Genomic DNA, 72,089 nt, shown 5'->3' with positions numbered 1-72,089 from the left:
CTCAATTTTCTAAGCCAGTGACCTAGGTTCCTTGCTGAGACAGCAAAATAGTGCAAGTATCGTGTGTTTATTTAAAACTAGGTCAAGTGCAAGTACTTGATATAGGATTCTTTGTTTATTAATTTAAAAAATATATATATATTGTTTATTTCAGTGGCCACCGGACGACCTTGTTGCGTCTATCAACGCATTGCCATATCATTTAAGGAAGTAAAGCAGCAAGTCTTGGAGAAGCTGACATCTTCAGATGGGTCCCGCCACGACGGTTCTACTTACACCCGTGTGCACCCAGAGTCTTTTAATAAGTCGAGCTGAAGAAGCATCTCCAAATGTGCTCACGTTAATTAAGAAGAAGTATACATGTCCAATGATAGGTGTGCTAAAGGAGCACGCAAAAGGACACAGTAGGAAGAAGTGAAGCTAAGCGATGAAGTTTGCCGCTTAGAGAATACAGTGCCAAGAGACGGCACTACGAGATGAAGCCTAGGTGAAGCGTTTCCACTTAGATGATGGTGCCCAAAGGAGTATACAATACAATGTGCAGTTGACGTAAATTTTGGCCAAAATGGAGAGCAAGAAGATAGACGCAACACAAGGTTGAAAGGTGACCCAAGGAAAGAATTAATTTTTTTGTGTGGCTGAAAACATTATCTAGGAATCTAGAAGTAGTTTTAAGAGAAAAGTGTTTATATTTTTGGAATAAAGTTTTTCCCATACCCTCTCTAGCAAATAAGCAACATCGGTTAATTTTAAGATTCATATGGAAAAAGGAAAGACGAGAAATTTATTTTGTAATATAGAATTTTAGTGTTCGGGGCGAACACTTGTTGGAAGGGGGAGATGTCACGAATAACATAAGTTACACCATGTTCCGGTACCTAGTCTGGCCCCGGTCTCCCCCAGTGCACTGCCGAATCAGCGAGACCGGCAAATTGGGGTCATGAGACGAGTATTTAATCGGCGTCTCAAGCCATCGACGATTACCGAACTCTGGGGTCATCCCCAGAGGGAGGTCACGAGCGACAGTCCGAACTTCCTAGTGCCCGGACGGCTCGTTACCCTGTTGCAGTACCTAAAGTAAGTCCTTTGGGCGTGTCGGACATAGGGGCACCCTGCTCGTATCGAGCGGGTACCGCTTGGCGGCACTTCAGAAGGCCTTACGCCCATACCCCCACACCCACGCATCTACACACCCCCTCTTGGACAGTGTTCAATACTAAGAGTTATGCAGCGCCGAATAAAGAAGTCATGCTTGTACTACGTTTGTTGTTTCTGTTCCTGCGCCACCCCCTAAACGTGACAATATTGCGGGGTGTTTGAGCGAGTTCCCTCCTTTTGTAGTGATTCGAATATTTCCATCTGAGCGAAAATTTGGTTCTGCACCACACTTGGCAGACCAATACTAAGTATGTATTTTTTAAAGACGTCAGTAAATGTCACATCCGCATCTAATTCATCACCCTGTATGTGATGAATCAGAGAGCCTTCAGATGGAGATTTCGTCCTGCTAGGACTAGGGAATAAGCATGCTTGGTGTGCATCAACATCGTAGACCTTAGTGGGAGTGGATGGTTTTCTTTTCTTTGCACCAATGAGAGCCTGAGAGTATTGGGGTTTTTGAGTTAAAGGACTCTTCTGTTGGTCTAAGTGGAGTTTTCTTTGTGCCACTGAAATTCCTATATCATTGTATTTCCTACTCAAGGTGTTGGGAAAGTCCCTGTAATCCAGGTTTTCAAGGAGAGAAAACCTGGAACCTCAGAGATGGTATTGCTGTAAGTCTTGGGGACTTTCTGTCTAGCCTCATAATAAGAAAGGTCTTCTGTGACCATGACTTTCTTAATCTCTTTTTGACGTTCGTATTTTGGGCATTTTCTATCTGTAGCTTTGTGCGGTTGTGTGCAATGCACACACTTGATTTGTTGCTCACATACATCTTCATTGTGACCCTCTCCGCATCTGGGACATCTTGGCTGGCTTCTGCACTGCTTAGATGAGTGCCCATATCTTAAGCAATTCAAACAAATAAATACTGGAGGAATGTATACATGTACAGTAGCAGCAAAAAGTTCAAGTAGTAACAAATGCACAAAGTCTTCACAGAAGAGATATCGGTTGATTCGTCAATAATCAGACTGAATTTGGTACTCTTTAACACAGAAACTATTTCTTTTTCGGCACAAGCACCTATTACATTTTTTGAGCAATTTTAGAGTCAGGAAAACAACTTTTTATTAAATTGTTTAGGTGGTCCGCAGAATTTAATGAAATGTTATGTTCTGCTAAAAATGCTGTAATTTTTATCTCTGCTACTTTGGTTTGAGTTTGAGAAGTATCAGGCTTATTTAACATATTTACTATAGATGTTTTTTGTACCGATTTCATTTTTTGAGTATGTTTGGTCGATTTTGAGTGGTTCTTAATCACAGTTACTTCGGCATTGAACTCTAAGTTGCAAGCACGGCACCTAGCCTTTGTGCTGTCTGAAAAATTGTCTTTCATATAAAACTAAAAACAAAGTTATTTGACTTATTTTACGAATACACTTGACGAGCCAACCTTTAAATCTCGAGTCCTGTTCCCATTCTACTCGATACTTTTGCTTTCGCCTGGCAACACTTTTCGAGCTCTCGCAGCGTTTCTTCTTATATTCTGGTGTTGAACACCGTCCCTCAGACTCTGATTCAGAATCTGACATGTCTAACTATAGACACACTGTTTCAATATTTAATATCAAATAATATTTCAATGTACCTTTACCACCTAAAGTTTAAATCGAACCACTTAACTTGAATTTAAAACCTATATCAATTTTACGTATGCAAATAAGATATAGAAGTCACACTATCACAAAAACAAATTCACATTACAAGAACTCACACAAATAATCGCTGTGAATAACAAATGAGCAGGGCCAAAAATATAATCACAAACATATCCATATCGCGGGAAGTTTTAGACAAAAGTCGGGCTGTCGGCTGTCGGGGATTTACACAGCGAATGGTTGACAATGCCGGCAATGTAGAGTTCTACTAGAAGTGAGTGCTATATGACATTGACATTTCAAACACGCAACTCAAGAAACATTTCTATTGCATTCCGCTTTTAAAAAAATGTGACTACGTTTTCAAAATAGTATTAATATATTAATTCTTTCGTGAATATTGACTATAAAATGCAAATATTTTTATATATGCGAGATTATCGTACAAAATGCTATTATCGTATACCTGTTATCGTACATTGGAATGAATTATCGTACAAAAACGATAATTATCTTACGTCTAGCAACACTGCACCCGATAAGCTGGGCTAATTGTTCAACTGTGCAGGTTTCTGCTGACTCTATTTCTGCAATTTTGTTTAAAATAAAATATTTTTTAGTCGACGGTAATGATAAATGCATCGTGTTTGTGTTGTATTGAAAACCTAAATAAGTGCAGACTGTGTTGGGAATTGATTTACTTTTCTCCATAGAGAAAACCCAGCGACTCTAAGAGATTTAATGTGAGATTAGTATCTCTGTGGCAATGAACAGCAGAATCAGAGATTATTAGAAAATCGTCTAAGTATAAAACACACGTGATTCCTTTCGTCCGTAACCAAGTAATTACTGGCTTCATTAGTTTTGTAAATGTAAACGGAGCAATATTTAGCCCAAAAGGTAAGACGTTAAACTGAAATAGTGTGTTTTCAAATTTAAATTTTAGGTATTTTCTTTGAAAAGGAGCAATCTTTAAAAGAAAATAAGCGTCCTTTAGGTCTAATGTTGTCATGTAACAGTTATTGTACAGCTACTTTAATACCGTCCTGTAATCTTCCATTTTGAAGTGAGGCGCCTCAATGTGGTTATTAAGATCTTTTAAATTGAGTATAAACCGGTAAGATTTGTCTGGTTTTAATCTGAGGAAATAAGGAGAAATAAATTTGCCTTCCTCGTGCTCACTTATAGACACAGCTCCAATATTAATAAGATTGTTAATGCAACGTTTATAATGAGAGCATTGTGCAGCTGGAACCTGTACAAGAGGGGGGACATCTTGTTGTGGAATATTCCGGAATGTTATGACAAGACCGTTAACCCAGCCCAAGATGGTTTTGTTACAAGTAATTTTTTGCCAATTTTCCCAAAAACCAGAAAGTCGCCCCGCGTATGGTGAATTACTCACCGCTACTCTTTCCTGGATTGATATTTCCTCTGATTCCACTTCCTTGCTGGTAGTTGGTTCCTCCGGGTTTGTGGAGACCGGGAACGCTCTGGGGCTGTTGAAGCACTTGCTTTCATTAAAGCAAGCTCCGCTGAAGCCTTTTTTACTTGTTGAGAATCTCTAATAGTTTCCGGAAGAGTTTCCCCGTATAACTTTGAGTCTATGGCAGCACTGTCCAGAATCTTTTTATGATCTGGGTTTAAATGGGGTGTTAACAAAAAACGTCGATGAAGAGACGTAGTGTGATGTAAGTCTGTTAACAGTCTAGCTGCATCTACCAACGGGGGAATTAAAGTGTTGGTAGATTCTGTGGGTGTTCTGTATAAAGCATCAAGTGGGCGAGATAAGGCAACTAAGCCGGAACCTAATTGGTCTTGCAGGTTGCAAAGAAAAGCGTCTTGCCTCACAACAGAACTCGGCAGGCAAGCCTGGATTTCAGGATTCAGTGCTGGAGCTGCTAGCCTCGCGCAGTTTTTAACCCCCGGGTAAGATGTGAGGAGGCTAGATCTTTCCTCCTTCTCCAGTCCTGCGGTTAGTAAAACTGTGTACGGTTTTTTCGGGAAACAGACGATACTACGTGTGTAATAATTGAAGGACAGGAGTGCGAAGTATAATTGTCTAACGGCCCGTACTTTTTAACGTCTTCACTGACATGCCTTAACGTATGAACATTATAGATTAAATACTCGGTTCTGTATACTTCTTCGCAATGGTCAATAAATGTACAAAGCAATTTATGAGCAACTTCACATGTCATGTGAGATGTATTCACTTTACATATCAAAATGGTTATAGCACTGTAAAACAGTAGAAAATTTTCATACAGAGCGGTAGGTAGAACATTTTTTAATACTAGGGGTTCTAAATATAAAACAAAAAGTCTATACTCCGTTGCTTTCCAACGGGCTACGTCCGGAACACTTCGAGGTTTCGTATTGAAGTCCCGCGTAACAAAGGGCTGTAATGATATTAAATGATCTGAAATTTTCTGACTCAACCGATGAGGAAGACGAGTTTGCAAAGGACCTAAGATCCAAGAATTTAACAGTTTTTCCATAACTCCCAAGCACACTGTGTGCATATAATCAGTAGGAAAGCAACTAATTAATTCGATCGAAAGTTTGATTAAAGGAGATACACCTTTATGATGCTCTTCGTCAAGTTGTAATCGAAATTGAGCGTCAGATCGTGGTGGTGCCGTTCCTTTCAATACTACTCTACCTCGCATTCGACCACCTACTCGAACTTGAACATAGCTGCCACTTAGCGTACATTTATCGCAGCACGAATAGCCACCATGTGATTTTATGCATTTTAAGTAAGCTTTGGCTGGAGCATCACAATTAAAGCTATGAACAGTTACCGTATATAACTTTGAGTTAAAAAAAAATCCATTTTTTTGAATGTCTGCTAATTTGATAACAAATTTATTTATGTAACTGTCAAGAGGGGTAGGTTTTATAAACCAATAAGAAAGGGTACAGAAATATGAAAGGTTGAAACCAAACCCAAAATTGGCCATAGTTGCAGATTAGAGCTATGGAACAAAGGTAATCCATCTATATTAAATCTTAAAGAAATGTTTAGGTCCAGAAAGTTTACGAAATGAGTTAAAAACAACTGTAATTGTTCTTTAATGCCAATATAGAAGAAATCACCATTTTCAAGTGATTCTACGGGGCAAACAGTAGGAGTTCCCAGTAAAGTTTGCGATGTCAAAGGTAAATTTGGGTGTAAGGGGGAAAAAAATTTTAAAAGATCATCAAGGGCAGACATAGAAATGTTATGTTTAATAGTAGCCCAATATCGTAAGCTACTAGATAGATCTGAATTACATGACAAATTAGATTCGTTGTCTATAAAAGTACTGTTCTGAAGTGATATGTTATTAGTGTTACTTTCGATAGGGAGACCGATGCCAGAGCTCATAGTTGCTTCTTCTGAATTTGGATTATCACTATTTACTCTGGTAGTCGCATTATCTAGAAATTCATTTAAATTTAATTCTGCATGATTTAAGTTTGTATCGTTTAAGTTTTCATCATTATGAATTGAACTAAATTGTGATTTATGCTGTAATGAAGTGTTACTATCGCGGTTATGACCTTCATATAACAAAACGCGAATTTGCTCAGCTTTTCGGCGGTATCTCTGTCGTTTTCCAACATGAAGTTTCTTTCTATATATAATTTTATTCTCTGTTCGCAAGAGTGGCCGCTTTAAAACTCTTTTGAACTGCATCTGCAATTTTTTATTTATTTTTAAAATTATGCAGCAGTATGCAAAATAAAAATAAATTTATTCGACCCTGGGGTCCCCAAGATTGACTTTACCTTATTTTAGTTTTGTTATTCACTTTGCAAATAAGAAGTAAAGAAATAAAATCAGTAGTTTATTAAAACCATTTACAAAGAAATTTAAATTTTGAAATAATTCAACCAGGAACCTATTAAAAAAAATATTTAAAAAATACAAAAATATTTAGCACAACACTACTTTTTCATAAAGGGACTTCCTTTTTTTTGCACATTTGCACAGAGGATTTTATTTTTAAGCTGCAAAATGCTTTTTTTCCAGCCCGTTTTCCATAAAAACTGTATTCACTTCCTAACTGATCTGTTATTATTTGTTTCAGTATATTGTAGGTGGCTGTAACTGTGTCTTTGCCCCCGTACAATGATAATTTATGTACCTTAAATAAGAAAAACAAAAGTTTAAAGGCAAAATTAATATAAGTTATTACATAAGCTTACAAAATCCTTATATATTCTTTCGTTGCCCAAAAAATTCTCGACATTGGTCAATTCGTGATTGTTGGTTATCGGGAGCTCAAATGGAAGTTCACTGGAGACATCTGTATCATAATGAATATTTCCTCTTTTGGTGAGCAAATCGAGGATTTGTTTATTCTGCTCCTCTATGTCTAACAATTTTGAAAGAATTGTTCTTTCGAAACCTGTAAATTTACCAAAATTAAGTATTACTAACTTACCTCTATTAGTATTCTGGTGTGATATAAAAGTAGAGAACCTTACTGGCGTTTCACTATTCAGAGATTCTGTCTGATTATCAACGTTCAAGGACTTAGGAGAAAATGATCCGGAACCTGTCAAATGGGACAGTATTGAAGACACCACCGTAGAAACACAAACTCGTTTTTTTAGCTCTTTTCCTAAAACATTAAAAAAAAATCTTGGCTTGACCTCAATTTATACAGGGTCCTGCATCTGAAATCTCGTAAGCTCATGAGCTTGTTTGTTATCAGATTGACATGATTTAGGAAATAAAAGTTGTAAAAGAAAACTAGGCTTAACAACAATTGCATAAGGTTATTAAAAACCAATCAATTAGGAGTGGTACAGCAGGTAAATGTCCTGGTTTTGAAAAATGACAAGATTGACAAATTTACTTTAAGAAGAACAGGTACAGATTTTGGAAGAAAGCGTAGTGTTATGAATTTTATCCACTAGTGGTATAGAAGGGCTTTAAGCCACCCCAGACAGAATTAAGCCTTTATAATATACAGGGTGGCCCACGACGAAAGACCTCGATTGATATTGGAAAAAGTATAAATAGGAGAGTTTTGAAAATTTGGTAGGATACTGATGTGGGCATGCCCAATCCAACTAAAATATTGTTACGATTTTCCCGTGGGTTCACACAAAGTCAGTTTAACTTAACAATTAATAAATTTATTAACACTTCAAAACACTCCGTACAATAATTAACACCGCTACTAAAAACACTACTACAATTCCACAATTATTCCACTATTTAAACTTAACCGCGTTCCCAAATTCACTACTACTGCGGTCGAGACCGCGTCTTTTATATTCGCAAACCACGTTCTAGAATGACCGCGAAACGCTTCGCGGGTTGCCTTGATCATTCAAGAATCTTCCAGGTATGCCGCTTCCTAACTGTGGCCTACTTTAATACGCGCCCGGCCAGATATTGCGGCGCATCGGTTTCATCCCGAGGCGAGCGCTCGTTAAGAAGTATCGAGCATAGTAGGCCCAGACCGTAACACTGCCCCCCTCTTAAAGCTGATCGTCCCGATCCGCTTCATCTAATCCCTGGTATTTCTTGAGTCTGTCCAGATGGACAATTTTCATCTTGCCTTTGGGGCTGCGTTGGACTCTGTACACGACGTCGTTTAACCTTTTTACCACATTGTAAGGTCCCTCCCAAACAGGTGTTAATTTCGGTGATTTGCCTTTCTTCCTCTGAGGGTTAAACAACCAAACTTTATCATCCTTCTGGAACCCTCCCGAATTGGCCCTCAGATCATAACGAGCTTTCATCTTATCGCTAGCTAGATTCAAACTTTCCCTGACCAGATCATGGATGTTCAGTAATCTGTCTTGCAACTCGTCAACGTAGTTCTCAATGTTCGTGCTTTGGCCTGTTGGAGATCCGAACACCACATCACATGGAAGTCGCAGTTCTCGACCAAACAGAACTTTAGATGGTGACTGTCCCGTTGAGTTGTGGACTGCTGCTCTATAAGCCATCAAGAAGAGCGGAATATGCTGGTCCCAATCTTTCTGATGCTGATCAACAACCTTTGAGAGATGTTGCTCTATGGTCTTATTAAATCTCTCGACCATGCCATCCGACTGAGGATGAAGCGGCGTTGTTCGGGTCTTCCTAATGCCTAGCAGGTCACAGAGCCTCTGAAAGAGCTTGGACTCAAAGTTTCGTCCCTGATCAGAGTGTAACTCCAACGGCACACCAAATCTACTGAAGACATTTTCGACGAGAATATCAGCGACTGTGCTGGCTTCTTGATTTGGAATCGCAAACACCTCAGGCCATTTGCTAAAGTAATCCATGGCAACAAGAATGTACTTGTTGCCTCTGTTGGTCTTCAGGAAAAGGCCCAGCAACGTCTATGGCTAAACGTTCGAACGGCAATCCTACGTTGTACTGCTTCATAGGTCCCCGGGATCTCGTCTGTGGTCCGTGGCTAGCTGCACAAATGGAACATTGTCGACACCATGATTTCACGTCTTGGCAGTAGTTCACCCAGTAAAAGCTGTTGCCGGATTTTGTCCAAAGTCTTATTTACTCCCAAATGAGCACCAGTCTTTCCATTGTGCATTTCCTCCAGTACGTGGTCGACCCTTCCTCTGGGAACTACCAGCTGCTTCCTTATCTCTTTTCCATCGGCGCTCTCCCAAGCTCTTTTTAGCAAGCCGCCTTCAACCACAAGCGAGTCCCACTGAGCCCAAAGTGCTTTGAACGTCAGGCCTTTGCTAGAGATTTCTTGCCATGTTGGTCTTGGCTCGCTTTGTTCCTTTCTCAACAACAATGGGCCTATGTCGCTGTCTTCTAGTTGATCCTTCCTAATCTCATCGGTACTCCATTCATCATTGGTCTTCAGCTGAACCATTCTGATGGACACAACGCCTTCACGTTGTTCCGCTTTCTGGCAATGTTTGCATTCTTCGGCGCAAGGTCTTCTTGATAGAGCATCTGCGTTATTATGCAGCTTTCCGGGTCGATGCTTGATGTTGAAATTATACTGCTGGAGTTTTTCAAGCCATCTTGCTACTTGTCCTTCCGGTTGTTTCATTCCGAGGAGCCACTTGAGTGCCGCATGGTCAGTCCTTATCAAAAATTCCTGTCCGTACAAGTACTTGTGAAAGTGATCGACTGATTTTACTATTGCCAGTAGCTCTTTTCTCGTTACACAGTAGTTCCGTTCTGCTTTGGTAAGTTTCCTACTGAAGTATTCTATGACATGTTCTTCTCCGTTTTGGACTTGAGACAATACAGCTCCAATACCAGAATTACTGGCATCTGTGTCTAAAATGAACTTTCCTTTTGGTTGTGGATAACTGAGGATGGGACTGGAGCAAAGTGATGCCTTTAATCTTCTGAACGCCTGATCACATTGGGTATTCCAACAGTAGGGTGTTTTGTCCTCAGTAAGTTGATGTAGCGGAGCTGCGATGTTGGCAAATCCTTCCACAAACCGTCTGTAGTAGGTGGCAAGTCCTAGAAAGCTTCTGAGTTCGTGTTTATCCTTTGGTACTGGCCATTCTCTAATTGCTTGGATCTTCTTGTCGTCCGTCTGGATTCCGTCGACCGTCACCACATGCCGAAGGAATTCGACTTGCTTTTGGAAGAACCAACACTTTTTGGCGTTCAATCGAAGATGGGCACCACCTATTCTAGCAAATACTTCTTGCAAGTTGTCCAGATGTTCTTCAAAAGTTTTTCCCATCACCATGATATCGTCCAGATAAACCAAGCAAGTCTTCCAGTTAAGGCCACGAAGCACAATTTCCATTAGTCTTTCAAACGTAGCAGGAGCATTACAAAGTCCGAAGGGCATCACATTGAATTGGTACAGCCCATTTCCAGCAGAAAAAGCAGTCTTCTCCTTATCTTGCTCCTCAATGCCAACTTGCCAGTACCCACTCTTCAAATCTAAAGTAGAAAACCAACAGGATCCTGCCAAAGTCGTCAGTGTGTCGTCGATACGGGGAAGTGGATAGCTGTCCTTTTTGGTCACGTCATTCAGTTTTCGGTAATCTACACAAAATCTGCTTGATCCATCTTTCTTAGTGACCAGAACAACAGGTGATGACCAAGGGCTGCAGGATTCTTCTATAACTCCGTCGTCAAGCATCCTGTCCACTAATTCCTGCACTTCCTGTTGTTTGGCTATTGGTAGTCTCTTAGGTGGTTGTCGAATCGGTTGTGCATTGCCGGTGTTAATTCGGTGTTTTACAATTGTAGTTTTTCCCATATTGTTCGGTGTTCCAAATATGCTACCATGGTCCAAAATCAGTTTCCGAGCCTTCTTCAGTTGTGGTGTTGACAGATGTTTCCAGGTCTTTTCAAGTTCATTTAAGAGCTTGTTTTCCCCCAACTGCTCCTCCTGTTCTGGTAACCCATCGCAATTGGTTATTTTGACTACAGGCTCGAATACCGCAAAAATTTCGCCTTTGTTGATTTTTACGTCGTCTGAAAAAATGTTTGCAACTCTTATTGGGACTTCACTTCCTCCATTTACAAGTGATTTCCCAATGAGGCATCTTCCTGGTCGGTCCGGGTTTCGTACAAGTCCAACACAGCTCCCAGAATTCTGCTCCAATTGTCCAATAATTATTTGCTCGGAATTGCCGCTTATTTTTACTGTCTGAGATGCCAAAACATTAATGGGTGACTCACAGCGGTGACTGGTTGACAGGATGAACTCTTCACTTCCAAACCTTAGGATATTTTGTTCGGGATCAAAAGAAAATCCATGTTGACGAATCAGGTCCATTCCCAGAATAAATTCATCTTCAATATCCGCTACTAACACAGTGTGGTAAAACGTAATCCTTCCAAGGCAAATCTTGACTGTTATTTCTCCTAAAACTTTAGCCGATTCTCCAGTCACAGTGCGCAGGAGAATACTTCTTCGTAAAGGCTTAATTTGACTTTTATCCACAAGGTTTGACCGGATCAAAGATACTGCCGCACCGGTATCCAAAGTAAAAGTAACGTTCATCGCATCCACCTTTCCATCTACGTTCAGGCTTCCCATTGATCTACCCAGGCTTCTGATGGAGATAATTCTGGGGGCTTTGTCTTCGCTAGTCAACATTCGCCCCGTAATGTTGACTAGTGGGAGTTTTCCTGGTCCCTCCTGGATGGTTGTACGTCCCTCGTTGGAGAGCGGGACGGTATCCTTACTCGACAATCTCGTTTGATGTGTCCCGTACGTCCGCATCGATAACACTCCACTCTAGTGATCGGGCGTGACCGTTCTAACTGTGTGGAAAGACCATTTCCTAATGCTGCCATTTGTTGCACTAATTGGCCCGAACATTGATTTAATTTCATTCATTGGTGTAGCAGCATGATCGGCTGGCGGTTCTCTCTCCTCTTGAATAGTCACGGCCCTGATCCTTGGCTTTAAGTCATTGCACGCAGCTTCAACTTCCAGCGCTCGAACTAGTAATTCGCTGCTGTTGCTTCCTTTGAACATCTTCAGCATTTTCTTTACTTCCAGATCTCGAATCCCATCTACAAAACACTGTGCCACAAGTTCTTCTTGGATTTCATCCGGGACGGCTGGGTAAGCCAGATGCACAAGGCGACGAATTTCGGCCTCAAACTCTTATAAATTTTCACCAGTTTTCTGCAGTCTTGCCTTTAATTGTGTTTGGTACACTCCTTTCCTATGCTGATCCCCATAACGTCGTTCTAATGCAGCTACTAATGCGTCATAGTTGCTTTGTTGGGCGATAGGCAGAGTCTGTAACAGCTCCAATGCAGGTCCTCGTAATGCCACCACCAGTGCTACAGCCTTTTCCTCGTTACTCCATCTATTTGCATTTGCAGCGGCCTCAAATTGGAGTTGGTACGTTGCCCATGAAGTTTGACCGTCGTATGTGGGAGGCTTGATCTTGTTGAGCCCGTTTCCGGTGATCACTGTGGAGCTGGCTCCTCTGCTGTCAATTTTCTGCTCTAAGTCACGTAACTTTATCTCGACATCATTCTGAATTTTATTAATGTCCTCCCGAACATCAATCTGAATTTTACTAATGTCGTCCCGAACATCATTAATGTCTTCCCGAACATCCTTTAATTTTTCCTCAACATCACACTCCATCTTTTTAAGACTATGGGTTACATACCCTTGGATTTCTGTTTTGGTCCCCGCTAGAACGTTCAATATTTCGTCGTACGCTTTTCTTGCCGCTCTCTATCTTCTTGACGCATTTCTATATCTTGTTGTCTCATTCTTTCTTTTTCTTCTTTGTCTTGTTGTCGAATTCTTTCCTGTTCTTCCTTCTCTTGTTGTCGAATCCTTTCTTGTTCTTGTCGAATCCTTTCTTGTTCTTCCTTCTCTTGTTGTCGAATCCTTTCTTGTTCTTCCTTCTCTTGTTGTCGAATCCTTTCTTGTTCTTGTCGAATCCTTTCTTGTTCTTCCTTGTCTTGTTGTCGATTTTGTTTAAGAATTTCCATAATAGCTGCAAATGGGCCTCCATGTTTGCACTTTGACGTCTTGTTATTGGCATAAAATAAATTTAACACACCACTGTTCCGAAAATGTCTAGTCCGGTTCTGAACACTGTCTTTAACCCGAAATTTAGTTCCAATTCACGTCGCACTAAAGTCTGATCCCACTTCTGACACCAATTGTTACGATTTTTCCCGTGGGTTCACACAAAGTCAGTTTAACTTAACAATTAATAAATTTATTAACACTTCAAACACTCCGTACAATAATTAACACCCGCTACTAAAAACACTACTACAATTCCACAATTATTCCACTATTTAAACTTAACCGCGTTCCCAAATTCACTACTACTGCGGTCGAGACCGCGTCTTTTATATTCGCAAACCACGTTCTAGAATGACCGCGAAACGCTTCGCGGGTTGCCTTGATCATTCAAGAATCTTCCAGGTATGCCGCTTCCTAACTGTGGCCTACTTTAATACGCGCCCGGCCAGATATTGCGGCGCATCGGTTTCATCCCGAGGCGAGCGCTCGTTAAGAAGTATCGAGCATAGTAGGCCCAGACCGTAACAATATTTTCAAGATGGTTGCACTTCCGCTTCTACCGGAAGTCGATCCCAACTTTCTTATTTTAAATAGAACCCCCTATATCTTATTACATATTTGGATTCCTCACAAAATTCTGACCACTTTTGTATAGAATGCCCTAAAAAAAAAGTGACAGTTGCAACGCTCAACATATTTTTGTACTATGTTAAAACCGTATTTCATTTTTTCAATGAAACTTTGGGTTATTGTAAATAAAGGATCGTTTTATTAAACTGAGGGTGCGTAATGACTCATTTGTATACAGGGTCGTCAAAAAAAAATTATAAACTTGCCACTAAAAAAAATGAAAAATCTCAAGTTTTTTTAAATGAAACCCCCATTTTTTATGACGGAATCATTTTGAGCATTAAAAATACTATAAGTTTCAATTTACTTGCCTATACCTAAATCCAACCCATTTCGTTTTATTTGAGAATAAACATTTTTTATTAGGCTGCATGCTCGGCTGCATGGTTGGGATTAGCTGGTACTCTAGTTGGCCATGCTTTTGACACACGGTGATATTGGAGACCTGCAGGGCATGTTAATAACACTAGTTTTGAGTGTTTTGACAACTGCAAATATGCCGTCGCGGTTACGTTATTCAAACCAAGATTGCTTAAATCTGTTTATTATTTACGGAAAATGTGATAAAGTTGTGAGTAGAACATGTGAGGTATTTGCCGCTCGTTATCTAGAAAACCAAATCCATCACCAAAAGCTGTCAAGCAAATAATTGAAAATTTTAAGAATACGTGATATGTGAAGATAAAAGCTATTAAAACAAAACCAATTCTTAATAATACAAATGTAGAAATTGCAATATTTGATGTTTTTCCAAAAAAGTTATAGTTGCATGCTCAACATATTTTTGTACTTATATAATAATTCATTAACAAATGTTCGAAATTTCGACCTTCAGCTTCGTGACACTTTGCGCACCTTAGGAGCTGCTCATGGGTTGCTGCTCTTATTGCGTTTGGGCTTAAACCACAAAACGCGTTTCTCACTCTTTCAATACAATTTTCCTTTGTTGTTAAGGAAGATTGTAAACTTCATCTTTAATTGCCCCCCATACAAAATAATCTAAAACTGACATGTCTGGCGAGCGGGGTGGCCATTGAAACGGTCCGTTGTTAGCAATCCACCGGTCGTCAAACGTAGCTTGTAGAAAATTATTGACAATATGACCATTATGAGGAGGTGCGCCATCATGCTGATAAATTACCCGTCTTCTGTCGGCTAGAGGTAAATTATCCAAGTATTCCCTTTCTAAATCTTGAATTATAGCTAGATATCGATCACCTACAATAAAAACATAGCATTAAATTAAGTTTCAGAACTTCACAATTTGTCGTTTAACATCGTCGATATACCGTTTAAATTTTCTTCATAAAAACGTATCATAACAATTTGGTCATTCCTCACAGCACAATAAACATTAAACTCCAGATTTCTTGAAAATTTCTCTCTCTAATTACGTGTGGATTTATGTCACACCAGTAGTGTGAATCATGTCTATTGAACATTCCATTTTTAGTGAATTTGGCCTCGTCGCTCCAAAAAATATTATTCAAAAACAATTCATCTCCATAGTGACTAGTCAGCAAAAACTCACTAAAACAACTCTCTTCGGAAAGTCAACCTCTTTTAAGTGTTGCACTAATTTAAATGAAAAAGGGTGAAATTTATGTTTCTTCAGGATACTCTGAATTGAGCTTTTGGATATGCCTGATTCTACGGAAACTTGTCTTATTGACAAGTTGGATTTGCAACAAAATAGCCCAAAATTGCAATTTCTACATTGGTATATTAAGGATTGGTTTTGTTTTAATAGCTTTTATCTTCACAGATCCCGTATTCTTAAAATTTTCAATTATTTGCTTGACAGCTTTTCGTGATGGCTTTGGTTTTTTCTGGATAACGAGCGGCAAATACCTCACATGTTCTACTCACAACTTTATCACATTCTCCGTAAATAATAAACAGATTTAAGTAATCTTGGTTTGAATAACGTAACCGCGACGGCATATTGCAGTTGTCAAAACACTCAAAACTAGTGTTATTAACATGCCCTGCAGGTCTCCAATATCACCGTGTGTCAAAAGCATGGCCAACTAGAGTACCAGCTAATTCCAACCATGCAGCCGAGCATGCAGCCTAATAAAAAAATGTTTATTCTCAAATAAAACGAAATGGGTTGGATTTAGGTATAGGCAAGTAAATTGAAACTTATAGTAATTTTTAATGCTCAAAATGATTCCGTCATAAAAAATGGGGGTTTCCATTTAAAAAACTTGAGATTTTTCATTTTTTTAGTGGCAAGTTTATGATTTTTTTTGACGACCCTGTATACAAATGAGTCGTTACGCACCCTCAGTATAATAAAACGATCCTTCATTTACAATATCCCAAAGTTTCATTGCAAAATGAAATACGGTTTTAACATAGTACAAAAATATGTTGAGCAACTGTCACTTTTTTGGAAAAACATCAAATATTTCGAAAACGGCTAGAGATAGACATAGGGCATTCTATACAAAAGTTGGTCAGAATTTTGTGAGGAATCCAATATGTAATATATATAGGGTGTTCTATTTAAAATAAGAAAGTTGTGATCGACTTCCGGTATAAGCGGAAGTGCAACCATCTTGAAAATATTTTAGTTGGATTGGGCATGCCCCCAGTATCCTACCAAATTTTCAAAACTCTCCTATTTATACTTTTTCCAATATCAATCGAGGTCTTTCGTCGTGGGACACCCTGTATTGGTCGTAAATATACATGTATAATTTAGAAACTGTTACTTAAATTTCAAGAATTATTTATAAATTCCATTAAAAATTAGCTGTAGCTGCTTATAAATTTAGATAATTTTAAAATATTTCATTACCTGTAGCTTATAAAATAGGTACGTTACAACTTATTTTTGTTAACGTTTTGGTTGACATTCGATTTTTGGTTACCAGTTTCTCAAAAAAGCTGAACATTGGATGTGTTATTTACACAAACCATTTTGATAAAATGCCTTGATTAGCTTTATATTTCCAAAAATTTATTTCAATCGGATAAAAACCACACAACAACAAACCGAAAGCTTCCAATGAAGTTCAAATGGAAGAAGGACCTGCATAGCTCAATTTAGTAAGTCACCAGCTTCCTCATCCTTATAAATATTACCAGTTGAAGACTGCTTTAAAGCGGAATGATATTCAAAATTAATATTTGGCGGTCGTTTTAAGCAGTAATCATTGTCATCATCAGAACTATCTGAGCGACACGGTTTTCTTTTTTGTATCCTTCGTGCATCAGTTAATTCACTATCTGATGCCAAATCTGACGAAATTTCCGCTACTTTTAATTTTCGTTTGGCAATCGCATTAGTCATCTGAAAAGTATATTGTATCACTATGTTTCAAGACTACCCTGCTTCAAGACTGATACACTATTAAAACGTATTCAACTTTTTATTATCTGAGCTTATTTACTATTTTGCAAGCGGGAATTATGTTATTGTGTAAAAATAATGCACAAAATTTGGGTAATTTCCAGAACTTACACTGTAATTAGGTACTAGGGGAATTGTTTATATTTTACTCAATAGCTAACTCCGTTATTTTTGATCTGACCACATAATTTAAATTAGCAAAGTTGCAGCATTTTTTTCTGAATCATATTGCATTGTCACACACTCTTGTTAAATGTTTGACATGCATTTTGATTATTTTAAATTAAACACCCTGTATTTATTTGCTCAATCAGAAGATCTCTCTTACAGCAAAATGTTTTGCCAAAAGACACTTTAGTCACGAGGTTTATAAACTATTTTATGCACTTTAGAGTGTGAGATACTAAAAATAAAAAATAACAAAGCTCAGAGTAGATCACTTATCACTTAACGGTACTCTAGTTTCAAGATTGACAGCTCGTATTATTGGTAGTTGTCATTGAATGTTGTTGGCAGGGTGGATTCACTCAAAATTTATTGTGCCCTGTAAGTGTTGCTATGGCACAAATATCTTACTCCCTCTAAAGTGCATAAAATAAATTTTGTACCTACGGTTTTATCGAAAAACTAAATTTCGGGACAAATACTTCCACTTAAAATAAAAATGATATTCAAAAATATGTTTTTTTTTAAATAGCTATTTCAAAAATTAAAACAAATACCATATTTTCGAAAACGCCACGCCCGCGATTTAGAACCATATAGGAGATCTTTCCTAATTTATACGGTTTCGGAAATTCCTTTGCAGTGCAGCCTTATGATAAAAATTTGGAATTAAAAATGTACCTGTTTCATATAAGCATCTACGAACAGAATAAGTTGTCCAGTTCTTTGTATCTGGACACTCTGCTGTTTTACCGGCGGCCAATAAACTTCCTTTTTTCGAGGGGTCAACCATCTACCTCTAACTATAGCCACTCTCCAATACCTTCACCGTCAAATTCTACTAAAAAGTACATCTAGATGAAAAAGGGAGTAGTATCAAAAATTTTGGTTCAATTTCAATATTTGCAATTCATATTGTCGCAGATTCCACATTTACATACCTATCGTACTATACACCGAATAATCGTGTATGTCAGCAAGTCTGGTAGGAATCTGGGTCAATCGACGAGTATTTATTCAGCAAGGCTGGCCATCTAAAATCACTGGTCTCCGGGTTGGTCGGCGAGCAACATTCCCTAACTTGAAGTGGTGGGTTGGCTCGCTACCCTCTTAGGATCCCAGGCTGATAAGAGAAGGGTTCTCTCGCAACTTGAAGTGACCGATAGAACCCTTAACCCTGTCAGTTGTTCACTTGGTCTTTTGGTCACATCGTACAAGAACACCTTTGCGTGCCTACGGTGTAGCTGAAGGACTAAAACCCAACTCACCCTCCCCGAACTCTCATGCGCTCTACGACGATTACGGCCGTGTTGGCCCTTCTTTTCTGGGGGTAAGAATAACCCCTCTTAAGTGTTTATTTTACATCGTTTATAATAAATAAGGCTTAGAGATATGTTCTATATGTTTGTTGAGACGAGTTACTAATTTTTTCTTTGTTTATGGGTCTTCTGTCTCACACAAAAAAGGTTTGTTGGGAAAATGGAATTTCGCACTATTTTCAACTAAGTTGAAAATAACATTAACCTAGTCGTCCCAACACAAGACCACTGACTTAGAGAACAGAAAAACAGAAAACAACAACTTAATAAATATTAACCTGATAATGTTCAATTTGGAACTCTGAGAAGGGTTTTGTCAATAAAAATTGACATAAATTTTGACTTTTGTCATTCCAATAGGAAAGGTTATCTATTGTTGTAGTGAAAGGTGGGTTTTATAATGAAAACAAAATTACAAGAAATTTCAGTTTCGTTTGATATGACCAAGTGTTATCTCCTCCTCTAGAATATTTAACCAAGTTTGGTCAATATTAATAGAGGATGTAGCAACACAGGAGTCATGGTTTAATCTAATACAGGGTGTCCCACGACGAAAGACATCGATTGATATTGGAAAAAGTATAAATGGGAGAGTTTTGAAAATTTGGCAGGACACTGATGTGGGCATTCCCAATCCAACTAAAATATTTTCAAGATGGTTGCACTTCCGTTTATACCGGAAGTCGATCACAACTTTCTTATTTTAAATTGAACACCCTATATATTATTACATATTTAGATTCCTCACAAAATTCTGACCAACTTTTGTATAGAATGCCCTATGCCTATCTCTAGCCGTTTTCGAAATATTTGATGTTTTTCCAAAAAAGTGACAGTTGCAACGCTCAACATATTGTTACGATTTTCCCGTGGGTTCACACAAAGTCAATTTAACTCAACAATTAATAAATTTATTTACACTTCCAAAACACTCCGTACAATAATTAACACAGCTACTAAAAACACTACTACAATTCCACAACTATTTCACTATTTAAACTTTACCGCGTTCCCAAATTCACTACTACACAACTACTACTCTCTCTACTCTGTCGTCGACGACGCCGCTTCTTTTATATTCGCAAACCACGTTCTAGAATGACCGCGAAACGCTTTGCGGGTTGCCTTGACCATTCAAGAATCTTCCAGGTGCGGCGCTTCCTAACTGTGGCCTACTTTAATACGCGCCCGGCCAGATATTGCGGCGCATCGGTTTCGTCGAGTATCGAGCATAGTAGGCCCAAACCGTAACAATATTTTTGTACTATGTTAAAACCGTATTTCATTTTGCAATGAAACTTTGGGTTATTGTAAATAAAGGATCGTTTTATTAAACTGAGGGTGCGTAATGACTCATTTGTATACAGGGTCGTCAAAAAAAAATCATAAACTTGCCACTAAAAAAATGAAAAATCTCAAGTTTTTTAAATAGAAACCCACATTTTTTATGACGGAATCATTTCGTTTTATTTGAGAATAAACATTTTTTTATTATGCTGCACGGTTGAGATTATGTGGTGTTTTAGTTGGTCATGCTTTTGACACACGGTGATATTGGAGACCTGCAAAGCATGTTAATAACACTAGTTTTGAGTGTTTTGATAACTGCAAATATGCCGTCGCGGTTACGTTATTCAAACCAAGATCACTTAAATCTGTTTATTATTTACGGAGAATGTGATAAAATTGTGAGTAAACATGTGAGGTATTTGCCGCTCGTTATCCAGAAAAACCAAAGCCATCACCAAAAGCTGTCAAGCAAATAATTTTAAGAATACGGGATATGTGAAGATAAAAGCTATTAAAACAAAACCAATCCTTAATAATACAAATGTAGAAATTGCAATTTTGGTCTATTTTGTTGCAAATCCAACTTTGTCATAAGACAAGTTTCCGTAGAATCAGGCATATCCAAAAGCTCAATTCAGAGGATCCTGAAGAACATAAATTTCACCCTTTTTCATTTAAATTAGTGCAACACTTAAAAGAGGTTGACTTTCCGAAGAGAGTTGTTTTTAGTGAGTTTTTGCTGACTAGTCACTATGGAGATGAATTGTTTTTGAATAATATTATTTGGAGCGACGAGGCCAAATTCACTAAAAATGGAATGTTCAATAGACATAATTCACACTACTGGTGTGACATAAATCCACACGTAATTAGAGAGAGAAATTTTCAAGAAATCTGGAATTTTTATAATAAAAATGTTTATTCTCAAATAAAACGAAATGGGTTGGATTTAGGTATAGGCAAGTAAATTGAAACTTATAGTAATTTTTAATGCTCAAAATGATTCCGTCATAAAAATGTGGGTTTCTATTTAAAAAACTTGGGATTTTTCATTTTTTTTAGTGGCAAGTTTATGATTTTTTTTTGAAGACCCTGTATACAAATGAGTCATTACGCACCCTCAGTTTAATAAAACGATCCTTTATTTACAATAACCCAAAGTTTCATTGCAAAATGAAATACGGTTTTAACATAGTACAAAAATATGTTGAGCGTTGCAACTGTCACTTTTTTGGAAAAACATCAATATTTCGAAAACGGCTAGAGATAGGCATAGGGCATTCTATACAAAAGTTGGTCAGAATTTTGTGAGGAATCCAAATATGTAATAATATATAGGGTGTTCTATTTAAAATAAGAAAGTTGTGATTGACTTCCGGTATACACGGAAGTGTAACCATCTTGAAAATATTTTAGTTGGATTGGGCATGCCCACATCAGTATCCTGCCAAATTTTCAAAATCTCCTATTTATACTTTTTCCAATATCAATCGAGTCTTTCGTCGTGGGACAACCTGTATATGCACTTTCTTTTATTTTAGTCTTTTTGAAAAAGTTCTTTGTCTATGATACTACATTCATTCCATTTGACTCTATGATCATTATCAAACGCGTGTTGGCATATATTAGATTTGTGAAAGTCTCCAGTTCTTAAATAATTTTGGTGTTCTTTAATACGTTTTTTAAAGGTCTGGAGGTTTCACCAATATAAAATTGATTGCATTCGCAAGGAATTTTATATATCACGTTCTTGTAGATTCATTTCATTGTGAGGTTTTGTTTTAGTTAAGTGTGATCTTAATGTGTTTTGAGTTCTAAATATTGTTCTGATGTATTTTTTAGCTATTCGTTTGATTTTGTCAGAAATACCTGGAATGTAAGGAATAAAAAGGTTAGTAAAAGGTAAAATTTGATTTTGATTTCCAGATTGTTTTGGATGTTCTAAATCCCTAAAACATTATTAATAAATGTTTCAGGATAGTCATTTTCTTTTAGAACATTTTAATGAATAATTTTTCTTTATTAAATTGTTCATTATTGCAAATAATTTTGGCTCTAAAATAAACTTTTTACAATACCTTTTTTACCATTATTGGATGATTGGATTTGTAGTTTAAATATCTATTTGTGTGGGTTGGTTTTCTGTATACTTTTGTTTCAAATTTGTTTATGTCTTTTTTGATTAGAATGTCTAGAATGGAAGTCGTTATTTTGTTCTGTTTCTGTTGTAAATTTGATTGTGGGTTCTTGAGTTTATGTGAATTAGAAATTGTTTGAGATGATCATTACCGAATGGATATATTGTAAAACATCATCAATATCTCCACCAGATTGTTTGTTTATAATTAAAATTAATGTTATTTTCTTCGAAATGTTCCATAAAAAATACTTATATTGGAGACAATGGAGAACCCATTGCCATTCCAGAATTTTGTTGGTAATAATCATCTCCATATTGGAAGAATGTTGTTTTAACACAAATTGTTAAAAGTTCTAAAATAGTGTTTACGCTTAAGCTTGTACGTTCCCCAAGACTTGAATCATTTTGCAATTTAGATCTAACAATTGAAAGAGTTTTGTCAACTGGGACGTTTGTGAATAAACTTACAACATCAAAACTTACCAGAATATGATTTGGATTAATGTCGATATGTTTGAGTTTTTCAAGAAAGTGAGGAGAGTTTTTGTATGTAAGAATCTGTGTTACCTACTAAAGGATTTAAAATGTTTAGCAAGAAGCGAGCTAATGAGTGAGTAGGCGAATTTATACTACTCACAATTGGCCTTAATGGCATGTTATTTTTATGAATTTTAGGAACACCAAAAATGTGGTGTTTTGCTATTATGTGGCGTAAGATTACGCCTCTCAAGATCAGAAAATTGATCTCGAGTTTTTTTAAAGTAGTGTAAATTTGCCTTTCAATTTTTTCTGTTGGGTTTTTATTTAGTTTTGTGTCATTGTTTTCATTTAAAAGAGTCATGACTTTGTTGTGGTATGTAATAGAGTCCATTATGACTGTAGCGTTACCTTTGTCTGCTGGAAGTATTTTTATGTTGTTGTCTTTTTTGAGAGAGTATAATGCTTGTTGTTCAGGTTTGGATAAGTTTTGTTTGATTTTGCGTTGTTTTTCTAAGATAAGTTTTGATCTTATTTTAAATTCTTGTTGATGTTCTTCTGGCAAATTTTGAGTTGTCTCTTCAATTGCAGAAATAATATCAAGTTTGGGAACGTGTTGTGGTGTAATGGCAAAGTTTAAACCTTTTGAAAGAACAAGTTTTTCGCTATCAGATAAATTTTTGCTAGAAACATTTATTACAGTTCTTTGTTGAAGATTATTGACCTGATTGTGACTATTTACAAGTTGGATATGTATTTTTTTTCCATTAAATTATTAAATTTATTGATATGAATTTGTTTTTGCTTATTACAATTTATATGATAGCTATTCAGAATACATTGCCACATATGATTAAAATCATTAAATGAGACTTTTGACTGAAGGTCATTCTTAATAAAGTTAATATCATTTTTCAAAACAAATATATGATGTCTGTGGAATTGTATTCTGTCTCTTATTAAAGATTTGCTCGTTCTTTCTAGAATACGTATTATGCTGTTATTGTAATAAGGTGCTCTGAGTCTTAGACCTTTTGGAATGATATCATTGTTTCTGCATTTACATAAAAATGTTAAACCGTTCTCAGAATGTGTAAGTTGTATAAATTTGTGTTCTAAATTTCGAAATATAGAACAAATATGAGGCCCATACCTTTGTTGGAGATATGTTCTATATGTTTGTTGAGACGAGTTACTCATTTTTTCTTTGTTTATTGGGTCTTCTGTCTCACACAAAAAAGGTTTTTTGTTTTTTTTTTTTCTGTGTTCTGCCGTTGTGTTCTTTCTTTTTTAGATTCTCTGAAGGCGGTGGTAGATTTTCCACCGAAACGTCAGCGTTTTTAGGTAACAAGACCGAGCCTAAGTTAGTGGTCTTGTGTTGGGACGACTAGGTTAATGTTATTTTCAACTTAGTTGAAAATAGTGCGAAATTCCATTTTCCCAACAAACCTTTTTTGTGTGAGACAGAAGACCCAATAAACAAAGAAAAAATAAGGCTTACCTGTATCCAGAGTTGTTTCTCTACCATCCCTCACTACGCACCCCTAAACGTGACAATATCAATTTACCTCACCTACCACATATTACAAAATAAACATATTCACATTTTAAACTCAAACCAGGTATTAACAGATGTAATTGAATAAACTTGAAGCAGAAAAGAACTGAAAAATAGGCACACCAGCATACCTAACATTAATCTATGATGAAACCATAAAAAAACAACGTCCTAACCAATGATTTCAAAATGGCGTAGTGCAGCGTTTGGCGTCTTTTTAAGATTCATTTCTAGTTTTGTCATGTAAAAACTCCAGGCAAATAAACAGAATTATTTGAATTCATTAAACAGTAAGCATTTTGTTTGTACTTACCTTGAAGAAAAATCTCGATGAAAAACAAATCACCTAGCACACCGAGACCGAACACCGTACAAACTACAAAGGGAAACGTACGAACAACGAAACAAATTAACAACTCGAAACTTAAATCGCGTGTCACGTAGCACTCTCAGTCTCGCACCAACGCACCGTCCCAGGGTTGCCAGATTTGGTCGACTCGATTTCCCCAGTCGAAATTATAAAAATCCCCTAAATACTGGCATTTTGAAAAAACATCCCCAGAAACTATTTTTCCGTTTTCATAAATATAATAATTTGTCATTCCTAGATTTTAATACATATCCGTTACAAAAACATTTCCCGCATATATCTCAAATACTTCAAAACGAGATGCGTTACAAGTAAATCTCCAAAAACTAAATATTTAATGCAAATAAAATTTATTTATTTTAATTTAGGTAAAAATTTTTCCCCACGAAAAATTTCCAAAAAATACCCCAAACAATACAAAAAATTCTTTATTTTCCGGGAAACATTCCCTAATCTGGCATACCTGCAGTGGCCCCGCCCCGTGAACACATTAACAAATTAAATTAACCTTGTAGTCGTTGCATTACTGCCAAATATATTTTCAAGTCAGATAAAGTGATCAAAATATTGATACATTTATTTATCAGTTCCTTTGAAGGTGAAACCCTTTATATCTATATTGCTTAAACATTGAGATGCGCTTGTAATTTCATAAAATAATCACAAGATCCATACCAAGGCAGAATTTTAGTTAAAACTCGTCGTATCGAAGAAATTTCTCTAACACTGGCAACGTAGTCGTCTGCCGTCAACCCAGACGACAGTGCCGATACCAGCGCCCACTGTCGTCCTCTTTGCGCTTTAAAATTCAACATGCTTTGAACCACTAAAGACGTCCCAAAGACGTCTTTCTTTGACCGCCCTGGGCCGTCTCAAAAATGACGTCTCAAGAACATCTGCACTAGTCCAGAGACGTCGCTGACGAAAAATGACCAACAAGAGACGTCCATTGGACGTCTGCTGTTACTTGGGGTTATTTCTCGTTCGAACCTGACGGAGATTTTGGGAATTTGCATTTCGGCAGTAGTTGTCCGTGTGTCCTGGCTTCTTGCAAATATTACAATAATACTTTTTAGGCTGTACGTTTTGTTGGTTCAATTTAACGGCTCGACACTCTCGGCTGGTGGATAGATGAATTAGATTCTCTATACTTTCCTCTTGCTCGGCACACTCTAACGCTGCTGTCAAGTTGCTTGGGTCTTTATTAAGTACCCGTTGTTTTAAGGGGGTTAGTCGGCTGCTGGTCATCTCGGTTGGCTTGTTGTTCTGCTCCTCTACCTCTTCTCTCCATGTTTATAGCTTTTGGATTTTTTTGTTTTTTTATCTTTTAATCCAAGTATAACTTGCCTCTTCTACCCTTTGTTTCCTCTAGGATAGTTTTAACAACCCCACACCTGACACCAAATTAACTCAAAACCAAATAAAACTAGTATTATCTAAATAACTTACACATAAGCATTACATAGCTAACAAAGTTAATAAAACTCTAATACTAGTAGGATCAGTACTATATCTATTCCCTCCTACTAGTAGTAAAAACTCCTTATTTTGGAGTAGGCGGTCTAGCCTTAGCTATTGCTCCTTTAGCAGTGCTAGTACCAGTAGCACCCCCTGCCGATGTGCCTGCTGCTCCTGAAGCTGGTGGTTGTACTACCGGTGCTGGAGCTGGTGCTGGTAATACCTGAATATTCTGCCTGGTAGCACTAGCAGCTATTGCTGCCTGGATTGGTGTCATTTTCTGAATGTCATCAAACATCTTAAGCAAGTTGTCTGGTGACAAATTGCTAGGCACACCAACGTGCCCAAATTCTGCATAGACCTCGAAATGTCTCATCTTGAACTCTTTCTTGGCATTCAGGTATTGTTTGATAGTCTTGCCAATTATGGAATCTTTCATTTTTTTGTCCTTTACACCTCGAGTGGCCACTATTGCTGCTACTATTGCAATGTGTAATTTGCTGTCTTTAAGGTAGTGTCCACCACTCTGTGAACTTGCATTGATAACCTGCACTATCCTAGTGGATGTCGCCCCCAATGCCTGCGCTATCTTTGGAATGTCATCCTTTGAAAACACTGAGCCAGCCAATGGGCTCAATAATGCGACTTGTGGTACCATCGACATTGATATCTCATTAAGCTTGTTAAGGACGATAATAGCTAACAAGCTTTACAGACAGTGTGATCTTAGTAGGTTCAGCTTCAATTTTATATGAAGCCTCATCAGCTTTATAAGTGCTGACGAATGCTACTGTAGTTTGTAATTTAAGCTGTGAACTCCTAGTATGACATACTCTCGCTTGATAGTATGCGACAATAGAGATGCCGGTGTTTGGCCTGCTCCAGTAAAGTTGGCAGTGTTTACATTGTCTGCTGGATCAAGCCCCAGTGACTGAAGTGCAGTTTGAAGTGTCTTCCGCCTCAATCACCCCTGCTTCATTTGTCGACAGTTCAACACTGCTTTTAGACCAGAATTGCTCACACGCTTGAAGGAAATCAGGTCCGTACCACCAGAGTTCGTTTTGAATCAGATCTCAGGGAAGTAAGCCATCTGCTGGCAGTGTCGGCTGGGTTGAATTCCGATTTAATAATATGTTTCCAGTTAGCTGGAGCAACTTTTTCCTGAATGTGAGCTACGCGGTTGCTTATGAAAGTTTTCCATTTATATAGAGGAGTCTTTATCCAGGTTAGTGCGATAGACGAGTCTGAACATGCTACAACTCTTGAAATATGCAATTTATTATGAAATACGTCTAACACATAAGCTATTAAGTCTTACAATAATACAGCGGCATTTAATTCTAGGCGAGGTAAAGAGATTTGACGAAGTGGGCAATTTTATCTTTTGCAATAATAAAGCGGGTGGAATAACTGTTATCTGGATTCAAAATTATAAATTAAATTACGGCTGCATAAGCTTTAATAGAAGCGTCAGCAAACCCATGTATTTCAACATTTAAATTAAAGTTTGTTATGATTCGAGAAATTTTGAGTTGAGTCAGTAACTTCAGTACTCAGATTTGTAAGCTTCCCACTTTTGACATAGATCAGTGGGGGGGAGCATCATCCCAATCTAATCCTAATGTCCATAGATACTGCATTAAGTACTAGAAAACAGTAATTGGAGCTAGAAATTAAGAGAATCGAATACTCGACCGATTTCAGATACTAAACTGCGTTGGTAGTTTATTACCCTGCGTCTTCATTTTCATAGGTAAATTCGTTCTAAATGAGGTTGCCTAGAATTTTTATAAATTCGTCAACGTCAAAATTCATGGCGTTGGATTGAAGATGCGATTCAGGCATATTGTCACGAAGGAAATAAATCAAATTTATTTCACTTGAACGGAAACATTAAAAAATCTGGAATTTATATTACTTGATCGGAAACATTAAATTGTGGAATGCGGTCAGAGTGCAACTGCACTTATGATGCAATAGCTAAACTATGCACCGGAGTGTGACCGGACGCTGGGTTGCAAAATATGCGGAATATTTCCAAGTACCGAGGGTCGAAAGGTCGACACGAGTTGTCGGCTAGAGGAGACCAGATCTGGGAGTTTTTCATTGGTGGAACCAGTGTTTTGAATGCTATAAGAAGGAGTTGTACCCTAGAGAGGGTTTATTCCGGTCAGTCCAGTTTTGCTGTGCACCACGTCGGAAACCGAACCGCAAATGTCTATTAGACATGTCCGTAACTCTCAAGTAAAGTTATTCGTGAACGCGCTCAAGTGACAAGCCTTTCTCCAAGATCCTGTCTTCATAGAGGTGTAGGTATGATTATTGTACTTTATGTTGTGTATTGATTACGCCTGTTTGATTATGATCTTATTGGAAGTTAGCAACGTTTTCGTTGTATTAGGAACCGGGTTTTTTATTAGTTAGTAAGTTAGGAGTTGTTAGGTTACGGTACTTATTTAATAGAATTTGATGGTAGATTTTAACTGTGTTTTATTTTCACGCTGAAACGAGATCCCAGGCAAATAAGTTGAATTAAATTCAACACGTCACGCTAGTCGTGACATATGGTGGTGGTGCCTACGTTTCAGGATGGAAAATCATAATGCTTGTTTTTTAAAAAATCGTTCTATTTAAAATGGGGGGTTCTTCATCAAATGAAGAAGAAATTATTATTCTCAAGCGGGTAATAGCGGAGGAATTTCTAATCGAGCGTCTCAAGAAGGGATCATTCATGGCAGCTAAGGAAATTTAAATTATTATTTTTTTTGTGCATGGGGGTATTAATGCTTGTGTATTTTAGCATTAAGAAGATTATTAGTTTGATGAATAAGCAAATACGCAAAGAAATTGCTAGGAATAATCCAAACTGTTTAAGATAATCTTTTACATTTTGTCCGAGAACTTGAAAAGTCGAAATAATGAAAAATACTGCCAAACATTTCGTATTAATTTTCCATGAGTGAACCAAGTGACAAATCACGAGTACGAACTCGCAGTAGAGCTCAAGTGTATCGGACAAAGAAAAACCCCGAAAAAGTCTTGAAAGAATTAAGAGAGTTTAAACCCGTGCATCATAGCTCAACGGTCAGTTCCCCTTGTGTTTCTGCACAGGCATCGGTATCTGCAGGTGCCCCAGAAGTTGACAAAACAGCTCCTATTGCCAGTTTAACAAGTAGTGAGGACGAGGAAAGCCCTTTCGAAAAAACTGTCGTAAGTGCTCAAGTCGAAACCCCGCAAATTCAAACTGTAATTGCCCAAAAATGCCTTCATCCAATTTTGGGTCTTACAAGCTTATTTTTGGGGTTCGAGGGGCAAGCGCTATACCCTAAATGATACAACCACCAATCTTGGTTCAAACATTTATTCAGATTCCAAAAACATAGATAATTACTCAGCTAGGTACGGTTCAGCTAGGTTTCAGTTCTGACTGCCCGATTCTGACTGACTGGCAAAATTGTGAAATATTTATACTACGAAATTTACATCATTCTGGGAGCAGGAATGCGTCAGGTCAAAAGGTGGAATTTCAAAAACATGTCGCCGGGTGCAATAAATAATACTAATTTTTTTCCTGCAGCCGCAGGCAATAAATCATTTTTTGCTTGGGGTCAAAAAGGTGAGAATTTGTGGCGACAGTATGACTTAGAAAAATTTCTCTCATTATAAACACCTACTAATAGAAATATATCCCGCTTCTGGATTAACGACGCTGGCCAATTAAATCTCTTAGAGGTTTGGCTTAGGATTTGAAGTCAGATTTTTCTTTCAAACTAGTCTTTCATTTAAGCGTTGTGTCTAGTAGTGTTCAGATGTGCCTCAAACTAATTCCGTAAGTACTAATTTAATTTTGATTTCAATTTTGACTTTAAAAATAAACAAAAGGAAAATTGCTAATATTTTCCCGGGGCATCACATCCACCCATCCCTGTAGGACAAAGCAAATATAAAATATATTTGCTATTGTAACAGTGCAACAATTGAATTACTCCGAATCATATGTTCAGCGTAAATCCGAGTCATTCACATCGCACTTGACCTAAGGCAATGTATGAAAACCTTGTCGAAATAGCAAATCAGTCCAGAAGGTCTAACAACAATCGCTTACGCGTGCCAGTCACAATAAAATATTTTTAAGTCTACTATGCACGTATACATCATATCCTACACTACTAAACAAAAAATTAAAAAAAAAAATTCAGAATAAACCAACGTACCTACTTTAATTACCGACCGGTCACTCTCGGGATGTTCCTGGCTGGTTTGGGCCCGTCGTATGCGTACCCCCGTTTGGCTTCCAGGCAAAAGGTCTGCCTCCAAACATTGGGTAGGGTCGGCTAGCGATTGGCCTAAGAACTCGCGCTCGCCTTGTTCGGGCAACTGGAACCTGTTCATAGAATTTTTAATATTAGTGATTATATCTCAGCCGCCAAGGTGGCTGTATGTCTCTAGTTCTTGTTCGGCCTACATTGACTGGGGTGGCTTCCCAATCTTCCTGACTAGTATCTAAGCCGGTTTCATACGTCGAAACGTCACTTTCATCGTCACTTATTTCAATAATGGTATCAGTATCAGTGTCCTCATCAGTATCTGTTGAATCCAAAGGCTGGACCCAGTATTTTCTCTCTTCTTTTTAGTTGTTGTTAAATAAAAGTGGACTGTATATCTTTTTATAATTATTTTATTCAACACACCAACAATGGTCAAACCACATGCTTTTAGACAAAATATATCTCCCCGACAAGAATCTGTCGAAAAAACACACTTCAAAAAACAATGTCACTTTTGTTTGGTTAAGTTCACGTCCACTCGCTCTTCGGCGGTCACCCTTTTCTTCTCCTCTTCTTTCGCGACTGAACATGCCGCCCCCCTTGAAACTTCGTGGACGAATTTCAACCCTTCATCTTCGGGCAAAGGACAAATCTTCGAGAAGCTTCGCTTGACAATTTCCCTCGCAGTTTTCACCGTTACCACTCGAACTGCTTGATCAGGTCCAGGATGGACTTCAATAATCCTGCCAAGTGGCCATTCAAATGGAGGAAGCTGCTCATCCTTTACGAGGACCATCATTCCTGGCTTCAGAGCTACACCAGGCCGTTTCCATTTCAGCCGCGTTTGGAGCGTGTTCAAATATTCTTCATGCCATCTTCTCCAGTAGTGCTGTGCAAGTTGCTGCATCCTTTCATAATGACGAAGTCGGTTGGTCGGTGTATCTTCCAAATAACGTTGTGGTAAACCAGTAAGCAAACGTCCGATGAGGAAATGGGCTGGGGTTAAGGGTTCCAAGTCATTGGGATCAGAGGACAACGGAATTAAAGGTCGGGAATTCTGAATGGCTTCAATCTGAACCAATACAGTATATAACTACTCGAACGTTATATGGGCATTCCCAACAATACGCTTTAAATGAAACTTACAGGATTTTACGCAAGCCTCCCATAACCCACCAAAATGTGGAGATCGCGGAGGAATGAAATGCCATTGATTTCCATTGCCAACTAAAAAATCTTTGACAATATCTACCTTTGAAAAATCGCTTGCAATTCTATATATTTCGCGAAGACTAGCCCGGTTTGTTTTGTTTACATATTACACCATTTTGCATATCATATCGTAGTAAAAATGGCCAAAAAATTTAAATACGATATCTATTCATTAATAGATGTTACAGAAAGCAAAGTATGTTTTTGGGATAAGACCAAGGACGTGTCGAAAGACAAAATTTTGAGAAAAAAATGCATGGCACGATGTTTGTGTCTTTCTGGAGCCAGACTTTGAGGATATGGACCAGAAAACCAAAGAGGAAATTAGTAAGTATACGTTAATTTTATTGTGTTTAACTAATTACAAGTTTACATTTTATTCATCTGCCAAGGTAAAAAACCTTCTGGGCTTACAAAGTAATCAGCAAAATTATTTCTAATGTCATTAGCGGTACGTCCTCCGTGTGGTACATTTCCTGTCCTTGGCACGTTAGTCAACCCGTCGTGCCCAATAGGCATGAACATCTTCATTTCTGTAGCCATCTTTTTCACGCACAATGTTATGCAAAACGACGCATGTCTTTACTATAGATTTGCTTAGACTTTATAATTAAAGTTCATTGTGCCAGATTTGGAAAATTTTTCAATTCATATGTGTTTTCCATCGACGCAGCCGATGCAGTTTGGAAAATTAGCTCTTTTTTAAATCCTTTCCCTATTTGTAACCATCGCTCAGTAGTAGGTGCTGCCAAGAATTCACCACTTAAAATAGTCCATATTTGGTGACATACTTGTGCCACTATTCTGTTTACCGTCTTGATACCCAGTTGAAAGCTGTATGACATATCGGTGAAGGTATTTCCACTTGCAAGATATCTGTAAAAAAAGTTGTTGCTTTTAAACTTTATTATACCTACGTTAAATTGAAATTGGATATATTGATATTGATTATATTGATTGATATTGATATAATTTGACAATTTTGATTTTTATTTCAGCAAATGCTGTGATGAGCAAATGGAGTAACATTAGAGACACATTTATAAAGTCGCTCAAAACAAAGTCTGGACAAGCCGCAAAAAAAAAATATGTTTACAGTGATAACCTACAATTTCTACTCAAGACTGTAACACACGATGAAACTGATTCAAGCATAACAAGTCACCTTGACCAATCATTTCCATCCACATCTAAATCCACGCAGGAATCCAAGAAGCGAACGGGAACAAAGCGGCTCAATACGGTCGATGCAGAAATACTAAAGGCTATACAAGCAACACCTGCTGAATCTGACTTAGTTGACGATGACCGTGCATTTATGATGTCTCTCTTGCCAACAGTAAAAAAATTGAACGACGATGATAAGTTTGAATTTAGAATCGAAGTTATGCAATTGCTTCGCAGTTTCAAAAACCGCAGGCTTTCAACGTCATTGAGCAATTCTCATATTACGTCACCTAGAGAGAGTCCCTTTTTCACCCCAGGAGGAAAATCAACAACTTTTACCTCAACCAGCAACCCAGCAAGAAACCCCTCAGTTGTCATCCCAGCAAGATTCCCCACTGGTTGTATACAGGGTAATTCAAATTCGACCCTCACCATTGGGATCTCAGAAACCATAAGAGTTACGAGAAAGTTTAAATTGGGGCAAAGTTGCGCAATATAAAGCTCAACCAAATGCTGTTTTAAAAATTTTGATTTTCCGAGTACTTCCGAAGATATCCGAAAAAAACTGAAAATTTGATTTTTTGTTTTTATTTATTTCTAACCTTATTTGAAGAGGTATCCCAAAACTAAAAGCATCTTTTCATTGCCACTTTTTCCTAGCTATTCGATGATGGATTCAAATTTGCCACACGACGTTTCGTTTTCTGTCAGTCATCATCAACTTTCTTTGTTCTTATAGGCGCCATATTGGATTTTTAGCCCACCAAATAGTACGTTTTATTCTGATTTTAGTGATGTATAATAACTTATGATTTGCTTCATAAATAACAAAATAATTCAATAAAAACTATTTTTACTTTAGTTATTGGCTTTGAGTTAATGGGCCCTTTTAAAAAATGTCATTGTTTGACAGTACTTGTCAAACACGATAATTCGGACGATCATTAGAGCGTCAATCATAGTTAAAAAAGCAAATTTCAATTTTTTATAATGTTAAGTGCAAGTTTATAGTTATTTATTTTGGAAGTGACAAACCATTTTTTATTCATTCATATTTATTCGAGTGAATAAACCGGTATAAGTCACGTGTCTTATACAGTATTTTATTAAATTTCGACTTCTTATATTAAAAAAAAAACTAAAATTACAGTTCTATTAAATTTGCACCGCGCCGCGTAGATGTAACATTGATGTTTGTTTGTTTACATCTGTAAATAGGCGGATGTCATTCAGAGTGATTTAATAGTTACTTTGCAGCAAGTGACTTAAACCATTTTTTATTCACGAAAAGAACAACTAGGTCCACAAGCGTAGCGAGTGGCCTAAGCTCTTCGAGTGAATAAACCGGTTTAAGTCACGTGTACACCTTTGTGACTAAGTATGTTCAGGCCAATTGCGTGTGACAAGTACTACCAAGTAATCTTCATAAAACGTCTCATTAACTCAAAGCTAACTAAGGTAAAATCTAAATCTAAAATAAAATCTAAGGAATTATCGTGTTTGACAAGTACTGTCAAATAATGACATTTTATGAAACGGCCCATTAACTCAAAGCCAATAACTAAAGTAAAAATAGTTTTTATTGAATTATTTTGTTATTTATGAAGCAAATCATAAGTTATTATACATCACTAAAATCAGAATAAAACGTACTATTTGGTGGGCTAAAAATCCAATATGGCGCCCATAAGAAAAAAGAAAGTTGATGATGGCTGCCAAAAAACGAAACGTCGTGTGGCAAATTTGAATCCATCATCGAATAGCTGATAAAAAGTGGCAATGAAAAGGTGCTTTTAGTTTTGGAATATCTCTTGAAATAAGATTAGAAATAAATAAAAACAAGAAATCAAATTTTCAGTTTTTTTCGGATATCTTCGGAAAATCGAAATTTTTAAAACTGCATTTGGTTGAGCTTTACATTGCGCAACTTTGCCCCAATTTAAACTTTCTCGTATCTCCTATAGTTTCCGAGATCCCAATGGTGAGGGTCGAATTTGAATTACCCTGTATACATATATACAATACAGTCTGTCGCTGAATTATTTTCTCAAGATTTATATGAACTGTAGGTGAATAAATTCATCTTATTATTAGTATGTTTGACTACTTTTCTTACTACATATACCTATCTCTATTAAAACAAAAAATACATAAAGTATTTACTTACTACACGCCACCTCAATTACAAGACGCTTGCCAAAGTTGACAGGACTTCAGCCAATCACCATTAGTGCTAATTGATTGGGTGAGAATCTGTCAAAACGTGAAAAGTGAAATTTGACATGCGTCTTCTAATTGCGATATTGCAGTACTTACCTTAAAGTTACAGCCAACATTTCAGTTGGTGGTATGCATGCCCTGTAGTTTGTGTTTTGGAGTGTGATGGCATCTTTTATGTGATAGAGAATGAAATCGAACGTACTCGTGGACATCCTATAGTAGATAAACAACTTCTTATCATCCTGCCGCAACTTGTCGTGAAGTACATAAAACGACTCTGTGATGTATCGTTCACGTATTAAAGGATGAATCCAGAATGTCTTGCGTCGCCTACGCCTTCGAACGTACAAAAGGAGAAGCATAAGTTGCCTCCGGTTTAACTTAGCCATCCTCCTTCGCTTTATTTTCACAAAATTGCGCCTACTCTGGATAACAGCAAGATCATACTGAACCTGACGAGCGCCGAGTTCGGTTCCGGTGGACAAACGATTGTCATCATCGGGACGTCACGTTGGGCCAGAATAAATCGTTTATCGGTGACGTCCCGGTGACGGCGGCGGTGGACAAACGCCCTTAGACCACGAGAAATTAAATCCGCAGGGTTATCCTGCGAAGGAACATGTTTCCAGTGACAACTACTGGTTAGAGACTGAATAGAAGAAACGCGATTTGACACGAATGTTTTTAAATCACTAGGCTCCATGGCCAACCAAGACAAAACAATTGTGGAATCTGTCCACAAATATGTTTCGATTACAGGCACACTCAAAGAATCCCGGACCTTTTCAAATAAGTTTGACAGCAAGAGTGCACCAGAGAGTTCAAGACGAGGCAAAGTTAATGTTTTCAATGGAGCGATACGCGATTTGGCGCATAAAAGTTGAGAAGAATGCACACTTTCTGGACCATGTGAGACCACGTATAAACAGGCACCATATGCTGTAATAGAAGCGTCACAGAACCCGTGTATGGTTAAGGTTTTGGCATTTACCATTGAAACATGTCTTGGGACTATTATATCGTTGATATCCAAAATTTGATTATAAAAATGTGTAAAAGCCGAAAACAAATCTTGTGGAACAGTTTGATCCCAATCAATCTTTTCCCTCCATAGTTTTTGTAAAATTAGTTTAGCTCGCATATTTACCGGAGCTAATAACCCAAGCGGATCAAATATCTGTGATATTATTGACAATATGAATCGTTTCGTTATTCGTCCCTTTAAATTTGTATTAAAGTTAGTGGAATATTTTAAAGTATCATCAGAGGGACTCCAAAAAACGCCTAAGGCCTTAATATCTTTGTCATCAGATATGGAATAATGTGAGGTGTTAAGTTGGCTGGTTTCAGATTTCAAAATATTTTTATTATTAGATGCCCATTTACGGAGTAAAAATCCAGACTTAGCCAATAAATTAGAAATGTTATTTCTTAATTTGAATGCTTCTTCAATCGTGGCTGCGCCACTAATCAAATCGTCAACATAAAAGTCTTTTAATATAATATGACACTCTTCTGGATATTTTTCCATGTTTTCGTAAGCCACTTCATGCAAACATCTAACGGCCAAAAACGACGCCGGACCTGTTCCGTAAGTCACAGTGTTAAGCCTATACGACCCAACCTCGTCATTAATATCAAATCTCCAAAGAATTCGTTGTAGATCACGGTCAGGCTGGTGAACTTGCACCATACGATACATTTTTTCAATATCACCGATAAAAACAAAATTGTGACAACGAAATCGTACAATAATTGAAAATAAATCATCCTGAATTTTGGGTCCCACTTTTATCACATCATTAAGAGACAAATTTGAGGTAGTTTTCGCCGAAGCATCAAAAACCACACGACACTTTGTTGTTAAACTAGAAACTTTCAAAACGGGATGATGAGGTAAATAACAAATTCGAGAAGAACTTGCCTCATCTTCATCTGATTCAACTAAGGACATGTGACCCCCATATCAATGTATTCCTGCATGAAATCATGATAATGCCTTCTAAGATTTTCGTTATTTGAAAGTCGCTTTTCAATGCCAATCAATCGTTTAAAGGCAAAATCTTTAGACTGGCCTAAATCTTGAATGTTCTCTCGAGTTGGAAGACTGACAATAAAGTTGCCAAATTTATCTCGTTTAGTTGTATCAACAAAGAAACGTTCACATTCCAACTCTTCATTGGAAAACTTTGACACAGGAAGACACTCCTCCACTTTTCAAAATTTTTCAAGTTGTTCTTGAATTTTTATATGCTCAATATCCCTAATAGCACATAACGTTTTTTAAACGTTCGTTTAAAGTACGAATAAGATCGGAACGTCCTAGACTAAAAATGGACGTTTCAAAAACGTCCACAATTGATTGTAACCAGTACCGTCGTAAAGCGGACGTTTTAATAACGTCCGTTTCTGGACTTTAAAATGTGTAAAGCGCCACCTACGAATCTTGTTTTACAACTGATTATCGATGTTGCCAAATTTATTTGCTAACATATTTTTACCTGCTTTCTAAGTTTGCTTTTTAACTTTGTTTTTTTTTATTCTATTGCGTGAAGAAATATCATACCACATAAAGGTTTTGGCAGGGCTGGTTTTTAATTAGCATTAGCCAAAAACCTAGAATATAATTACTATTAATCTTTTGATACAAAGTGTGTATCAAATTTGTGTAAGTAATGGCAACAGCGCAGTTAACATAAAAAACTGCCACCAAAAAGTAGTACACTGTGCGGGGTCAGCGGGGTGTAGGAAGTGTAGGTGTTATAGGTGGCGTGATCGTGTGGCGTCGGTTTGGTGTGAGTTGATGTGATCAAGTCCAAACTTGTGAGTTTGATATTGTGGTATTGTTTTAGTGACCAAGTGAAGTAGAACACTAAATAAAGTAGGTAAATATGTCCGTAGTGGTGATGGTTACTTTTTTATTCATGGTTTTTGGTTTCTGTAGGTGTGCATGGTGTGTTGCAAAGTTTTAAAATAGTATTTAAGATTAGGGATTAGGTACTAGGAAGTTAGATTTACATTTAACAATATAAAGTTTAAACTAATTTTGAGCTTATGTAGCTGTATTCTGTACTAAATCTACTAAAGTACTAAACAATCTAACCTTAGTTTGTAAATAGTGTTAATTCCTGGGGATATACAGAAACATGTTTAAAAAAAGAAAAATTTCCAAACGACAACAATATAGATGGGCAAATACAGAACTAAATACATTTTCAGACCAGTTAAACTCATCAGACTCATCAGAGGATTTAACTAGTTGTCCTACCAGTTTCAGTAGTAATAGTAATATACAGGACAGTACTAAAGAAGTTTTAAATTTAGATATCTCTGAGAATGTTACAAATTTTGCTTCAACAAGTAAATTATTGTCAGAAAATGTGTTATATAAAAATAATCCACCTTTTGTGTCTGAAAACTCAGAAGAAAACTCTGATCAATCTAACAATATAAATTCTTCTTCTGATGAATCTGTTTTTGAGTGTTCACTGGAGTGTCTTTCATCTTCAAAAAAAAAGATTTTGATGAGGGAACTAACATAAATTCTCAGTTAGCTAGTTGGGCCACAAATCATAAAATTCCCCAGAATGCACTTAATTCTCTGCTTAAAATATTGAAATCTGTACCTGCCTTATCTACTCTACCAAATGACTCTCGTACTTTACTTAAGTCTCCAAGAGATATCGTGCTAAAAACTGTAGAGCCTGGCAAGTATTATCATTTCAGTTTGGAAACAGAACTCAACAGATTTTTTGAAAAAACTGATATTATTGATTTTATTACAAATAATACCATAGAACTTTGCATTAATATTGATGGAATACCTATTTCCAAAAGCTCTGGTAGCCAGTTATACCCCATATTATTTAATTTCTTTAAGTTTCCTAAACTGGTTGGAATTATTGGTATATACCATGGCTATCAAAAACCAAATAATTCAAATGATTTACTCAGAGAATTTGTTGATGAATGTGTTATATTAATTGATAGGGGCTATATTTTCAAGGGTGTTCAGTATAAACTTATTATACGAGCATTAATTTGTGATGCACCTGCTAAAAGTTTTGTCTTATATACTACAGGGCATACAGGTTATTACAGCTGTTCAAAGTGTTTTGTTAAAGGAGAGTATCGAAATAATAGAATTTGCTTTCCCGATGCAAATCTTTGCTCTGAGAGGTCTGACATGGAATTTAGACAACAAGTTAATGCTAAACATCATCTAGGAGTAAGTGTTTTGGAGCAATTACCACAATTTGATATGGTTCAAAATGTGGTTTTAGATTATATGCATCTGATTTGTTTGGGTGTAATGCGAAAACTGTTATATTTATGGTGTTTTGATTTTAAATCTGGTTCTAAGTTGTCGAAATCAGATATAACTAAAATTAGTGACTTTTTGCTATCCCAACAGTCATACACGCCTTGCGAATTTAATAGAAAACCAAGGTCACTTCTTGAACTAAAACGGTGGAAAGCAACTGAATATAGACAGTTTTTATTTTATACTGGTCCCGTAATTTTAAATTCAGTTTTAACATCATTTCAATATAAAAATTTTTTAGCCCTCTGTACAGCTTGTATTATTCTGTCTACTGATAAATTCAAGGCACACATACATATTGCGCAATCTCTTTTAGAATACTTTGTTGACAGTTTTAAATCTCTTTATGGTTCACATAACATGTCCCACAACATTCATAATTTGTTACATATATCTAAGGATGTACAATATTTAGGTCCCTTAGATACTTTCAGTGCCTTTCCTTTCGAAAATAAGTTACAAACAATTAAGAATTATTTACGAAAAGGTGACAAACCTCTATCACAAATAGTAAAAAGAATAAATGAAATAAATGCTTGTCAAACATTTAAAAGCTTAAAAAACAACAATGACTTACCTAAATTAGAGAAAGTTCATGAAAACGGACCATTAATAGAAAATACAACATACCCTCAATATAAAGAAGCCATTTTTAAAAACTTTAAACTTACATTAAAAGAACCTAATAATTGCTGCTTGTTAAATAATGGTACAATAATTTCAATTCAAAATATTGCTTTTAGAAATAATGAACCTGTTTTAATAGGATATTCTTACAAAAAAATGAAAAACTGGTTTGAGAGTCCATGCAAATCTTCGCAACTTAACATACATATTGTTGATGAGGCAACAGTACTATCTACTTTTCCCCTTCAAGATGTTGATTCTAAATGTGTAAAAGTTTTTGATGGAAGAAATCTTGTAATTTTTCCTCTCATACATTGCAATGTATAAAATTTGTAAATAATAAAAATAATACAAAACATTTATCAATTTTTTTGATAACTGGTTATTTCAAGTTTTGTTTTTTTCAGTTTTTCTTAAGAATTAAGAAGATGGTAAAATATTTTTGATAAATTTTTTTTATTTGAGCAACATTCTTGGATAGATAGATTGATATACTTCTAAAAAGAAGACCAAAAATGTAGTGGATTTTAAAATAAAGAGAATTGAAACTTGGCACTTTTAAGTTATATAAAATGTATGTTTAACATTTGTAAGTGTTTTTCGATCTAAGCAAAAGACAGCCATCATTGAATCTAATTACAGTGTTTAAGCAGAGGGTGCTCAAATGGAATTTTGTATAAAATGCCCTTTCTATTTATTGTCAAGAAATTGGATTCAGTTTTTGTTTAAAACTTTTTTTCAAATGTGATATAAATATCTTAATAATTACTACCTATACTATAACTATTCTAAAATTGATTACTCCTCTTGTCCCCTTTATAATAGTAGTAAGTATTAACCTAGGATTTAACACTTTTCACTTTTAATGGTAAGAGTTTAGTAATATTTTGTATGTATATTAATATCACTGGTTTTTGTGTATGTGCTTAGTTTGTAGCGGTTTATAGCTTGGTGTTGTGGTTAGTGTCCACATAATTTTTTGTAATGGAGTTACCCAATTCATGGACCATAGTTAAATTTATTGTTGAAAATTCTATTGAGGCTGTTCCTACACGCTGGCTCATTGGATCTTCTACTTGTTCCTGGCCAAAGTACGACCCATCTAGGCTTACCAAAGCTATAAAAAACTGTGAACCTATTGGATCAAAAGACATCTGGGATAACTTTGAGGTTTCAATTTTTAGAAATGCAACTTTTGGTATGTTTCTTAAAGTACATTTATTATAGGAATCCTATATATAATAGATAATAATTTGCAGATGATTATCATAGGGCAAGAAAGAAATGCATGGCGGCAGAGAAAACATCAGACCTGGACTCCCAATCGGATAGAAAAAGGATGAGAAAGCCGACTTTACAATTTACATCAGGAAGTGACAGTAGCGATGAGTCATCTGAAGTTATTGTTAAGAGAAAAAACCGGAATAATTCTGTATCTCGTATTCTGTAAAAGAATGCCCATCATTTTCAATTGCAACTGAAGGGACATATTAGTTTAGAGCTCAGTTTATTAAAACTACAAACATAATAAAAAAAATCTTTAGGTAGCAATAATGCTCAATTTCTTGGCTCGCCCAGAAGCGCAACACCTAATAACTCGTCTACTGTTGTTTCTGGTAATTAATTATTTTCATTACATGTTTTAATAGTATTAACATTTTTATTTTTACAGAACCATACTATGACATGCAAACACAAAACCATGAGCAAACAGAATATGAAACAAGTAAGTTGACGGTAATGTTATATTGTAAAGTTAAAATAAACGTTTAAAATTTTTGTAGCACCACAAAATTGTAATAAAAGAAAAACTGACACATGCAAGGTGGACTCAGCGAAAGATAGGGGTAAGAGGAGCATTTACTTTATACTAACTTTTTTTATTAAAAATTATTTGTTGGTTGACAAATATTAATTTCTTATTTCAGAATACTTGAAGCAAATTTTACGTAAAGTTAATATAATTGATATGACGCTGCTAGATATAAAGAATGAACTGAGAGATCTAAAAGAAAAACGATTACTTGAGAATCATACCACCAACTCTTCGGCTTCGGAAATCAGTAACTGCTGGCTTTCCTTCAATTTGCCTATTACCAATCAAAATGATCTTGAAAGATTCGAAGACTTCTTAAGAGATGTACAGAACATGGAAAATTCGGTAAGTTGTTTTATTGTACTTGAAAGCTTTGTGATAAATATACATGTGGGATATGTGTTGGTCTGAGCAACAGTAAAGCAAATACTCTAATGTAAGGCAGTGTTTTTAGTTTTTGAAATTAAAACAATTTTATGTATGTATCTGTATTTATTGAGATAGAAACGTTTGAATGTGACGTTTGCTTTATTATTTGTCTGTGTGTTTTTCAGATGACACTTTTGTCTCATGTTGGGGGAGAATCGGAAGAGGAATTTGTCAGAAGAGCTTTAAAAAAATTAGTAGCTGATGAAATTCAAGTGCAATATAGTTGGCTGGGAAAAAAGCAAAAGAAGAATTTTTCATCACTCAATATTGCTAAATTAATTACAGGTAATTATTATAAATATTATGTATCTATGTTTGAGGTAGTGAACACATCACAATATTTTAATTTTGAAATTATGAAGTTAGGTAACATTTCACTATATAGTATTTCAACTACACCTCATTACTTTTTTTCTAGTTACTACATGCAAAGTGATTGGAAACCACTCTGAAAAGAAGATTGAAGACGCCTTTAAGACATATTTAAAAAGGGCACCCGAACGAATCAAAAAATAAAAAATATTTAATAATGAAACAATATTAATTATGCTAATGTTTCGTTATTTATTTTTTCAATAAATATTTGACTGAATTTTTTTTGTATCAACTTATAATTTTAATACATAAAAAAATATACCTCCTTTTATATCTAATCCTAGAATAAATTAAGTATTGTTCTGATTATAAGAAGTTAGCAAGCGTTATCCGGTATAATACAAATAAATATAAATAAATTAAGTTTGGTTAGATCTAGTTAATAATGTATGTGAAGGCATACTTTCGAAAAAAAGGTCAAGTATATAAGGTGTCCCATTTAAAAGAGTTTATTACATATGTCGTGTATGTATAGGATTTTTGGGGACAGTTGGAGCTACAATAATAAGGTTGGTTAAAGGGACGAAAATTTGCATATTAGTCTGCTTGTTGTTGTTTTAATTTGATACTGTTCCCTTGATGAAATTGAATTTTTTTTTTTTCATTAACGGATCAGTACCGATTTAAAACATTTATTACCCGGATTATTTTTAAACAGACTAGTACGCAATTTTTTTTCCATTTAACCAATCTGTACGCCCAATAGTTTCCAACTATCCTAAATGTACACCATGTGTATCCTTTTAAATGGGACACCCTCTGTATAGAAACATCCGACGTCCGGACGTAGGACGTCCGATGTGCGTACCAGCAGGACGTCTGAAGTACGTACAGAAAAAACGTCCAAGGGTATCACTCAAGCTGTGACATTTGCACGTTTTAAAGACGTCCATAAAACCTTGGCGTTCCAATAAGGGACGTTTCTAAGACGTTGCAATAGTCGGGACCGGACGTAAATAAAACGTCTTTGTGACGTTGAGTGCTATTAGGGATATTCAAATGACAAGAAGTAGTCTGAAATTTAAGAGGACATAAAGAACCTGAAATTATCCATCCAAAATGTGATTTTTGGAGAACTGGCATACCTTTTCCAAGGCTAATTTGGCCTACACACAACAAAGACCAAAATATTCCTGCACCCAACAGGATATCTATAGAATTAGGAACATTGAAATTAGAGTCTGCAAGATTAATGTTGTTAGGTATATTTAAAAATTCCTTATTAAAAGATGTATTTGGCAAATTACCTGTTATTTTATTTAAAATTAAGAAATTTGTTTCAATCTGAAAGTTGTTGTAAGTAGAAAAGACTTTTGCTCGAGAAGAATGCTCAATATGTATGCTATTTTTGCTAATTCCACTATATATTTACCTGATTTTTCTAAATTCAATTTTTTAAGCAAATTATAAGTCATATAATTTGACTGACTACCTGAATCCAAAAGTGCTCTACATAAAACAGGTTTTCCATTTGCATCATTAATAAATACATTAGCAGTAGAAAGCAAAATAAAAGGATTCGAACTCTGATCTGCCAATATTGTCACTGAATCAGAAGTCACATCTGAGCTACTTGCACTTATTATTTGCTGCGAATCATTATTTGAACAAAGAAAATTATTAACTTGATGCATATTATCATTACTAGTTTGTTGAACAACATCAGCAGGCAATGATGATTCAGAATGACTCGTTTTTTCCAAATGGAGTAATGTATTATGATTCTTTTTACATTTACGACAATCTTCTGATTTGCAATCCTTATTAGGATGGCCTGATCGTAAACACTTGGTGCAAAGTTGTAACTTTCTTATTTCATTAATGCGCTCATTTATTGATAGCTTTAAAAATGTATAACAGTAATAAATCAAGTGTGAACCTTTACAAAAGTTACAAAACTTTGCTCCTTGATTTGACAAATGAGAATAAGAACGTTCATTATACTTTTTATTACTATGATTGCTCTCATTACTTCCTATTTTTGATTTAAATTCTATCATTTCCAATGCTTGACTGCGTTTCGATAAAAACTTAATAAAATCATCATAAGACGGCAATTCTTTACTATCACTAAGTGATATCTCCCATTCTCTGCGGGTTTTATCATCAAGTTTTGAAGACATGAGAAAAAGAATGATAGAATCCCATGAGCACACTGGTTGACCTAAGTTTTCAAGTGCACGAATATTTTTTTGTAAATCATTAATGATTTGGCGCAAACTATCTTTGCTTTCTTTTACTAATGCTGGAATAGCAAAAAGAGCTTTCAAATGACTATTAATTATTAATCTGGAGTTTCGATATCTATCACATATCAATTCCCAAGCTACAAAATAATTATTGTCACTTACCTGTAGTGATTGAATAGACTGTCTTGCTTCACCTTGTAAACTTGAAAGTAAGTAATAAAACTTTTGTGCTGGTGATAAGTTAGTATTTACATGTATAATACTATTGAAGGCATCATAAAACTGCAACCATTTATCAAAACTTCCATCAAAATGAGGTAAATTAAGTGGTGGAAGTTTGATATTAACCAATGGTTCATTCGTTACAGGCTTAGACTGTGATTCATTACTATTAACTTGACCAATCTGTTGACCATTCAACAGTGAGCGAGCTTTCGATATGACCATGTAATAAAAATTTTCAAAATGTTCCCTCTCCAACTCATGATCATCATCCTCACCCAATATTTCTAACTGTAGTTGACAATCCTAAAATTTACTTAAAATATTGTCACGAATAACATAAATTGCACTATGTTCCGTTACCTAGTCGGGCCCCGGTCTCCCCTAGTGCACTGTCTGAATCAGCAAGACTGGCAAATTGGGGTCACGATGTGGGTATTTAATCAGCGTCTCAAGCCATCGAACATCACTGGTCTCTAGGTCGGTCTTCGAGCATCAGTCCGAACTTTCTAGTGTCCGGACGGCTCGATACCTTCTTGGAAGTCTAGGCTGAAAAGACGAGAGTTCTTACGCAACCAAGAGGTGACCGTCCGAACTCTTGAACCTATCAGTACCTGAAGTAAGTCCTTTGGGCGTGTCGGTCATAGGGGCTCCCTGCTCGTATCGAGCGGGTTTCGCTTGGCGACACTTCAAGAGGGCTTGCAGGGCCTTAAGTAAATCCTTTGGGCGTGTCGGACATAGGGGCACCCTGCTCGTATCGAGCGGGTACCGCTTGGCGGCACATCAGAAGGCCTTACGCCCATACCCCCACACCCACGCACCTACACACCCCCTCTTGGAAAGTGTTCCATGCGCGTCCCGCCAGCGGCGGTGCTAGCGGCCCTCCTAGTCTGGGGGTAAGACCTAGTTCATTGTACACCAAGTAGTAAATAAAGACGACATACTTAAGCTACGATCTTGTTTCTCTTCCTACGCTACCCCCTAAACGTGACAATATCTTCATTTTTTTCTAAGCGAGTAGCTAACTCTGACAAATTTAAAGATGATAAGTTTATATTACACAAATATTTATCAAATCTGGTCAACTGCCCATTTAAAATAGCTTTTTGTGTTTGCAGTTTTATAATTTCACTATTATTCTTTTTTACAGACATTTTAAAGATCAAGATAATCACTCAAACCTATATTTTAATCAATTAAAGGGGTGCAACCTTCACTCTGAAGACTTGCAAACAAATTATCAAAAATATTTATTGTCGAATACAGAAAAAACATGCAACCTGGCTTTAATTATAAAGCAACTCAATGTCACCTCACTTATATTGGAAGGTACGCTCTACAAACTACAAATAAAGCCAAATAAAAACATGTATTGATTCAGATTAACTCAATTCAAATAATATTCAGATAAATAAAAGGCTAATATGGAACGGACTTACTCAAGGTTACGATGTGGATAATACGGCAACTTTCTGGTAACTTTGTACAAACAAGCTGCAGCTATCAACTCGAACTCTGGAGGTGCTCTGTTTCTGCCTCAATCCGACTCGTAGGACCAAAATGTTGAATCCAAAGGCTGGACCCAGTATTTTCTCTCTTCTTTTTAGTTGTTGTTAAATAAAAGTGGACTGTATATCTTTTTTTTAATTATTTTATTCAACACACCAACAATGGTCAAACCACATGCTTTTTTATACAAAATATATCTCCCCGACAAGAATCTGTCGAAAAACACACTTCAAAAAACAATGTCACTTTTGTTTGGTTAAGTTCACGTCCACTCGCTCTTCGGCGGTCACCCTTTTCTTCTCCTCTTCTTTCGCGACTGAACAGTATCACTTTCATCTTGTTGCACCCTTCTGGTTCTTCTTTCATCTCCATATAGTAAAAACTCATCCACTTCATCCTGGACCTTCTCGTTTTCTACAATTGGATCCTTGGTTGAGTCTGGTTCATTTTTGTTCTCTTCTTCACAATCCCATGTATTCTTATAGAGCTTTAGTCGTTCTGCATGTATCATGTGCTCAGTTCGTCCAGAAAGTTCTTTTATTTTAAATGTAACAGGGCCCTTTTTTTCTATTATGCGGTAAGGCCCTTTCCATTTTGGTTGAAATTTAGCAGCTAAGTTCCCTTTAGGCGGAGCTACAATTTTCATGAACACTAAATCGCCTAATTGAAACTCTCGCTTTAGTTTCCTGGCGTTATGCTTAGCATATCTGCTTTCAATGCTTTTTGCTAAGTTTTCTTTTGCAAGTTTATGGGAAATTTGCATTTTCTTTAACATTTCACTGGCATAATTTTCGTCCAAGTCGTATCGTAGTACGTGATCATTAATCGTTAAATGAATTGGTAGTTCCATATCTCGTCCGAACATAAGAAAGAATGGACTTTCTTTGGTAGCTTCATGAGGTTGATTCATATAAGCCATCAACGCATAAGGCAGAATCTCATCCGAGTTTTCCATGAAATTACTAACGAAATGACTGATGGTAGTCTTCAACGTTCTATGAAATCGTTCCAAAATTCTATTGGTTGCTGGATGATAAGGGGTTGTGCGTAGTTTGTGAATTCCAAGTTCTTTGCAGATGTTAGTAAAGAGGTGGCCTATAAATTGCTTTCCACAGTCCGTCAATAGTTCCCTGGCAGCTCCATGTTTAGTTATGATATTTTCAACAAAGGCTCTCGCGACAGTTTCAGCTTTTATATCAGGTAGTGGTATGCACTCTGTGAGAATGTATCTGTTTCCTTGGCGTGTTCGATTTAGAGGTCCCACTAGGTCCAAAGATATTCTTCCCCAAACGTGCGTTGGAATGGGTGTTTTTTGGAGTTCAGGAGGTCCTTGAGGGTTGTTTTTTTGAATTTGGCAGGACTGACAGGATTCGACAAATCTTTGTATATCTTTTCGCATGTTTTTCCAGTAAAAATCACGTTCTAACATTTCCTTCGTCTTCTTTTGTCCTGGGTGAGCTGCATACAGCGACATATGGTATATTTTCAATAAATCGTTGATTATGCATTTTGGCGCAACGATTGGATCATTCCGTTGGTTTGAATTACGTCGTTTTCGCAGAAGTCCATCTATTATTATATAGTCTGTATCCTCGTCCAACGTACTGTTATTTATTAAGCAGTTGAGTTCATGATCTTCGGTCTGCAAGCGAATAAGATCCTCTTTATTCCAATGTACATCATAAATCGGTGTGAGTTCATTTTCATGTAATATCGCTGAAATCTGCGGCGGATCATCTGTTCTTAGTCTTGTAAGGCTATCTACATTTGCATTCATTTTTCCTGGTCTATATTGAACGGTAAAACTGTATTCCATTAGGAACATACTCCATTTGGCCAGTCTGGAACTTGGATCCTTAATATTTAATAAATATTTCAGTGGCCGATGGTCCGTCATAATGGTAAAATGAGTTCCTGTTAAGTAGATTCGGTATTTCTTAACAGCGTACACTATAGCCAGGCATTCTTTTTCAATTGTTGAATACCGCTGTTCAGCAGTATTTAGCGTACGGCTGGCGTAACATACAGGATGTTCGATTCCATCATATTTTTGCGTTAAAATGGCGGCGATTGCAGTTGCACTTGCGTCTGTGTTCAAAATAAATTCACGATTCATATCTGGGTACTTTAGAATAGGCGGCTTAATCAAAGCTTGTTTCAGGGTATCAAATGCGATTTGGTGGTTCTGTGTCCAAAGCCATTTTTCATTTTTTTTGGTCAACTGAGTCAGTGGGTGACTAACCTTGGCAAAATTTGGAACAAACTTGCGATAAAATCCACATAGTCCAAGAAAAGCACGTACCTCTTTAACTGTCCTTGGCACAGGATAGTTTTCAATAATTCGTGTTTTCTCAGGCTGGGTAGTGTACCCTCCGGCTTTTATAATGTGTCCCAAGTATTCGGCTTCCCGTTGTAAAAATTTACATTTAGTTGGAATAAATTTTAAATTGCTCTCCCGCATTTTTTCGAATATATGACGAGGCGCTCTAAATGTACGTCAATATTGGCTGGACTAAATACAATGATGTCATCCAAATATACGAGGCACTCATTGTAAGTAAGATTCGCAAATATATGGTTCATCAAGCGACTCCACGTAGCAGGTGCGTTTTTCAATCCCATGGCCATTCTAGTAAACTCATAGTGATTCTCTGGAGTCGAAAATGCACTTTTTTCTCTATCTTCAGGGTGTAAGGGTACTTGAAAATAACCAGATGCTAAATCCATGGTACTAAACAATTCCGCATTAGCCATTTTGTCAATAGTTTCTTGAATGTTAGGCAGGGAAAAGAAATCTGTTTTTGTTATTGCATTGAGTTCACGATAGTCTATACAAAGCCTATATTGCACCTCTTCACCTGGATGTCTTCGCTTTTCAATCAATATGGCAGGGAAACTCCACGGAGACTGACTCTCTACAATAATTCCGTCATCCAATAATTTTTGAATTTCCTTTCTCAATATTGGTTGTCGATGATACGGTACTCGGTATGGCCTCTTTATTATCGGCGGCACGTTTTCAGTGATGATACGGTGTGTCACTTTTGTCGTACAAGTCAACTTTTGGTCAGGAGAATGGAAAGTATCTATAAATTCTACAACGAATCTTTTTAGTTTGGCTTCGTCGTCGCTTTTGACGTCTTCCAGGTTCAATTGCTTTAATATTACTTGGGTACTTTCTAAATTTACTTTTCTAATAGCTTGCTCTTGTACATCAGGCTTATTCTCAATATCCACTTCAAAGGCGTCTGCTATCCTTTGTCTTCGCTGTACCAGCATATCTTTATCTGATACATTCATGAGCCTCACGGGCACCTTGTCCCCTTTTTTACAGAGACTTCTTGCAACTAGTAATCCCTGCTGAGAATCGTCACATGGCTCTATGACAACATGCTGAGTCGTAACTCTTGAAGAATCAGCTATACTAGCTAAACAAATCACCTCACTTCTTGGGGGTATAATTAAATCTTCCTCTAATAAAATTTTCCACGATTTTCCCTCATTTTCCACATAATGAGTCTCATCTAAAAATTCTCCCCGGACTTCGGAGCCTTCCATTTCGGCTGCTTTTCTGAGTTTGATTTTTCCATTGCTTCCAAACGACTACCAATCGTTTGAAGGCCCACATCCCTCGTTGTTGGTAGCAACGATGAATGATCGTTGGAGATAGCAGTGTGTGAATGCGTCTGATTCTGTACTTGTGATCCATTTAAAGTCCCATATAAACTCCCCAAATTCTCTTCATATAGAGGTAGTTTTTCTCCTAGGAGTACCATTTCTCCTCTTCCCCAATCAATAGTTGCAGCATGTTTATGCAAAAAATCGAGACCCAATATTAAGTCTGTTTGAAAACTCTCAGTTTCAAGTACTTTGAACTCATGTTCCACAATTCTTCTTGGCCCAATGCCTACACGCAAATACGTGCTTCCTAAAATGGGAATACTATTTCCCTGAATATCCACTAAGTTAATTCCACTATTTTGTAACGGTATAAACCCCTGAGCAACTGAGGGTTTCACTAGGGATAAAACAGCTCCAGAATCTATCAGCGCCCAATATAACTTTTCAGCTATTGTTACCTTAGCAACATTGCAGGGCCTGGAGATTCTTTTCCACTCGCAAATGTTTATCCCTACCCTAACACTTTCACTTATTCCCACGTTGCCTCCATGGCAGCCGGGCTTCGGGGCTGGGAAGCGGCTGCGTCGGAGTTTAAATTTAAAGACTCAATTTCGGCGGTGCATTCCCTAGCAATATGTCCTGGTTGGTTACATCTAAAGCAGGTTCGTTGTTGCTGATTGCTAGTGGTTGTATTTCTGGCCCTTACAGAAGTATTTCTATTTTGGTTATTGTAAACTTGAGTTGCTCGTCTAGTATCAGGACAGTCTCGTTGGTAGTGCCCTGGTTTGTTACACTTAAAGCATAAGTTATTTCTCGTTCGAACCTGACGGAGATTTCGAGAATTTGCATTTCGGCAGTAGTTGTCCGTGTGTCCTGGCTTCTTGCAAATATTACAATAATATTTTTTAGGCTGTACGTTTTGTTGGTTCAATTTGACGGCTCGACACTCTCGGCTGGTGGATGAATGAATTAGATTCTCTATACTTTCCTCTTGCTCGGCACACTCTAACGCTGCTGTCAAGTTACTTGGGTTTTTACTAAGTACCCGTTGTTGTAAGGGATGCACTAAGCCCAATACAAATTGTGTGGAGATGTCCTTTTCCAGTTTGCGTCGGTCAGCGGCGTCATCCGTAGCATCTCCAGTCAACTCCAGGGTTTTATTAGCAAGCAGCTTCAGACGGGTGAGATATTGACGACAGGCTTGTCCTATGCGTTGGCGGCACTCAATGAAGTTTTTAATGGCGGATCCTTTCACACAAGGGCGGCTGAACTGCGTTCGTAATTCCTGCTTAAGTTTAGCCCAATCTGCGGTAGTTTGCAGTTCTGGTTCCGAATCAATAAATTGTTTGGCTTTACCACGTAACTTTAGCCTGACAATGCAAGTTTTCTGTCGGTCACTCCAATTAGCTAAAATACCTGTTTCTTCAATAATTGACATAAAGTCTCCAATTGAGCCTTGTCCGTCGTATGTTGGTACTATATCTAAGCACATAACTGCTCCATTATTAACCACGGGGTTAGTCGGCTGCTGGTCATCTCGGTTGGCTTGTTGTTCTGCTCCTCTACCTCTTCTCTCCATGTTTAGGGATAGCTTTTGGTTTTTTTATTTATCTTTTAATCCAAGTATAACTTGCCCCTTCTACCCTTTGTTTCCTCTAGGATAGTTTTAACAACCCCACACCTGACACCAAATGTAATGGCCCAAAAATGCCTTCTTCCAATTTTGGGTCTTACAAGCTTATTTTTGGGGTTCGAGGGGCAAGCGCTATACCCTAAATGACACAACCACCAATCTTGGATCAAACATTTATTTAGAGTCCAAGAACATAGATAATTACTCAGCTAGGTACGGTTCGGTACCAAAGACTTAGGTCTAGTTAGCAATTCTGGCTTAAACGTACCTTCTGGACATGTTGAGTTGAGTTGTAGTGACAGGCTTTAGGTCAAGCGGCTACGTGGTTTCTTTACGAGAATTTTGAAGGGTTTTCCAAACACCTTAGTTTCACAAATCTTGCACACTGTAGAATTTTGGTAGAACTTATTTTGCACTACTGAACATGACTAGAACTTGACCCCATTAGGTCTTTTTTTGAACTTTAACCGACTTTTCACACTTGTCTTCGACTTGACGACGTTTCAGTTTTGACTGCCCGTTTCTGACTGACCGATTCTGACTGACCGATTCTGACTGCCCGTTTGCCAAAATAGTGGGAATATTTATACTACGAAATTTACATCATTCTGTGAGCAGGAATGCGACAGGTCAAAAAGTGGAATTTCAAAAACATGTCGCCGAGTGCAATAAATAATAATTATTTTTTTTCCTGCAGCTGCAGGCAATAAATCATTTTTGCTTGGGGTCAAAAAGGTGAGAATTTGTGGCGACAGTATGACTTGGAAAAATTCCTTTCCTAATAAACACCTACTGATAGAAATATATCACCGCTTCTGGATTAACGACGCTGGCCAATTAAATCTCTTAGAGGTTTGGCTTAGGATTTGAAGTCAGATTTTTCTTTCAAACTAGTCTTTCATTTAAGTGTTGTGTCTAGTAGTGTTCAGATGTGCCTCAAACTAATTCCGTAAGTTCTAATTTAATTTTGATTACAATTTTGACTTTGAAAAATAAACAAAAAGAAAATTTCTATCATTTTCCCGGGGCATCACAAGATTAAGCAACAGAATCAGGAAATAGCATCAGTTATTAGGATTCTCGAACGAAAATCCGTAGTTATCATTGATTTCATGTAGATGCGGCAACGCTCTACATAAAATCAGATATTCATCACGAAAATATTTTAGATGTATTCGTTATAGCCATATTACTTCAAATATTTTTACCTTCCAATTACCGTGTATCATTTTTGGTTTCCTAGATGCATTTTCTCGTATTCTTAGTTGGCCAGCCCTTTACTATGACTGTCTACAGCAGTTATCCACAGTTGAAAATTCCTAACCTAAATATTATTTTTCTAAATTCAGAAATGATTGCCGTCAAATCTGACATATAATAGCAAAATCTCAAAATTTTAAAATTGTTGGACGTTTACAGGGTTAATTTGCAATAAGTAGTGCTTCTATAATTGAATGTATCTTTTAAAAAAGCGGATTTTTTGCTGTAAGTGATATTAAAAAAATAACCACCCAGAAACATAATAAAATTTTGAAATTAGAATAACTATTCTAAAATACAACTCACGCTTTCTAAAATCCAAGTGATGTTTTCTAAACAGCAGGTGTAAATGCTTTAAAAATGCGTTTTATCTACCCCTAGCATGGTAATCACTCATTACAAAGCTAATTTTGAGTTACGTAATAAGCGATTTTAATACACTAATGCGATAATAATTGATTTTACCGCACTAGTGAGATAAACAATCATTATCGCACTAGTGGCTATAAAAACCATCATTACGTAACGCCATGTTGGAGTTAAAAAAATGACTAATTTCAGTGTGGATTGTAGATAAAATATTGTACATTACTCGTGTGGTATGGCAAATTAATGGACTCGTGTGACCACCACAACTTTGTCTAGGACCTCGTCGTGGCAATACTTGCCCCTCGTGACTGTAAAATAGCTCATACTACGTTAGTAATGTAAATAACTATTACTATTCGGGTGCGTAAAGTGCACTTTTCTGCACCGGATGCGGTAAAGTCACTTTTCCGCATTGCAAGATTAATTTACATTAAATGCATAATAAACCGGTAATTTTGAAGTTTATATGGGTAGAGCAAAAATACCCATTTGCATCAACCTTTTTATGAGATGTTCAAGCAAAGAAAAAATTAGTGCGGAAAAGTAACTTTTTCGACGACTGACTTTGAAAGTACCTCATGTACGCTTCCATTTAAAAGCAGAAAGTGGTTATTGGCCGAGCGTGAGCAGAAAGTGAATCATTTTCTGCTCTAGAGCGTCGAAAGTTCGAGTGACGAAAATGATGTGAGTTGTCCTTCTACTCCACCCCACAGCAATCGCCGAAAAAATATCGTCTATATTTCGAGCTAAAAGTACTTTTGCCGCTTTTACATGGTTTTGGCAATTTTCATGTGCGAGCGGCAAATATGTACTTTCTGCTCTTAATATGGAATATACTATTACCCCACTAGTGGGGTAAAGTTAATTTTTGCACCCATTTTATTTTTCAATAAATACATTTGATTCAAAAAATAATAACTGTATACTTGATTTCTTAATTTGTTATGATGAAACCTCACGTTAATGAGATTTCAACATCTTTTAATTAGATAGCTCAAGGTCGTGGATTAATTGCATGAGTTCATAACTAGCTATAGATGAACACACTTGGATATACTGCAGGAAATCAAACGAACCACTCGTTGTATATGTACACGTGTATATTACAAATTAAAATAACCACAATATTTACAAAAATTTACAAAATTTACAAAAGTTGCCACAAAAAGGTTGAAAACAAAAAGAAAGTTAAATTTGAAATAAATTAAAAAAAAAACAGGAAAAGTTTTCCCAGTGCCAAACTGTCTCTAACTGCCCTTACCAGTTCTTAAGACGATGTTTGGGTCCTGGAACCTCCAGTATCCTCTTCCCAGTAGTCAGTAGTGGGCACCGCTGATTTCCAGGCAGGAAATGGGGTCCAGAGACTGGTGACAGGTACCTAGGGCAGAAAACAGCAGAACACCAGGGAAAACGAACAAACAGCTTCAACACTTGTTCCGGCAACCAAAAAGGTGACCAGAGGTGATGACAAGTGTTGAAGTTGTTTAGAGCAAACTAATATAACTAAAAAAAAATAAAAATAAAATAAAATTGAATAAAACTAAATCAAGTGAGGAATTGTGGTGGTTCGACTCTGACCTTTTGAAGCTCTGTGGCCGGTGATCGGCTTTTCCAACACGTGGGCTGGTCCGGAAAACTCTGGACAAAGCAGTCCCGGTCAGGCTGATTCAATCCCCGATTGAAATGTTCTTTGCTCGGGAAAACCCTCAGATCTCTGGTCAGGAAACCCTTGGATCTCTGGCTAGAAAAGTCCCTGAATCTCCGGTTGGAAAAATCTCCGAATATCCGGTTGGAAAAATCTCCGAATATCCGGTTGGGCCGAACACAATGCTGTGTTGGAAAATGGGGCCGATACAAAATAATTCAAAAGAACTAACAATAAAACCAATTTACCTGTAATTCGGCCAGATGATCACGGATTAAAAATCAAATTCACACACACGCCACACGGCTCAGAAAAAAGGATCAGATGTCGGCAGTTCGGGTGCTGCAGTGGTAAAGAGACCGATATTACAAAGTGGGGTGATTAAATAGGCACATGGCACCTGACACAAAGAAACACGACCACAAACCGACGTTTCCCCGACAAAAATCGAAACCAATCACGTGACTACGGCACCTGATAACTTATCAGGTCACGCACCCACGTTTACAACAAAATGTGCACAAAGTGCAATTGGAGGATTTAAGCGATCGGAATCGGTCTACTAGTGTAACTAGGCCCATGTACATTAAAAACACAAATCAAACGAGTTAACGGACGAAAACTCTATTTCGTACGTAACAAATTAACAATTCACTTTTAATCATCTATGCAAACAGAGGCTTTTATTTAAGCAATTTTACTATACATTTTCGTTCAATTTAATGAAAATTGATACTCGGTAGGAAAAATTTGGTCCCTAACACATGCGAAAAGCATCTTTCCCGCAATTTAACTGCTTCTGCAGTCTTGCGTGGGAGAGTACCACTTTCCGCACTTGTTAGGTTAGGTTGCTAAAACTTTGTGTACCCTGTAAAATATACCTAGTGAAGTAGATGTATTCCTAATAACCCAGAAATATAATAGCTATTTATGTATGGTCCATTTTTTTCCGTGGCGGTTACGTCATCATTTGCCTTTCTTGTCTATTAGATGCGTTCCGAGCGCGATAGACTTTTGACGTCATCTAGTCACGTCGGCAATGAATCAGGACGACAAGGCTCGGAAAATCGTCCGCCATTGATGGCAAAAAGTAAACAAAGACAGTTTTTTTATTTTTAATGTAAATTTTACAATATTTCAATAAGTATTTCGATTTAACCATGATACTACGTGTGCAATTGAGATATTGTGTGTGTGTGTTTCGGTAGATCAGTTTTGAAAAAAGTCAACTTCTTAATACACTTTACAACTACCAACGGGCCCAGTGAAACATTCTGAAGGAACTAGAGATTGTGGAACAGAAAAGGATGCCTTTCTAGTAGAAAACACTGTCACAATGAAACATATATTTACTTAGGTACTCCCAAGAAGAGTTTTTTACAAGAACACTACAAAAACCAAGTTTATTCAAGGTGTATTTAGCAGAAGCTGACAAGGTGATTTACCTAATATTATAAATAGGAAAAAATCTAGTAGAGGTATTAATAAGCTGCTAATACTAAATACCTTGTTTCAGGTATTTTTATTTGCCTAAGGGTCCTATTTTAAAAAGTCCCATTATCAATTGCTCTAAATGACTGAATCCTCTCTGAAACAGATGGTGCTACTGTTAAATACTTTTACATCAGATAGTACTTTAAATTACTATTTGAATTGTATTATTTACATATTATGAAATATACAAATAAAATCTGTAAGAAGTACACTCGAGTTTCTTTTGCATCAGAAGTCTAGTTTTCTTCATAAATAATCATAAAATTAGATAATTTCTTTAACTGAGATACCTGCCCTTACAATAAATTGAACTGAAATTGAATGTGGTTGTTATTCCCAAGCCAAAGCTTTATTCGAACTTTCCGCCACTAAGTGCTTCAAGTTTTATAGTTTGGTGAAGAAAAGTCTAATTTTACGAAGGTCTCGGAATAACAACACTAATTATAAACTTAAACAATTCGAAATTAAGTTTTTATTTTTTCTGTTTGTAGTTTTTGCTGTTTTTGAACTTTTTAATATTACTTTATAATAATAGAACTTTATAATAATAATACACCGATCCCGGTACCTCTCGCGTGGAGGCGCTCCGTTCAATCCCCGTCTATTAATCTTCATATTGATAGACACTTATTTAATTAAGTCACAGGAAAAAGATGAAGGAATAACAGAGAAGAAAGAAGAAAGGCAAAGACCAGAAGAAAGAAGAGAGACAAAGAGAGAGAAAGAAAGAGAGATCAGGAAGACAACAATGCCCACCCCCACAAGTTCAAGCACACCCCAGAAGAATCAAGACGAGTTTTGAAGCACCAGCCTGCAGGTCCGCAGTTGCTTGAACTGAGTAGGGCAATATCAAGAGCGGCCTGTAGGTTGCCCTAAACATTTTAGTGCATTGGAGCACATATTAGTTTTGTATTATATTGGGTAAGATAAAACTAAATTTTTGATAACTAGGTTTCATAAAATAAGTGTATGTATAGTTAATGCAATAACAATATCTCGATTTCTAGGCCAGTGACGCCATTCCCGACCTAGGTACTTTGCTGAGGTAGCAAAATCGCGCAAGTATCAGGTGTTTTGTTTATAATAAGGTCAGATGCTAATACATGTTATGTCTGTTTATGTTATTGGAGTCGGGCTTGTTTGCTAATTAATTGTTGACTTTAGGGGCCACCTAATTACCTCGTTGCGTCTATCGACAAATTGACCTGATTAAAGAAGCGAGAAGAAGAGGAGCAAGCCTAGGAGAAACCAGCATCTTCGGATGGGGTCCGCACCGTCGGTTCTACACCCGCGTGCACCGAGAGTCCTTTAAACGACGGGCTGAAGAAGGTTCTCCAGATGGGCTTAGAAATGACGATGTATAGTAGTCCAAAGCAACGTGTGCTAAAAAGAGAGCACGCAATGGACCAAAGATGTCGAAGCTAAGCGATGGATTTCCGCTTAGACAATGTAGTGCCGAGAGAAGGTACTAGAAGATGGTGCCCGATGCAGGGGACAATTTACGTGAATTTCGCTTAAATTAGAAGGCAAGAAGATGGACGCAACAACAATGTTGAAAGGTGACCCAATGAAAGGAATAATTGTTTTTTGAGTATGCAAACATGGCAAATCGAGAAGTAGTTAAGATATTTGTTCAATAAAGTTTTTCCCACCCCTTTTCTAGAAGATAAGTAACATCTGTTAGTTTTAAGAAGTAATATTTGCATATAGGTTGATTTAAATAAAGTACTCCACCACCTGCATTAGAAAATAAGAATAGAAAATAAGTGAGTTGATTTTGTAAACATGGACTTTTAGTGTTCGGGGCGAACACTTGTTGGAAGGGGGAGATGTCACACCCGTGTTAGTAGTTACGGTGCACACCCAGTAACCACCATAGTCAGCAAGGTTAGCGTAATGAGGTCGCTGACGAGTATAAAAGATGCACCGTAGCTCGGCTAAGGCACCGGACTCTGGGGTCATCCCCAGAGGGAGGTCACTGGTCTCTAGGTCGGTCTTCGAGCAACAGTCCCAACTTTCTAGTGTCCGGACGGCTCGTTACCTTCTTGGAAGCCCAGGCTGAAAAGACAAGAGTTCTTACGCATACCACGAGGTGACCGTCCGAACTCTTGACACTATCAGTACCTTAAGTAAGTCCTTTGGGCGTGTCGGTCATAGGGGCTCCCTGCTCGTACCGAGCGGGTTTCGCTTGGCGACACTTCAGGAGGGCTTACGCACCTACCCCTACACACACCCTCACACAACCCCCCACTTGGACAGTGTTCACTGCCTAATAAAGAAGACATACTTGAGCTAAGGGAGCTGAAGGCCGAAACAGCCCGAGGGACAGGTTTCGGCCTGATGGACATTATACTCTCTTCCTAGTGCCTGTGGTGCATACAATGTTTTATGTTTCACCTAATTCAGCAATTATTTACTGTTTCTGGCATTAAAAAGACCGTTTTTGACAGACCTTTTTGGGCTGCACATAAAAAAACGACAATACTTGGTTTGGCAATTACTTCTTATTCTGTTTGCGGAACATTTTGATGACTATGTTTGAAGTAATAAATTAAGCTACCTTTTAACTTTTAAAGTGAGCCGGGATCATTTAGAAACATTCTTTTGTTCAGTCAGTTAGGTCATTTTGTTGGTTTGTATTTTGATTTTAAGTTACTGTTTCAAAATATTACAGAAGTCGTAATGGATGGAATAACAATCCCTCTGCTTTGCAATTTGGTAGAACCTTTAAGAGGTTACTATTGCATAGCAGAGTATCAGGAGCTGGTGGGAATTGTAGGCTTATAGATGACACTACAGTTTTACATATTTCGAGCACATCTAAAATTGGAACAAAAGAATTAACTACTCTAGATGTTACACTTTGTAAAAAATATAATATCGATCTTGGTGATGTAACAACAGAGGGCGACTTCAACTTGTTGCCATACTTTATCAGTTTACATGAAATTACTGAAAATGTGGTAGGATACATAGCAGGTTTTGTTGTGAGACCAATGGCAAAAATCATCTAATGTGACGAATGCTATTGTGAGTGTTTTGTGGCAAACACAAATTATATGTTAGAGGGTCCCTATAAACTTCTGTTTCAAAAAGATAGAGGTAAGGAATTTTCAAAGTTTGTGTCGTACAATGTAATAGTAGCATTTCTAGTTAATAATAAAATTGTTGTATTTTCATGTTTTTTTAGATAAATAGTGTTACGGTTTGGGCCTACTATGCTCGATACTTCTGAACGAGCACTCGATTCGGGATGAAACCGATGCGCCGCAATATCTGGCCGGGCGCAGTGTTAAAGTAGGCCACAGTTAGGAAGCGCCACACCTGGAAGAATCTTTAATTTTCGATGCAAATCGCGAAGCGTTAATCTGACTTTGTGTAAACCCACGGGAAAATCGTAACAATAGGTAAATATTACTGTACATTGGACTACCAATAGGTACATGTTTGTGATAAATACATAGTTAAACACTTAATATGGATTTTTGTCAAAAAAAATCTGAAAAAACAAGACCATTTTAATATTATTATATGCTGTAGACAACAATTTTTTTTCATTTTTCTTATTAACATTAACGTGCTTCATTTTTGTAGTTGAGTGTATGGTTTCATTGTAGTTTTTCACAATGTCTGCTAATACAGTGCGTTTTTTTTAAGGCGCAACATAGGATTTTACGTGTTAAATTTTTAAGCTTATGTTGGACCATGTTATTTTGGAACTACAGGTATAAAACTTGGAAGATGTGTCTTCAGTACCATGAAGCTTAAGTAAGACCACCAATTCGATCTAAAAAGTGTTTACAAATTAGCAAAAAGTCATCTTTTTTGGAACATATTTTATCTTTCCATATTCCCTGTATGTATGTTTACCTGCTATCTGCCCTGTCAGTATCAAAAACAACACCTACCATACATAAAGGGAGTCTAAATCTTTTCGAAAGAAGATGACTTTTTGCTAGTTTGTAAACACTTTTTAGACCGAATTGGTGGTTGTACTTAAGCTTCAGGGTACTAAAGACATACTTGTCAAGTTTTACACCTGTAGTTCCAAAATAACATGGTCTAACATGGGCTTAAATATTTAACACGTGAAATCCTATGTTGCGCGTTAAAAAAAACGCACTGTATACCAATCCATTTGTGACTTAAAGAGTTTCCTTAAGCGTTCTGATACAGCGTTCCGCTCTAGCGGCCTTGGTGTGACTGAAGGTACTATAATGATTCATATTCCATTTTTGCATGAGATTTTGAAACCTGTGGTTATAGAATTCTTTTCCATGATCCGTATGAAGATTTTTTGGTCCAGTCTTAGCCCGTTGTAGTATCTTAGCAAATGCAGCAGTTACTTCTTCACCCGATTTTGTCTTCAAAGGTTCAGTTCAAACGTACTTTGAGAAACAATCAATGACAACAAGGAAATATTTGAATTGTTTATTTTCTCTAACATGCATATCCATTTGAGCAAGGTCAGCTTGCCACAGATCATTCAAACCCTTAATAATAGTACGTCGTCTAGTAAACTTTTTTCGAATGGGTTTATGTAACTCTTTAATAAGCTGAATTTTTTCTTTAGACATTATTAGGGGTGCAGGTGTCGTCTTTATAGCACCAGAGCTTGTACTGTTTTTGAAGATCTTTTAACTTAGTTTCATGTTGCTTAAGTAGATCATGCATTTTAACAGCTTCATTATTTATTTCTTCCATTCGAGTTGACAATAAATTATTTACATATTCCTTAGTAGTTACATCATTTCTTATATGTTCTATACTAGTTGACAATAAATTATTTACATATTCCTTAGTAGTTGCATCATTTTCGTCTATAGGTGGTTTTAAATTACAAATTCTCAAATTTTCTGCATCAATATCTCCTTCAGGTGTATGGGGTAACACTGATTTGGTGTAGCTTGTTGCAGCTTGTTTTCTGGAGTGACGTCCGAACTTATCAAGACTCATTTTCATAATGAGACGTTACCTACTTTAATAAATAATATTTGCTTCTTTAAGTTCCTCAATTATTGATGCGATTTCATTATCATGGGAAGTATTGCCGGCCCCTTTCGATGAATATAACAGTCGTATCGGTCAACTAGTTCATTGACATCATATCACCATACATAGTCAACTGGATTTGTATTATAAATCATTTTCACTTCACCACCTTTTTTCTGAGGTGTGGGAGCAGGTAATAGATAATTACGAACAAGATTCTTATATTTAGCAGATGAACTCCCCTTTATTTTCCCACCAGGTAGAAAGTCTGTTCTATATAAATTAGTCAGATTTAAAAAAATTTTATAATTCTCATGGTCGCTGGTTGAAAAATCACTTGGATCTTTCTAAAACAACAAATTGTAAAGTGTATCGTTTACTATTATATCACCATTATCGTTAAAACTGAGATCTGACTTTCCTAAAGTCCATTTACCCACAGCTTTATTAAATGCAGGTCCAAATGTTATATCTATCTCGTGCTCCACATAATTTTATCATTTCTATACGTTTATGTATATTGTTGCCCCAATAACAAGAAAAATTTAAATTATAAGCGTTTGTAGCTTTACAACACACATCGCAATTCATATGAAAAAAGTCATGTTCATGCACTAGCAAAAAAGATGAAAAGATTGTAGTGATAAGCAACTTTTTTGTAAAACTCATCAACAAAACCTTCATGACATTCAAGGCAAATATTCATAATTAAATTTATAGATCTTATCTCAAGAACATAATGGAAATTACAAAACACTATTGATTCATGGTGTTGTACAGCACGATTCCATAACCACCAATCCATATCGCGTTGCTTAACAACTCCAGTAATATTTTGGACACGCTTGTCAACTGGAGCTTCATAGAAATCATTCACTTCCTTTATTCTTAATGTCACGTCAATATTTGGATTATAAGTGCAACAGCTATACGTCTCACTTACGACATCTTCTCCTATTTCGTCTTCTAAGGCGCTGTCGTCATTACTTTGGTTTTCTTCTTCAATCACTTCGTCTGGCTGGATTTCTGGTGGTGTAACAATGTTGCACAACTCGTCGAGGGCTTCAGCACAATCACTAATGGCAGGTGACTTAGACATTGTTTTTTGTTGTATCTTCGCTGCTGCTTTTAAACTGACTTGGAAGAAAAACTCTGTTTATTTTTACTACCGCTTTCGCTTATGCTTTTATATGCAGTTGTGACCAAAGGAAGGGAAGATAGGACATTACCAAAACATATTTTTGTTACTTTTGAATATATTTTTGTGGTCAGATACATGAAAAATAAGCGAAAAACAACAGTCATGCATTGATAGTGGAAAAGTGCAGCGTTAAAATATGGGCTGATAGGACATTAACAAAACCATGATTTGTTGTATTTGAATATATTTTTGCAGCTAAATACCTAATTACATGAAAAATAAGCATGAAAATTACTACGTAGTGACCCTGGTCAGAACATGTATGAAATTGGGAATCACTTTTTTGATCATTTTTCAGTATTTCTCCGACAGTAGACCGAAAATATGGAGCTATCTCTCCAAAAAAAAAATGAAAGTGTTTGCTGTTGATATTCAAGGTTTTACCTTAAACGGGGTACAAGGTCCAGAATTTATTGCTAAAGAAGTTACCATTTCAAATGGGTCACAAGTTAACCATTACTTGTTTGAATCGCCAATGACGTACGCATCCTTATCTGCTGCTAATAAGAAAATAGTCAGTCGGGCAACATTTAATCACCATGGACTTCAATTTGTCACTTTTTTGGAAAAACATCAAATATTTCGAAAACGGCTAGAGATAGGCATAGGGCATTGTATACAAAAGTTGGTGAATTTTGTGAGGAATCCAAATATGTTATAAATATATTTAGGGTGTTCTATTTAAAATAAGAAAGTTGTGATCGATTTCTGGTATAAACGGAAGTGCAACCATCTTGAAAATATTTTAGTTAGATTGGGCATGCCCACATCAGTATTTTGCCAAATTTTCAAAACTCTCCTATTTATACTTTTTCCAATATCAATCGATGTCTTTCGTCGTGGGACACCCTGTGTTAAAATTAGAATTGCCAATATAAATAAAAGATACACTGAACAAGTACAAGGTACAAATATATAAGGCGAGAATTGAACAAATACATTTTGTTCAATCACCAGTAGAGTTTTATTACTTGAATTCATTTTAATTTTAGTATATTAGTTTGAACTCTAAGTGTTTTAGATATTTGTTAAATATATGTATATTATGTGCAATAAGGTTAGCTGTGTAAATGTAAATGTAAAAATTTATTTTTTCTACAACCCCTATAGAAAATAAAATTTTTCTCCCTCATTTGAGAGATGAAAATATCACTTTCACTCCCTAGGGAGAGAACGTGCCACCAGAGAGACTGAAAGTATTTTATTCTCTAGGAGGGAAAAATGCCATCAGTAAAAGTCACACTGTCTAAAGACAGTTTGTCAGTTTCTTGACAAATTGACAAACATATTGTCACGACTAGCGTGACGTGTTGAATTTAATTCAACTTATTTGCCTGGGATCTCGTTTCAGCGTGAAAATAATACACAGTTAACTCTACCATCAAGTTCTATTAAATAAGTACCTTAACCTAACAACTCATATTATGCATTATCATAACTGCATTATTCGAGTTTCGACGTGTTTAAAATTGATTTTCCTCCGGAATAATCGAAAATCGTGTGTTTCTTTTCCGTTCGTGTGTGATCGGTTGATCGGTAGCATCTGCAACAAGCCAAAGGGTTTGGCTTGGGTGATGTATTATTTAGATTAGTCGTTTGAGAAACGTAATCGTCGTGATACTTGAGTTTACAGCAGTTTAGATTAATTACTTTGAGTCTTAGTGGTTGAATCCGACGAGTACGATTCACGAACTGTATTTATTTATATTTCAGTTTTTCTTATTAAGGGAATTACATTAAAACCCAGTTAAACAAAGGCAATGCATGTATGACTTGTCGTTTCTAGGCTAACAAACCTCATTTGAGTAGTTTCATCTCCGAGTTGTTACCAGATAATTCCTGTGTTTGTTCCTGTGTCTTTTTGTTTGGTAGGAGAAAGTTTAGTTAGTGGCTTAAGGGGTGTGTTAGTCACTGGAAGGAGGCATTACCGTTAAGAGAGTGGTTCTGTATCTTCACCAGTTCATTCCTAAACCATTTTTTGTTTCCTTATTCTAATTAAGTTTGTCTGCATCTTTAAAAGCAGTCTGGCATATCTGACTCTAATCCAAGCTGATTTAATTCTATGTGTTCATTTTAATTGAAATTAGATGCATTAAATTTGAAACATAAAAAGGCCAATAGGTTAGTTTCTGTATCTCTTTTCTCAAAAAACAATTTAGTTTTTTTTTCTGGTTTTAAAATAAGCTTGCGTTTTACATTTATAACAATTCTTGTTCGTAATAAAAGTATAAGAATAAGTTTTAAGGTTTCGTTTAGTTTAATGAATAAAGTAATTCATAAATTTTATTAAATTTCTTTTTGTTTCTATTTACAATAAAAGACTTACACGTAATGAGCTTTTCGGCTATGATGGGATTGCGAGATAGGATGACCTTGGAGGATCCGATGCTTCACTGAGCCAAGCCCATTTCTTTTGAACTTTGAAAATTTTGCAGCTTTTATCTTGTGGATTCAACCTTAAAGTAAAGTGTTAAATAAATTCAAACACAATTTATTTTCCTATTAATAAGATAAAATTGACAGAAACTTACCTGGACTCTTTCTTGAAGATAATTACATATTTATTTTATCAAGATGTCAAGGTCAACAAACCAAAGATTCAAGTCTTCTGAATTCCTTTATAATAATTCCCTAAATGATCTTCCTTTAAATGAAAACCCCCGCAATGAGCGTGAACAACCACATCCACTTCCTGGACTTGATGGAGACATCAACGAACCACTCTGTCAAAACTACAGGAACACGCCGGCCTTCGGCGCTTTCAAAACGGTGTCGAATATAGTGCTGGAGCCGCGGGGGCTTCCAGTGGCGTCGGCTGAAATGTGCAAGGAGCACATAAATGGCGGCGGCGTCCTCAAACGTGCTCGTTCGATGCCAAAGTTAGCGTCAGATGCGCGCGACATTGCTAATTTTCAATAAGATCATAATCAAACAGGCGTAAATTAATACACAATATAAAAGTACAATTGTCATACTTACACCTCTAATGAAGACAGAATCTTGGAGAGAAGCTTGTCCCTTGGAGCGCGTTCACAAATAACTTTACTTGAGAGTTGCAGACATGTCTAATAGACATTTGCGGTTCGGTTTCCGACGTGGTGCACCGCAAAACTGGACTGACTGGAATGAACCCCTCTCTAGGGTATAAATTCCTTCTTATAGCAGTCCAAACACTGGTTCCACCAATCAAAAAACTCCCAGACCTGGTCTCCTCTAGCCGACAACTCGTGACGACCTTTCGACCCTCGGTACTTCCGAGTGTCGAAAAAATCCGTCAAATATTGTATTTTCTTTGAAGTTTGGTATTAGAGGGGCTGTATCTAAAAGCAAAATCACAAAAAAATAGTGGTAAATAATTATTATACACATACAATACTTTTTTGTTGGTTGAATTCACTATTCTTCTTAAAACTTATCAGCTACAAAACTGCTCATCCTAAAAGTCTTTAGAGTAAGGCTTAAGTCAATAGTATTTAAAAAAAACATACTGATTAAAGCAGGGTTTACTAAAGTTCTAAATGGTCCTTGTTATCATAAAACTTAGTTTTTGTCCATAACAACACATAGTGAACAAGTAACCTCAACTTTTTAGTTTACTATGTGTTATTACGACTATGACTAAGACTAAACTGGGTAGTCCCGGCTAATACTATTAATTTACCTTGCATTTTTTACATTTATAATAATAATAATAATAATATAGTTTATTTAGCCCAAAGCTATATACAATAAACAATAATCAGTTTACAACAAAATATGTAACTAAAAGGTATACTTAAAAATTAGAACAAATAAAATAACTTATATATAAAATTCTGTACTAATATTTTAGAATCACATAGTCTCGCATACATTTTTTAAACTTATTAAGAGACTCACACATTTTTATTTCCTTTGGTAAACGGTTAAACTCGAACAGACCCCTACATAAAATGTAACAAAATCAAAATTATTTATAGTATTGTAACTATGTAAATCAGCAAATTTTTTTATTTTATCACATATATAAGACGGTACTAATTTATTTTTTACTTTATAGACAAATGCAAAGGAATTATATACGACTTTTTGTTTAACAGATAAAATATTTAAGACATTCAACAATGTTTGGATTGGTGTATAGCGATTACACCTGAGAATTATCCGCATAGCTCTATTCTGTACAGTTTGAACATCATGCAGTATACAGGGTAATTCAAATTCGACCCTCACCATTGGGATCTCAGAAACCATAAGAAATACGAGAAAGTTTAAATTGGGGCAAAGTTGCGCAATTTAAAGCTCAACCAAATGCTGTTTTAAAAATTTTGATTTTCCGAGTACTTCCGAAGATATCCGAAAAATACTGAAAATTTGATTTTTTGTTTTTATTTATTTCTAACCTTATTTGAAGAGATATCCCAAAACTAAAAGCATCTTTTCATTGCCACTTTTTCCTAGCTATTCGATGATGGATTCAAATTTGCCCCACGACGTTTCGTTTTCTGTCAGTCATCATCAACTTTCTTTTTTCTTATGGGCGCCATATTGGATTTTTAGCCCACCAAATAGTACGTTTTATTCTGATTTTAGTGATGTATAATAACTCATAAATAACAAAATAATTCAATAAAAACTATTTTTACTTTAGTTATTGGCTTTGAGTTAATGGGCCGTTTTAAAAAATGTCATTATTTGACAGTACTTGTCAAACACGATAATTCGGACGATCATTAGAGCGAGTCAGTCATAGTTAAAAATGTACCTAGAAAAGAAATCCCAACAGAAAATATTATTATTATACAAGCATTTGCTGAACTATTTAGGTTAATCAGAAAAAGAGATTTGTTAGCATTATCTCTAACTTAAAAGGCTTATTTATGTTTCCAAGAGAAAGATCATCATTTTAGGAACTTAATTTTTTGCCAAATTTCAATTTTTTATAATGTTAAGTGCAAGTTTATAGTTATTTATACAGCAAGTGACTTAAATCATTTTTTATTCATTCATATTTATTCGAGTGAATAAACCGGTTTAAGTCACGTGTCTTATACAGTATTTTATTAAATTTCGACTTCTTATATTAAAAAAAAAAAAACTAAAATTACAGTTCTATTAAATTTGCACCGTGCCCCGTAGATGTAACATTGATGTTTGTTTGTTTACATCTGTAAATAGGCGAATGTCATTCAGAGTGATTTAATAGTTATTTATACAGCAAGTGACTTAAATTATTTTTTATTCACGAAAAGAGGAACTAATTCCACGAGCGTAGCCAATAAACCGGTTTAAGTCACGTGTACACCTTTGTGACTAAGTATGTTCAGGCCAATTGCGTGTGACAAGTACTACCAAGTAATCTTCATAAAACTTCTCATTAACTCAAAGCTAACTAAGGTAAAATCTCTAAAAGCTCTAATGATCGTCCGAATTATCGTGTTTGACAAGTACTGTCAAATAATGACATTTTATAAAACGGCCCATTAACTCAAAGCCAATAACTAAAGTAAAAATAGTTTTTATTGAATTATTTTGTTATTTATGAAGCAAATCATAAGTTATTATACATCACTAAAATCAGAATAAAACGTACTATTTGGTGGGCTAAAAAGCCAATATGGCGTCCATAAGAAAAAAGAAAGTTGATGATGGCTGCCAAAAAACGAAACGTCGTGTGGCAAATTTGAATCCATCATCGAATAGCTGAGAAAAAGTGGCAATGAAAATGTGCTTTTAGTTTTGGAATATCTCTTCAAATAAGATTAGAAATAAATAAAAACAAAAAATCAAATTTTCAGTTTTTTTCGGATATCTTCGGAAGTACTCGGAAAATCGAAATTTTTAAAACTGCATTTGGTTGAGCTTTACATTGCGCAACTTTGCCCCAATTTAAACTTTCTCGTATCTTTTATGGTTTCCGAGATCCCAATGGTGAGGGTCGAATTTGAATTACCCTGTATATTTTGGCATATTGTAGAACAGTGTGCTACAATACTCCAAATGCGGAGCCGCTATACTATTATACAGTAACAGTCACTTTTTCGCCTCCTATGTTAATAGATACATTATTTACATCAATTTTAGAAATTAAGCTTTTTTACCAAAGATACAATAATTTGAGTTTTAATTAAACTTTTGAGGTATTGAGAGTGAGAGAAGCTGGTTTAAGCATGTTTAGGAGACCCTGAGTTGAGGATTTTGAGATCTGATGTGTTTCACACGGCATTTGTGTCATAAACTTTGAGTAATAATGGAGATATGTTTATTTGCGTAGATTTTCAGGTAGTGGCTTAACATATAGGTATACCATAGAGTTTTAACTAAATATAGAGTCCTTTATTTACATTTTGCCTTCAGGCATCATTAAACACTATCGGGAGAAAACTTATTTTGCAGAGCACAAGATTGGTTTAAAAGTAACAGATTATTACTTAATAATAATAAAACCAAGGTTCTACTCTTTAGAACAAAACAATTTAAAATTGAAAAACCTGGAACACTAACTTTTGGACAATCAAATACAGAGCTCGTAGAATATACCAAATTTCTTGGAATTCATTTGGATGAATTCCTAAACTGGTCAAATTATATTTTAGAGTTCAACAAAAAGCTTAGTTCAGTTTGCTATGGCATACGAGTTACTACGAAATACATGAATGAAAGAACATATCAACAGGTCCGCAGTTGCTTGAACTGAGTAGGGCAATATCAAGAGCGGCCTGTAGGTTGCCCTAAACATTTTAGTGCATTGGAGCACATATTAGTTTTGTATTATATTGGGTAAGATAAAACTAAATTTTTGATAACTAGGTTTCATAAAATAAGTGTATGTATAGTTAATGCAATAACAATATCTCGATTTCTAGGCCAGTGACGCCATTCCCGACCTAGGTACTTTGCTGAGGTAGCAAAATCGCGCAAGTATCAGGTGTTTTGTTTATAATAAGGTCAGATGCTAATACATGTTATGTCTGTTTATGTTATTGGAGTCGGGCTTGTTTGCTAATTAATTGTTGACTTTAGGGGCCACCTAATTACCTCGTTGCGTCTATCGACAAATTGACCTGATTAAAGAAGCGAGAAGAAGAGGAGCAAGCCTAGGAGAAACCAGCATCTTCGGATGGGGTCCGCACCGTCGGTTCTACACCCGCGTGCACCGAGAGTCCTTTAAACGACGGGCTGAAGAAGGTTCTCCAGATGGGCTTAGAAATGACGATGTATAGTAGTCCAAAGCAACGTGTGCTAAAAAGAGAGCACGCAATGGACCAAAGATGTCGAAGCTAAGCGATGGATTTCCGCTTAGACAATGTAGTGCCGAGAGAAGGTACTAGAAGATGGTGCCCGATGCAGGGGACAATTTACGTGAATTTCGCTTAAATTAGAAGGCAAGAAGATGGACGCAACAACAATGTTGAAAGGTGACCCAATGAAAGGAATAATTGTTTTTTGAGTATGCAAACATGGCAAATCGAGAAGTAGTTAAGATATTTGTTCAATAAAGTTTTTCCCACCCCTTTTCTAGAAGATAAGTAACATCTGTTAGTTTTAAGAAGTAATATTTGCATATAGGTTGATTTAAATAAAGTACTCCACCACCTGCATTAGAAAATAAGAATAGAAAATAAGTGAGTTGATTTTGTAAACATGGACTTTTAGTGTTCGGGGCGAACACTTGTTGGAAGGGGGAGATGTCACACCCGTGTTAGTAGTTACGGTGCACACCCAGTAACCACCATAGTCAGCAAGGTTAGCGTAATGAGGTCGCTGACGAGTATAAAAGATGCACCGTAGCTCGGCTAAGGCACCGGACTCTGGGGTCATCCCCAGAGGGAGGTCACTGGTCTCTAGGTCGGTCTTCGAGCAACAGTCCCAACTTTCTAGTGTCCGGACGGCTCGTTACCTTCTTGGAAGCCCAGGCTGAAAAGACAAGAGTTCTTACGCATACCACGAGGTGACCGTCCGAACTCTTGACACTATCAGTACCTTAAGTAAGTCCTTTGGGCGTGTCGGTCATAGGGGCTCCCTGCTCGTACCGAGCGGGTTTCGCTTGGCGACACTTCAGGAGGGCTTACGCACCTACCCCTACACACACCCTCACACAACCCCCCACTTGGACAGTGTTCACTGCCTAATAAAGAAGACATACTTGAGCTAAGGGAGCTGAAGGCCGAAACAGCCCGAGGGACAGGTTTCGGCCTGATGGACATTATACTCTCTTCCTAGTGCCTGTGGTGCATACAATGTTTTATGTTTCACCTAATTCAGCAATTATTTACTGTTTCTGGCATTAAAAAGACCGTTTTTGACAGACCTTTTTGGGCTGCACATAAAAAAACGACAATACTTGGTTTGGCAATTACTTCTTATTCTGTTTGCGGAACATTTTGATGACTATGTTTGAAGTAATAAATTAAGCTACCTTTTAACTTTTAAAGTGAGCCGGGATCATTTAGAAACATTCTTTTGTTCAGTCAGTTAGGTCATTTTGTTGGTTTGTATTTTGATTTTAAGTTACTGTTTCAAAATATTACAGAAGTCGTAATGGATGGAATAACAATCCCTCTGCTTTGCAATTTGGTAGAACCTTTAAGAGGTTACTATTGCATAGCAGAGTATCAGGAGCTGGTGGGAATTGTAGGCTTATAGATGACACTACAGTTTTACATATTTCGAGCACATCTAAAATTGGAACAAAAGAATTAACTACTCTAGATGTTACACTTTGTAAAAAATATAATATCGATCTTGGTGATGTAACAACAGAGGGCGACTTCAACTTGTTGCCATACTTTATCAGTTTACATGAAATTACTGAAAATGTGGTAGGATACATAGCAGGTTTTGTTGTGAGACCAATGGCAAAAATCATCTAATGTGACGAATCCTATTGTGAGTGTTTTGTGGCAAACACAAATTATATGTTAGAGGGTCCCTATAAACTTCTGTTTCAAAAAGATAGAGGTAAGGAATTTTCAAAGTTTGTGTCGTACAATGTAATAGTAGCATTTCTAGTTAATAATAAAATTGTTGTATTTTCATGTTTTTTTAGATAAATAGTGTTACGGTTTGGGCCTACTATGCTCGATACTTCTGAACGAGCACTCGATTCGGGATGAAACCGATGCGCCGCAATATCTGGCCGGGCGCAGTGTTAAAGTAGGCCACAGTTAGGAAGCGCCACACCTGGAAGAATCTTTAATTTTCGATGCAAATCGCGAAGCGTTAATCTGACTTTGTGTAAACCCACGGGAAAATCGTAACAATAGGTAAATATTACTGTACATTGGACTACCAATAGGTACATGTTTGTGATAAATACATAGTTAAACACTTAATATGGATTTTTGTCAAAAAAAATCTGAAAAAACAAGACCATTTTAATATTATTATATGCTGTAGACAACAATTTTTTTTCATTTTTCTTATTAACATTAACGTGCTTCATTTTTGTAGTTGAGTGTATGGTTTCATTGTAGTTTTTCACAATGTCTGCTAATACAGTGCGTTTTTTTTAAGGCGCAACATAGGATTTTACGTGTTAAATTTTT

General features: G+C 36.5%; 3 protein-coding genes and 1 long non-coding RNA gene across 7 annotated transcripts; 2 read left to right on the top strand and 2 right to left on the bottom strand.

The window, feature by feature from the left end:
• Nucleotides 1-31,654: 31,654 nt before the first annotated feature.
• Nucleotides 31,655-34,903, top strand: LOC145724445 (uncharacterized). The gene is made up of 2 exons (XM_081972718.1): nucleotides 31,655-31,796; nucleotides 32,468-34,903. Exons 1-2 carry the CDS (start codon nucleotides 31,769-31,771, stop codon nucleotides 33,133-33,135), a joined length of 696 nt encoding a protein of 231 aa, XP_081828844.1. The 5' UTR covers nucleotides 31,655-31,768; the 3' UTR covers nucleotides 33,136-34,903.
• LOC145724444 (uncharacterized) lies at nucleotides 31,780-35,386 on the bottom strand. The gene is made up of 2 exons (XM_081972717.1): nucleotides 34,953-35,386; nucleotides 31,780-32,345 (listed from the first exon to the last, which is right to left on the bottom strand). The coding sequence occupies exons 1-2, from the start codon at nucleotides 35,243-35,245 to the stop codon at nucleotides 32,087-32,089; spliced, it is 552 nt and encodes a 183-aa protein (XP_081828843.1). The 5' UTR covers nucleotides 35,246-35,386; the 3' UTR covers nucleotides 31,780-32,086.
• Nucleotides 35,387-37,118: 1,732 nt separating this feature from the next.
• LOC145724927 (uncharacterized) lies at nucleotides 37,119-42,644 on the top strand. 4 transcript variants are annotated; one of them, XM_081973419.1, is made up of 10 exons: nucleotides 37,628-37,651; nucleotides 37,709-37,737; nucleotides 40,849-41,005; nucleotides 41,067-41,291; nucleotides 41,353-41,423; nucleotides 41,480-41,533; nucleotides 41,592-41,654; nucleotides 41,736-41,968; nucleotides 42,178-42,337; nucleotides 42,471-42,644. In XM_081973419.1, the coding sequence occupies exons 6-10, from the start codon at nucleotides 41,494-41,496 to the stop codon at nucleotides 42,566-42,568; spliced, it is 594 nt and encodes a 197-aa protein (XP_081829545.1). In that variant the 5' UTR covers nucleotides 37,628-37,651; nucleotides 37,709-37,737; nucleotides 40,849-41,005; nucleotides 41,067-41,291; nucleotides 41,353-41,423; nucleotides 41,480-41,493; the 3' UTR covers nucleotides 42,569-42,644. The 4 variants fall into 4 exon arrangements, 2 of the variants coding, with proteins under 2 accessions (XP_081829544.1, XP_081829545.1); XM_081973418.1 differs by having other exon boundaries at nucleotides 37,119-37,741; XR_014177131.1 differs by lacking the exons at nucleotides 41,353-41,423; nucleotides 41,480-41,533; nucleotides 41,592-41,654; ... (1 more) ...; nucleotides 42,178-42,337; nucleotides 42,471-42,644 and having other exon boundaries at nucleotides 37,119-37,741; nucleotides 37,801-41,005; nucleotides 41,067-41,289.
• An 11,667-nt stretch (nucleotides 42,645-54,311) lies between these two features.
• LOC145725254 (uncharacterized) lies at nucleotides 54,312-55,223 on the bottom strand. Its single transcript, XR_014177214.1, has 2 exons — nucleotides 55,124-55,223; nucleotides 54,312-55,060 (listed from the first exon to the last, which is right to left on the bottom strand). It is a non-coding gene; the product is annotated as an uncharacterized LOC145725254 (long non-coding RNA).
• Between the last annotated feature and the right edge of the window lie 16,866 nt (nucleotides 55,224-72,089).

The sequence above is a fragment of the Ips typographus genome, linkage group LG2, assembly GCF_016097725.1.
Source record: "Ips typographus isolate SLU linkage group LG2, UJ_Ityp_2.0, whole genome shotgun sequence".
Taxonomy (NCBI): Eukaryota; Metazoa; Arthropoda; class Insecta; order Coleoptera; family Curculionidae; genus Ips; species Ips typographus.
Note: the sequence above shows the minus strand (reverse complement) of the source record. Positions and strands in the feature narration are given on the sequence as shown.

Bases quoted from the DNA above. Each gene is read 5' to 3' on its own strand.
- LOC145724927 (XM_081973418.1), top strand. From the start codon at position 41,494: ATGCAAACACAAAACCATGAGCAAACAGAATATGAAACAA. The intron at 41,655-41,735 runs GTAAGAGGAGCA...TTCTTATTTCAG, and splicing joins GGACTCAGCGAAAGATAGGG to AATACTTGAAGCAAATTTTA. The intron at 42,338-42,470 runs GTAATTATTATA...CTTTTTTTCTAG, and splicing joins TATTGCTAAATTAATTACAG to TTACTACATGCAAAGTGATT.
- LOC145724445 (XM_081972718.1), top strand. From the start codon at position 31,769: ATGGACCAGAAAACCAAAGAGGAAATTA. The intron at 31,797-32,467 runs GTAAGTATACGT...TTTTTATTTCAG, and splicing joins GAAAACCAAAGAGGAAATTA to CAAATGCTGTGATGAGCAAA.
- LOC145724444 (XM_081972717.1), bottom strand. From the start codon at position 35,245: ATGGCTAAGTTAAACCGGAGGCAACTTATGCTTCTCCTTTTGTACGTT. The intron at 32,346-34,952 runs GTAAGTACTGCA...CTTTTTTTACAG, and splicing joins ATGTTGGCTGTAACTTTAAG to ATATCTTGCAAGTGGAAATA.